The sequence below is a fragment of the Watersipora subatra genome, chromosome 2, assembly GCF_963576615.1.
Source record: "Watersipora subatra chromosome 2, tzWatSuba1.1, whole genome shotgun sequence".
Lineage (NCBI taxonomy): Eukaryota > Metazoa > Bryozoa > Gymnolaemata > Cheilostomatida > Watersiporidae > Watersipora > Watersipora subatra.
The window spans coordinates 21,785,968-21,858,056 of NC_088709.1; the positions used below are offsets into that span (position 1 = coordinate 21,785,968).

The 72,089-nt window shown below is 36.7% G+C and overlaps 2 protein-coding genes across 4 annotated transcripts; both read right to left on the minus strand.

Moving 5' to 3' along the window:
- Window positions 1–24,621: 24,621 nt before the first annotated feature.
- Window positions 24,622–51,578, minus strand: LOC137387307 (zinc finger protein 846-like). 3 transcript variants are annotated; one of them, XM_068073684.1, is made up of 5 exons: window positions 34,280–34,412; window positions 31,447–31,543; window positions 30,173–30,229; window positions 26,938–27,000; window positions 24,622–25,761 (listed from the first exon to the last, which is right to left on the minus strand). In XM_068073684.1, exon 5 carries the CDS (start codon window positions 25,634–25,636, stop codon window positions 25,055–25,057), a length of 582 nt encoding a protein of 193 aa, XP_067929785.1. In that variant the 5' UTR covers window positions 25,637–25,761; window positions 26,938–27,000; window positions 30,173–30,229; window positions 31,447–31,543; window positions 34,280–34,412; the 3' UTR covers window positions 24,622–25,054. The 3 variants fall into 3 exon arrangements, with proteins under 3 accessions (XP_067929785.1, XP_067929786.1, XP_067929787.1); XM_068073685.1 differs by having other exon boundaries at window positions 26,917–27,000; XM_068073686.1 differs by lacking the exons at window positions 26,938–27,000; window positions 30,173–30,229; window positions 31,447–31,543; window positions 34,280–34,412 and adding an exon at window positions 51,545–51,578.
- LOC137388057 (uncharacterized) lies at window positions 40,510–45,292 on the minus strand. Its single transcript, XM_068074574.1, has 3 exons — window positions 45,230–45,292; window positions 42,889–43,002; window positions 40,510–41,502 (listed from the first exon to the last, which is right to left on the minus strand). Exons 1-3 carry the CDS (start codon window positions 45,290–45,292, stop codon window positions 40,510–40,512), a joined length of 1,170 nt encoding a protein of 389 aa, XP_067930675.1.
- Window positions 51,579–72,089: the final 20,511 nt, after the last annotated feature.

Genomic DNA, 72,089 nt, shown 5'->3' on the forward strand with positions numbered 1-72,089 from the left:
AACACACATAGCTCCACTTTTCACCTGCGAACACACATATAGATCTACTTTTCACCTGCAAACACACACATATAGCTCCACTTTTCACCTGCGAACACAATCATAGCTCCACTTTTCACCTGCGAACACACATAGCTCCACTTTTCACCTGTGAACACACATATAGCTCTAGTTTTCACCTGCAAACACACACATATAGCTCTATTTTTCACCTGCAAACACACATATAGCTCTACTTTTCACCTGTGAACACACACATAGCTACACTTTTCACATGCGAACACACATAGCTCCACTTTTTACCTGCGAACACACTCATAGCTCCACTTTTTACCTGCAAACACACATATAAGAAAGTTCATTCCATATTAAGCAGATTAACAGACAGTCCTAAAATGAATTATTAATAACGATACTTCTTATGAGTGTCAGCCATGAAGCATATTACATCAGTACTCAAAAATTAATGTCGCTAGCAGCCACTATGTTGTTATTAAGCCTTATATTGGTTTTAATTCCATTCGAATGACTTCAATGGTGCAATCACATCTTCAACAGAATATTGATTAATGGCTGCTTTCCTTCGTCATAAAAGCATAGACGTTACTCCTTTGTTCAAAGAGGGAGACACGAGTACCCATCAAATTTCTTCCCTATCTCAGTACTTCCTATTTTATCTAAAGTTTTTGAATAGCACTATAATATACAAATCTACTCTCATTTGCTCAAAAATAATATTTTACATCCTTATCAATGTGGTTTCAGTAAAAGTTACTCATGTGCAGACACTGTTCTAACTGATCTTAGACTGTTTAGATCTTAAAACAAAGGATGAAAATGTTTCCTTAATACTTTTGGATTTCAGCAAAGATTTTGAATGTGTCAGTCACAAAGTTTTATTTGATAAACTAAAATGTTCTGCTTTTAGAAGTAAATCCCTGCAAGCATTCCAATGCAAGCATCCCTGCAAGCATTCCAATGCAAGCATTCCAATGCAAGCATCCCTGCAAGCATTCCAATGCAAGCATCCCTGCAAGCATCCCTTCAAGCATCCCTGCAAGCATTCCAATGCAAGCATCCCTGCAAGCATTCCAATGCAAGCATTCCAATGCAAGCATCCCTGCAAGCATTCTATTTTCATAAGAAGCTTCACAAGTTTGTCTTGGATGACAAAGTAAATTTGTCAATTTACTCACCATGTAAATTATCAGCAAATGGCATGAAATCACATGACAATCAGTTTACAAAAAGTCATACTTTCTTATTGTCAACACTAATGAGGACCTTCAAAATAGCTTTACGTTCAAAGTTTAAAAGCCAATCTATCACTTGTAGGTGTAAAATGAAATTGCTAGCTTTCGTTTCGACAGATATACTCACTTGGAGTAATCATGTTGACACTTTGTAATAACATCACTGAGTCAACTCAAAATCTGCCATAGCTTTTTATCATCCCTACCTTTCGCCATACCTTTATGGTTTACACATTCATAATAATTTAGCTCCAAGATATGTCACTAATGATTTATTTTTGTTGCAAAAAAGAGCATTCCAACTAATTGCGAATCTACATCCTGCTCCAGCATACCTTATTCCAATGAATAATCTTTTCAAAACTTTGCATCTTCTTAAGCTTATGTTAAATGCTACTATGCTTAATCTTTATTCTACACCAATTAAAGGTTTTAAGATATTTTAATTTTATTTTAAGGTTTGTATTCTCGGTTTGTAAAGGACAATTACAGGTTTTCAATTCATTTCAACATTTGTAGTGTAACAAAATGTATACAGCATCAAAGAATTATTTTGAAAATATCATTGCTAGCTGTTTTAACAACCTTCCACATCATAACCATATTTTTAGCAGACAAAACTATTTTAAACACTATATGTCCTACTATTTACTTGATTTTAGTGACTAACCGCTGCCCTTTTTCTATTTTCCGTGTTATGATTGTTGTATGGAATGATTCAAAAACATTTCAGTTCGAAATCAAAATTATTGCCAATAATTTAGTATAAACATCTGTATAAATAATGAAGTTTGTCTTTTGTTTGTTGGTTTCTCCGTGTGACCAGTTATAGCGGTTGAACCCTAACAATAAAAAAAAATGCTTTGCAGAGGATTTGATCATCAAATCACCAGGTCTGAAGACCAGTGAGCTAAACCACAACACAACAATCATTCAACTAATTTAAGTGATGAATGATTGTGATGACATTTATTACATAATAAAATAAAATAGTTAAAAAGTTAAAACACATTGGTTGCAGTCGGCCATTGCAAGCACAGGTCGACCATTGCAAGCCCAGGCCAACCATTGCAAACCCAGGTCCGCCATTGCAATTCCAGGTCGGCCGTCGCAATCCCAGGTCAGCCATTGCAAGCCCAGGTCAGCCATTGCAAGCTCAGGTCAGCCATTGTAAGCCCAAGTCAGCCATTGCCAACCCAGGTCGGCCATTTCAAGCCCAGGTCGACCATTGCAAGCCCAGGTCAACCATTGCAAACCCAGGTCTGCCATTGCAATACCAGGTCGGCCATTGCATGTCCATGTCAGCCATTGCAAGCCCAGGTCAGCCATTGCAAACCCAGGTCGGCCATTGCAAGCCCAGGTTGGCCATTGCAAGCCCAGGTCAGCCATTGCAAGCTCAGGTCGGCCATTGTAAGCCCAGATCGGTCAATGCTAGCCCAGGTCGGTCTTTGTAAGCCCAAGTCAGCCATTGCAAGCCCAGGTCAGATAACGGTTTCTGGCCCATCGAATGGTTAGCGAAGCTTGCCTAACTTACCTCAAAAGTGCCATAGAGCATGAAATAAATATACTGTACATTGAAAAGCTGAGAATTTTTTATACAAGCTAATGTAATTTGCTTGGAGTTCACATAAATGAATATTCTACAACGCGAGTTGCGTATTGTTGAAAGTACATCCGTTTTTATCCTGTGCCTTGACAGATTTTTAGACTCCGAAAATATATTTGACAAAATTATTAAGTCTCATTGCAGTGATTCATATGTTTGCTAAAGTTTGCAGCAAAAATAGATTTTCATAAGCAATAGAAGATCAGTTATGAGCCTCGATCCACCGGAAGCTCAGTTTAAATAACGGCCATTGGGTTATGTAACGGTATGCCAAAAGTCTGCAAATTAGTAAGTTGTATTATAATAATCCATCAAATGTTGTAAAGATATAGTCAAAAACAAGCGACGTAAACAAAAGTTTTTATAATACTTGCAGAAAAAAAACAGAATTTAAAAAATTTATTCAATTGATTCTTCACTTCAGCTGCTATCTGACTGCTGCTTACACTTTGACATTTCAGTTGCATTTTATTTTTCAAATTCTTCTTCACTGTCTCCTGTCGTGAAATATTTTTTCTCACTGCTGCGCTAGTCGATATCATTGTCCAAACAAATTTTTTATAAGAGCAAGAATATTCTTACGTAGCTTTTATGACCACTTTTCACGAGACGGCATAAAAGCTTTTTCAACCTGCAGAGCGTGTGCGTGTACACTAAGCACAAATAATTGCTTTAAAATAGTCATACAGATTGTGTTGAAATTGCTGAAAACGATAGTTACTTATCACCCAAATTTATATATAACTTAAAAAATATTTTAAAACTGTCTATCAAAGAGTGAGTTCTGACAGGCTGCATCAGAATTGGCAGGCTACTCTAGGGTTAAAACCAGAAGAAATCATGCACATCAAACTTTCATTCTGTACCAATCTTCTGTGACCGAATTATACAGAACAACGTGCCGCATCTGGCTCGTGGGCCGTAGTTTGCCTACCTATGTTCTAGCTACGAAGCAGGATCAAAGGCGAGTCCAACCAACATAATTTGAAACAACTTTCGATTGCATTTGCTATTCGTGTGTTAGGTAAACCTGACCAGCATAATTCAACGTGATGTTTGTTGCAGGTTGATGACTCATCTACAGTTCCAGCTCATGTTCTGGCTTATCCTAATATTTTTAATATATGAAGATATTTGTACACTCTCGTTTGCAAACGTATTTTCACTAAGAATCATTTGCTTTAGCTTTCGAGGTGACAATTCCATTCGAATATTTAATAATCACTAATAGATGAACTTCAATATATAGTTTGATGGAAATGTGTCTGGCTTTTCACTTTTAAATATGTAGTTGTAGCAATAATCTATGCCTCACTCCTGTTCTTTTGTATCATAATTGAGTCGGAATCGGTTTGTCAGTAGTCATGACTGGCGCAGCATAGCAGTGCTAGTCAAGTCCGAGTAGCAGAGTTCAAAAGCTTTTGATGTTGCAGTTTACTGATCTCATTTACAGCGAGACTTGTTCATCTTTCACCATAGATATATATACCTTTATATATCTATGTTTATATATCTATGTATTTTACTAACCTAGTTTACAGTTACGCCTGTATTCCTGTAAGCTAGTTTTACCATCCACACTGTTGGTCAAGTCTAGCGGTGTGTTACAGCAGAAATGTGTAGTAAAACGATATCATTCTGTGACACCCATCATTTACATGTAGGAGATCAAATAGCATTTTGAACAATACAAAAAAGACAAGATTTTGTCATGTGATTTTACCTAAGTGCTAAAGTTTGAGATGAGGAGGCTGATGCTCCAGATGAAAATGGTCTATACAAGTATTCCATTTGCTTACATCTATGGGATAGGAATGTTCAGGGCAGGCATGCATTTGAGAGGTTAAACTTAAAAAGAATTTTGGCTCCGGTGTTTGATATCGCTTGGAGAGACCGCTTTTAAGACTTGATGAATGATTTGTCAGCATTGCAATAGTTTTGGTTGTAGTACCCGAGTCAACCTATCGAATTACAGATAATTCATAGATGATGGACACTATTACCGATGTTGTAGAGAGCAATGAACGATCTGAGCGATGAACGATTAGAGAGAATCGTTATTCATATTCAGTACACTAGATGATGATGCTACTAGCCTGAATTCATCTCAGAATGGTGATAAGCCAAGAACTATAGACTTAACCTCAAGTGACCATGAGAAATTATAACAGGGTGGTAGCGTTATAAACTTGACCCTGTCTTCAGATGGAAACAATTGTAATAGTGACAAGTGGACATCGGAGAGCGAGATTAACTCTGGTTGTTCTTGTTGTGTAACATTTTTCGATATCGATATCGACTCGATCTAACCAAGAGTTAATGAGAAATATATACACTATCCATTATGTACTATTCAGTGACCTGCTGATATACGTAGTAATCACATATCTTTCTTTGGAAAGTATTCCCACGACCACACGAGCGGAGCGGAAGTGTGGGAGTTTTAATGATAAATGCATGTGCACACAACTTACGAAAATTATTCATCAACAATGAGACGAACCCTCGTCAAGAAATTTCATCAAAAAATTTAAGCATCGGAATGTAAAGTCGTTAAAGTATAATAACGATACAAAACACATTTAAACCTATTTAAATATATTACCAAGTCTTTGTAAACCGTCGGTATTATTTTAAAACTTACCCATCTGATCGGATTATACACAAATAGACAGATTAATTTGAACGAAAATTGCCACAAAAAGCTTGAAAAGCTCGGTTTAATAAAAGTTAAGACCGAAAATTGAAACGCCAATAAAGCCGTGCGACCGATTGTAGAACTATTTAGCAGTGCGCATTTCACGAGAAAACCGTGCTCATTTCATCAGTCTATGGCCTTTTTTACTTGTATTCGAATTTATTCGAAGGTTTCTGTAATAAACATAGACCGTTTGAGGCGTAGACCGATTTACAGGTTCGAAATTGTGGTACACAGTTTATCAGCCTGTGTTTTTTGTCCAATCACAGAAGGTTTCATTATTTGAAACATTAGCTGAAATTCTTTACAACTTATGTACAAGCTAGGGCCGAACTACAACGCCCCTTCATGACAAGAACATTTTTTATTTTGCTACATTTTTATACGCGTGAATGCTTCTACCCGCTTTCCTATCGCTTATCAAAACCATTCTACATTCAACGCAACCAACTTTCAAACTGTGTATAGTACACAGTAGCTTGCCATTTTACTTCTAATTTTGCATTTCAGAGTTATAATAAACATATTTCTTTATTGTTGTTGAATTACATACATTACAGTAAATTAGGCCTACAGCTTTATAACACTTTTATAACAGCTTTTATTTTGCTGCAGTTTGCAGAAATCTTCGAGACGCGTGAACGCTCATAGGTTTTCTATTATTGCTGTATTACTATATTAACAATATTGGTTATTTTAATAATATCAGTGCATTTTACTTATAATATTGGCCAACATTGTATTTCTCCTATTGCAAGGGAGAGATATAAATGTGTAATATTTTCCTTTCATTGTTGTTGTTTGTCATGACCAAACACTTTTTAAATAAATTTTCTAAAAACCTATATAAATACCACAACTTCTCGATATTGCTACCTATGACGTTTTGAAATGTAAACAAAGTTGTGTATTGGTTTTCTATTATTACTATATTAATAAAATTGATTATTCTAAGAATACCAGTGCATTTTACTTCTAATATTGGCCAATATTGCATTTCTCCTGTTGCAGGGGAAAAATATAAACATCTTTTCCATTCATTATTGCTTACTGTTGTATATAATAACACCCACACCCAGTACATTATAGCTACCATTGCAGTTATCCTATTGCACTGCAGAGCCATTCGATTGCTAATATTGCATTTCTCAACCATCAGTACCCTTTATTTTTTTGCCAATATCTCTGGCCATCTCTTTGGTCGTGGGCTGTATGACAGTGGAATTTCTAGTTTACACCAATTTTTAAGCAAAGATTATGGATTTACACCATCTTATGGAATGCTATGTTTGTAGAAATTAGCTATTTTCAAGACATGTTTAAAACTTATCAACGCCTGTTTCTACTTTCATTGTTGCTGTCTTGAGAGTCAAAATCTTTTTAAATACAAGCATATAAGTTCGTTTTCAATGGCAAATAAATGGCCACCTATGCTAGAGGTGGTTTTTGATAACAGCATCGCTCGGTGTTTCTCGTCCAATCAGTTGAAAAAGTTTTAAAAGGGTCAGCTAAAGGTTATAGCGAAAACGAGACAAAAAACGTCAAGCTGTAACCAGAAATAAAAAATTAAGATGATGAAAGGTTAAAACTTGACTTCAAGTGTGTGTTTAGTAAGCTAAATTCATTTAAGTTAAATTCCAATATTTTGTTACATTATGTACTGTCCCAAACATATGGTGCACCAAACGTATAATGTACCGAATGCATTTCTGTGAAGTCACCCTCACACCGCAGTTAAAGGTTGACTTGCAATAAAATTCACATTACAGTTATTTGGTATCAAAAGATTCGCCATGTCTTACTCTGTTGTGTTGTAGGTGCCAAATATGTGGGAATGTGATTAAAAGCTCTTAAAGATGTAGTTGCGTCAAAAATGAAATTAGGACCCATAAAAGGCTAAAACATCAGCTACAATTTGATGCCATTTTTGTCTTTGTAGACCAACCCTGTCCAGAGATATATGCGTTTGAATGAGGCCCTCTTTTAAAAAGCTCACGTTCCAGCGGGTGCCAATTTCGTGACGTCACTAGCTTGTTTTCTGAAACGAAACCACGAGCGATAAATATGAGGTCGCTTCGTTAGCCAATCACGATCGCGAAATTTTTATATAGACCGTAATAAATGTTATCACTCGTAAAACGCGTTGTCTGTGATCTCGAAGATTCTCATCGCTAGAGAATTCATGCTCATCGTTACTGATTCAACGCGTTTCAACAATTACTAAGTTATACATAGTTTTAAAATGGCTTCAAGTTCGAGCGACCGCTACTCAGAGTTATCTGAGCAACGTTTAGTAAAAGATTAGAGTAGACAGCCTATGGCCAAAGCTGACAGGCGTCAGCAGCGTTTTGCTGCAGAAGAAGACAGAATGGAGGTAAATTAACTTAGAGTCTTCTATACTTTAGTAAATGTAATATTTTTTATAGTCATAAATACATATACTAATTAATAAAATGATAATTCTTTGCTATCTCCAATCATCGTTTCATAGCTTATCTGCCGTTTTACCTAGCTATAATATTTTTTCGAATTTTCTTTGGTAAATTAGAGTCATGATTACAAATTATTTTCACACGTAGGAAGTGGGTAAAATCGATTGATCATTGCAAATCTTTAATTTCCAGAACCAAAGCTTCGAATCGTTGGCTTGGCGTACTTGTGCCTTTATTAAATGTTTATTCGTTTTTAAAATTACACTCGCAATCTATTTAACTCCCAATTTGGAAGCTGTCAATAGATACGCTTTAGAATGACATATCTATGAATGACATATTTATTGCATCTACTTTGTTTACATTTACTTGTTTTACTGATTACAGAATGTTTATGTCGTCCCACCAGCCGAAGAAGCTTTGTCAGTGTGGAAACTGCTATAAAGGAGAAAGCAAGACTTGAATGCGTGCTGGATGATGTTTTGTTTGAGTTTGTTGCAGTAGATGAATTTGTCTTATTGTATCAGCTAATACTATGTGAGTGGCCACGACTTGATGAATATTTTTAATAAAAGCTTTATGCCGAGATGAAAATATTTTTGCTTGTAAAAATTATATAATAAAATAATATTGTTGAAGATAATGCAAAACATGATTTGCAGAATATTGTAGTGAATCGGATATGGTATATGGGTGTCCGCAGAACTGGAGAATGTGAGTTCAAATCCAGTTTGCAGCAGACTTCTCATCCTTAAAACTCTATCCCTGTCTATATTCTTTTCAAAGAGGTGGCTTGCTAGTAGTAAGAAACTAGTACGTAGGCAATAGGTAATAGGCGACATAATGTGGGCGGGGCTTATGGGAGGCTGTATATCGTTTATATGGGTAGCTGCAGAACTGTGCTGATACAAAGACCGCGTTCTGCATAAAGTGACTAGACAGAATTACCGTAGACCGGTAGAATTGGTAGTCGGTACCCAAATGTTTACACAAGATTTGGAGAAAGTGAGTAGAACAAACTTTCAATTTTCGTTATTTGAGGCCTTTTAAACATTCATAATAATGCATCTGTAGCAGGATTTAAAATTTTATTCTAGCCAACACGAGCAAATACAAAATAAGATATATGCCAATAGAGCCACGTAAGACTAGACTTTTATCGCAAATAGCCGATGTGAATATGAGAGATAGAGAGAGGTTGCCAAACGCGTGACATCATTTTTGGCGAGGCTGGGCACGTTTTTGTGGCCTGAGCGTTTTTACGGTGATCAGATTTTTTCGGTTTTAATCTTCAAATATCTTGGCAATGCGATCGCGTAACACAACAAACAACATATCAACTGATAGAGAAAAAAAAATGCTTTCTATTAAGATCAACTTAAATTTTGACGCAACTACATCTTTAAAAGCTCAAAAACGAACAGAAAATCGCAGCCACACGAGACCGCCGTAGTTTGGATTCGTTTTCCAAAACAGCTAAAATGTGACGTATGTGTGGGAGACGGTTTATGTTTACACTTTCATGCATCCTTAATCGTCGAAATATTTTTTCAAATATACTTCATGCTTGCAATAAAAACCATGTCTATTGTTCTTACCCGTCTATTTCATCGGCATCGTAATGCTGCAACTTTGAGCAGTGATATCTCAAAACTTAGCATAAAAATATGTTTAGTTTTTTAAACTTAGCTTGAACGATTGCATATCATCCGCTGATAAAAATTATGAGCCTTTTGGTCCGCTATGATGGTCGAAAAATTCTGTAGAAATTGTTCGCGCCATATGGCGGGAATTGTAAGTCACATGATCAGACAATGTTAGTTTCAGTTCAAGTTTGATCAATCGCAAATAGCAAACACGCTTTCTCGTATTAAACTTGTTAATTTCAATTCATCATAATGTCTAATGCGCCACATCGTGTTTGTGCAGCTGCCAAGCTGAGAAGCACTTTTTTTCTTGGCCAAGAGCAGAGAAAAGACCAGACCTTCACCGGGCGTGGAGCAACTAGGTGAAGCTGGATTTGACAAACTTTATTTATTTGTCTGCTTACTCTTACCTTTGTTTTCGCCATTTCAAAGACGACATGTTTTCTAACCTGTTTGCATACTCCACATGTCACCAAAGCACGTAATTTATTTTATGAACTACTTGTATTAGTAGTAGTAACTCGTGTTATTTTCTAATATTCTCCTAATACTACTGTGTTAATCTATATTTAATATTACAATATTAATGTCATTTAATTGTAATATGATATTATTAGTATTTTATCTTTTTAATTATGTGTATTATTCTTATTATAACAACAAAACTAATTCATACTGCATATCTATCTGTAAAACGTAATATATTAATCTATAATTGATAAAATAATGTTATAAGTTTCACGATTAATTTCGCCAAATTTCTTAACCCCACTCACTTATAGATATGTTATATGAAATAGTTATTGTCATTTTCTGGTATCATCGTTAATAGCATATTAATATTATTAGATGATTATTATTAGTATTAGATGAAGATTTTGTGCCAACCATGGAAGACTGGGAAGAGTTTGAGCGCTATGTTGGCCAGCGTCAAACGCTCTCCAATTACATGTAAGATAGAGCTGAACTTAACCAAACTTGACAAAATATAAAGAATATCCATAGAGTTATTACTCACATTTTTATGTTTACAATATCATAGATTCTGATAAGGTTTTGTAAAATCTGTGTCATGATTGCATGGCTATATATTTATTCTTTTTCTGATCAAGCAAATATGATATAATAACAGGAAATGATGTTGTACAAATATTATTGCTAGTCAACTATTGTGTTGTGATTTCAGACCCGAATCCTCAGTCAAAGAGGAGAAAATAATAGTAAGTGTGACAGCACTCCAGCGATTATTTCACTGTCACGCCTGCGCCCTCCCCTGTTCATTCACGATGGTGCGAGAAGGCGGATGGGTAGAGTTCAAGGTTACATGTGCCTCCTGTCACCAATCGTACACTTGGGAAACAACTGCCAGGGTGAACAGAGCTCACGTCATCAACCCCCTGCTGGCAGCTGCATCACTCTTTTCTGGCGGGTGCCTTACGCAGAACCTCCGTTTTCTGTCACCCCTGAACATCGCGATACCAAGCCACAGCGTTTGCCTGTATCAACAAAAACAATACTTACATGGTGTGAGCGTTAATATTTACCCATAAACTTGGAAAATGTGAGTAAAAGCTTGGCACACTAATTGAATAACGACATTTAGAAACAATTTTTTTCTTGAAATGAAAATATGTCATCCTTCAAGCGAAATATATTATAATTTAAAATTCTGATTCTTCATCATAATATAGCACAAAAAGGGGGAAGAGGATGCTACATTCTTAGACTAATGATACAAATTAATCTTGTATAATGAAGTTTTACAATATTTTACAGCGTATTGATGAGCAGTACACCCTGCATAACGAGGGATTGATGGCAGCAATCGGTTGGGAGCTTGATTTGGCAGGTGACGGTAGATGCGATAGTCTGGGGCATTGCGCACTATACGGGGCCTATACTATGATGGATCAGAGCTGCGGTTTAATAGTCAGCAGCCATCTTGTCAAGGTAAAACTTTCAGTTTTTACTTCACAGCCTGACAAAAACCCAATTTTTTTAGTATTTATCAATACATAAACATGAAGTTGCTGATCTAGCTAAATAATTCATTCAAATAATGTGAAAGTGATTGTTGGTCGTAACTTTCTTTACTTTGCAGTCAACGGAGACCACCAGCTCTAACGCCATGGAGCTGGAAGACTTCAAGCGATGCCAGTCCGATCTAATTTCCCACGGCCTGAGAGTGAGGTCCATTACAACGGATGTTGTTACAAAGGTTGTGTGCATACCGCAAGCTTGTGTTTTGGCTTATGCCGCAAATTCGTCACGGTGAGCGGCGGCCTCTACCTGCCTGGTGTCAAAGATTCGGGCTCTTTTCCCACCAACGGATGATGAAAAAGACTTTGCAGACTATGTGTTCAAGGGCTTCTGCTATGCTAGTCTGCAAACTCTTTTTCATCATCCATTGGTGGGAAAAGAGCCCGAATCTTAGACACCAAGCAAGTAGGTAGAGGCCGTCGCTCACCGCGACGAATTTGCGGCGTAAGCCAAAACACAAGATTGCGGTATGCACACAACCTTTTTTGAGCATTTGACGATGGCTCTCCGAATGGGAGAAGATTATCTACCAAAACAATTATTGAAAAACAATAATTGCTGATCATCAAAATAATCTCGATCTTTATATAATAAAATCACAAAACTAATACACTTGTAAGTGTACAAGCCAAATATAACAGTTCTCCTTGTGTTCCACGAGTTCAGAATATGTGTATTCAACCGATGCATTAAATGTGTAACACAAGAATTGTAGATAATGCTTGACACATTAGCATAGCTTTGGTGTTGTTGGCATTAAATGAAAATCCAACTCACAATGATATCGCAGGTAATTATTCCACCCCCACTCAAGGGGTGCAGGCGCCACAAGTTCGTCCACACCAGGATGCATACACAGGCATTCATGCTCCCCAAGGTCATTGAGACGATGCGCAAACTCAGCATCATGGCAGCACAAACATTCAGGAAGAGATGGCATGTCTCGACAGCGCTTGCAGACACACCACTCTGTAGCCGGTGGTATTAGCTCCTAAAGAAATGAACAGATATGTCTATGCAACCTCTCTCTCTCTCTATGCAATCCCTCTCTTTAGAGTAAGATGTCTGCTTGCTTTATTGATGTGTTTGGTGTGTTTTAAGATGGCTCCGTAGTCCGATCATTGCTCTGCATTGACGATTGCAATGTGGACATTGGTAGTCATCATTCATCAAAGTATCAGATGAGCTAAGCCACACTTTTCGTGCTGCTTTGAGCTCTTCTCTGTGACGCATTTTTTCATTTTCAAGTATTTTCACCCCTTTATGAGTTAGAGTTCTCCATCCAGTTCTTCTCATGGCATTCCATTCCCAGGTTTCACATCTGATGTGACAACGCTTCAAGCTATCTTTGAGACAGTCTTTATAGCGCTTTCTTTGTCCCCCCTGTGACCTCTTCCCATTTCCTAGTTCGGCATACAAAATCTGTTTTGGTAGTCTGTAGTTTGGCATTCTAACCAAGTGTCCAGCCCAACGAAGTCTGTCCTTAACGATCATACTTTCGAGGCTGGACATCTTAGCTTGTTGATACACACTATTGTTAGTGCGTTTGTCAGACCATTTGATCATTAGTAGTTCTCTCATTTTCCTCATGTGATAGTTCTCCAGAACCTTGACGTCAGTGCTGTAAGTAGCCCACGTTTCTGAGGCATACAGTAGTGTGGGGACAATTACTGCCTTGTACACTTTTAGCTTGGTGTCGACTTGCAAGACTGGATTTTCAAACACTCTTTGTCTCAGTTTGCTGTATGCTATGCTAGCTCCCTGCAGTCTTCTCTCTATCTCCTTCCCTAGGTCGGCCTTGGAGGAGAGATTACTACCTAGGTATACAAAGTCATCTACAGGGCAAAGTGGTTCACCTCCGGCAACAATGCGTGGAGTGACTATGTTTTTTCCAGGTTTCGGCTGGTACAATACTTGAGTTTTCTTTGCATTCAGCTTGAGTCCAAGAGCCCTGTAAGCATTTTCAAAAGCTGTCATGACTTCTTGAAGATGTTCTTCTGTATGAGCCACGAGAGCATTGTCATCAGCATATTGGAGCTCAAGAACACTTTGTTTCGAAGTTAGAGTCTTAGCCCGAAGTCTCTGCAGGTTGAACAGATCGCCTATTCGGTAGTTCAATGTGATACTTTCAGAGAGTTCTTGTTTCACAAGGTGTAGTACAGCATATAAGTAGATAGAAAACAGCGTTGGTGCAATCACGCAGCCTTGTTTCATCCCAGTTTTTACTCCAAAAGGATCCGTTTGTTGGCCATCCACCAAAACTGATGCGTTCATCTCATCATGCAGAAGCTGCACAATAGCCACAAATTTGGGAGGGCAGCCGATTTTCTCAAGTACTTTGTAGATAGATTGTCTGTCAACAGTGTCGAAAGCCTTGGTAAGGTCTATGAAGGCCATGTAAAGGTCCTTGTTCTGTTCTCGGCATTTTTCCTGGATCTGTCTAGCAGCAAATATCATATCCACTGTACCCCTGCCAGGCCTAAAACCACACTGCGTCTCTGGAAGAATTTTTTCCGCAACACTGGAGAGTCTATAGGACAGAATTCTAGCTAGAATCTTCCCCGTTATTGACAAGAGGGATATCCCCCTGTAGTTCCCACACATCGTCCTATCTCCTTTTTTGAAGATGGTAACAATCAGTGCATCACGTAATTCATCAGGTATTTTCTCAGTTGTCCACACAAGTGTAAAAAGGCAGTGCAATTTCTTGGTAAGTTTAGTTCCACCATGCTTGAAAACTTCTGCAGGTATTCCATCAGCGCCAGCAGCCTTCCCACTCTTCATTGCTCGAATGGCGGATTTCGTCTCGACTAGTGTTGGCTCTTCTCCTAGCTGCTGATGGGTCGGCAGCTGTAGGACTTTCTGCAGGACTGGATCAGCTACAGTGGATGTTTGGTTCAAAAGATTTGAAAAGTGTTCTTTCCAGCAATCTCTGATGGCATCTTTGTCTTTATGGAGCACACCATTCTTGTCTCGAACAGGTACAGAGCCATGTGACAGAGGACCGTACAGTTTTCGTGTCTCTGCAAAGAAATCCCTTGTCTTATTCTGATCCGCCAAGCTCTGAAGCTCCTCTGCCTTTTGTGTCCACCATTCATTCTGCATCCTTCGAACTCGTCGCTGCACATCTGTTCGTATGCTGTGGTATGCCTTCTGTTTCTCCTTGTTTCTAAGATCGTTTTGCCAGGCTGCAAATTTAGATCGTTTTTTATTTATAAGTTGTTCTATTTCTAGGTCATTCTCATCAAACCAGTCTTGGTGGTGCCTTTTCACTTTGCCTAATACCTCCTCGCATGTCTCAGTGATACAGCGCTTTAGATTTGTCCAAGTCGAGTTGACATTTTGGTCATAGATTTCAGCTGATAGTCTCTCATTGATTTTTGTTTGAAAGTCTTTTTTCACATCCGGTTTATTGAATAGATTCACGTTGTACTTTGGCCTTGCTGTCCGTTTAGCTCTTCTCTGTTTGGGCTGTAGAGTGAAACTCAGCAGAGTTTTCACCAATCTGTGATCCGTCCAGCAGCTATCTGTTGAGTTGATCGCTTTGGTTACTCTCACATCTGCCAGGTCCCTCTGTTTGGTGATTATATAATCTATCAAGTGCCAGTGACCGGAGCGAGGGTGCCTCCAGGTTGTTTTCCTTCTATTCTTTTGTCTGAACAGGGTGTTTGTAATCACAAGGTTAAGTTCTGCACATTTGGTGAGAAGCATGAGACCATTGTCATTCATACTGCCAATTCCCTCTTTGCCGATGACGTCCTTCCATGTCGTACTGTCCGTACCAACTCTTGCATTAAAGTCTCCAAGAAGCACAACCTTGTCGGCCATCAGGGTCGGAGCATAGGCACTGATCAGTGTTGCTTTCCTGTTCTTACTGATGTTTAGTTGTAAGGTCATCAGTCGATCTGAAATGCCGACAGGAAGATGGTCCATGTGCTTAACAAGCTCAATTTTAACAGCGAAACCTACTCCATACAGCCTATGATCTTTAGCATCTCTCCCTTTCCAATAGAATGTATAACCTCCTCCCACTTCTGTCATCTGGCCCTCATCAGCAAGTCTTGTCTCCTGTAGTGCAGCAATATCAATATTATGTCTTCTGAGCTCACGTGCCACAAAAGCTGTGCGACGGTCAGGTCGATCACTGCGCTGATTGTCCATGAGCGTGCGTACATTCCATGTTGCTAGTGTAATCTGTTGTTTTCTACCGCAAATAAGGTGAACCATCTGGACGCGGTAATCCAGCCAGGTGAGAATGGAACAGACCATGTATAGGACACCTTTTCTAGTCCCTTCCTCGGATTGAGGTGAGCAGGGCGGTCCCTAAAAAGGGCTGCTCAGTCGTGAAAGTAACTACCGAACATCTCTCCTGTTCCATTCAAGAGACGAGCGACTGATAAACTTCCACCGCCTGCGTGCTGGTTGGGAGCTGAGGACTCCCAGGTTTCACTACCCTGTCCCCGTTGCCACCTTCCAATCGCCGCAGGGCTTGGTTGGTTGGTTTGGTGCAAGCAGAAAGCTGTGCGTGGATTTAAGTGGTTCTTCTGATGCACTGCAAAGATCCACTAACTTGGCTAGTCATACTCTGATCCAATGGCAAGAAGACCTAGACAATTGGGAGTATGACAAGTTGCAGTACGCAGCCGTTGATCTGCAAGAGATTCTTTCGCCCTTTCCAACTGGTGTTTTTGCTGTCGGGATAGTACATGCCCGAATGTTGGGTGGATGTTGTTTTTGGTTCCCTCCAAACCCTCCTTTCAAAGAAAGGGAGGGGTTGCCGGTTTAGTCGCCGGCGACCCGACCCATGGCACAGGTAGTACTGGGTTACATGGTTACCAGTAGCAGGCTAGCACCTGACCTGACACCTGAATCTATGCAACCATAGCTAATACATCAGGTCGATGTTATCCAACAATATATCAGTGCAGCACTAGATTTAAATATTAAAATTTTTAATGTTGTCATTCGAGAAAAATCTGTAATTATTTTTTCGCATTATGAAGCGATAATTATCATCACTAAAATCATATACAGTGAAACATGGATAACTCGCCCTCGGATATAGCGAACACATGGTTAACTCGAATGGATTTGCTTGGTCCGTTCCCACACAATGATAAATGGCTCTATATAACTCGAACTCAACACTGTTATAACGAACTGTTTTTTGCCCAACGGCTACCGAAACGGTTGCTATTGCTTTAGAAAATCACTTTATTCCAAGCCATAGAGGTAAACCTCAACTTTTCGTAATTCATAAGCGTCGTTATTACCTCCATCGGCAAAATATTTTTGTCAACGACTTGTCTAAAGGTTTGGTGAAATTTGATTTATCCTGCTATACGATGAATAGCACGAGCTAGCCGGGTCACGCGCGCAAGGATTTTCGCCACGCACATACAAAACAAAAACAGCATGTTGTTTTTGTTTTGTATTTGCGTGGTGAAAATCTTTGAGTGCGTGACCCGGCTAGGCCGTGATCAATAGTTTTCCGACGTTGATTCCGTGTTGAATCAACATCGGAATGTTGAATGTTTAAAACGTCTTAAAAATTGTTGTAAGTAATTAAACGTATACATTGTCTTAGCTAAAAAAAACTATTCATCGTTTGACCTAAACACAGAATACGTGTGTACATTCAATAAGTATCCATTCAAAAAGCGTGAGTGATATACAATGTACCGTAAAACCTCGTAAAACTTTTAATTGAATTGCCTCGGAGTGTTGCTCTTAACGAATCCCAGGTAAAGTGGGGGTAAAGTAGGGTAATCTTTGCATAAACTTCAAAGAAAAACAGCAAAATTGATCGCGGGTAAAACGCTCAAAAGAAAAAGATGTCTTTTCTTTTGAGCATTTCAGCAACGATCAATTTTTGCCAATGTCAATCTAAAAAACGTCCTGGCAATAATATCACCTCAAACAACAAACCAATCTCAAGTGATAGAAAAATCTCTATACTTTTTGATAAAAACGTTTTAAGCTTTACATTAGAAGCATTAAATTTGAAACAAGTCATTTGTGCTTTTGATTTATATTATAGTTTGTATATGTACATGTGTCTACTAATAAATAAGTAAATACATGGACTTGTGACAGTGCTCTGATAACTTGAACGCTCTGATAATTTGAACACTTTTGCTCGGTCCCTTGAAGTTTGAGTTATCCGAGTTTCACTGTATATATAATAATATTCGTTCTATCACTCTCTAGCTAAAACTATTACTACTAGCTAGCTTGGCACATAAGAGCTGGCTAGTGGCGGTGCTTACTTGCTGGGAGGTTTGATTCTGTTGAGGATCTTCTTCAGATAGAGCGTCAGGCTCGAAACGCCAGGGTCTTAACTCTTCAGAATTTGACATTTTTTATGATCGCAACTCAGACATTTACACGCACATTGATTTTTCGGACGGTATGGCCAAGCTGAAACTGTAAAGTAGCGAGCATCTATATTTGATACGGGGTCTTAGGTAAAACTCGAAGTGTTTCTCATAAACTATTGCTACGATAAGTTTTTTATTGAACTTTTTATTGGCCTTTCAATTCACGCGAGAACATCACGTGACAAGACAATAACCAAAATCCGCGGATACGTCATCGAAATCAAGAGATTCCAATCTACGGCGGCTTTTCGTTTTTGAGCTTTTAAGAGCTTGTAATCACATTTCCACATATTTGGCACCTACAACACAGCAGAGTAAGACATGGCGAATCTTTTGATACCAAATAACTGTAATGTGAATTTTGTTGCAAGTCAACCTTTAACCACTACATCTGTTTCAAAGGTAAGAAGTTCATACAGTACTGTACATAATAATGTGACATTTTAGTGGAGAACACAACCTTTAAACAGGTATTTGTTACTTCAACTCTTTCACTACGAAATCTTTTTTTAGCTCTGACCAAATTTCTTTTTTATTCACACAAATGTTGACATAGCGTCACTATTTTTGTGATAACTTGAGAAAGAATGAAGATGTCCAACAATTTAAAAAACAGGCTGTTGAGAAGAGGATACTTTATTAGAAAACTAGCTGTGCCACCCGGCGTTGCCCGTGTAATAGAAGGGTCTTTGGACAGAAAATTGATTTGTATTTAACATATAACAACATTTGCCATTCTAGCTTTCAAACTACATATCATGAGAGAAGTGTGTCGTGTAGTTGAAATAAATTAGGAGAGAAATAAAAACAACTGTAAAGGTTTTAAAACTTTGTCAAACAACTGTACCTTTCAAGCTAGTGGCCTGGCATATTGCCAATGGAAACTCCACTAAGCTAGTTAATAACATAGATATATATATACCTAGATTGGCCAATAGGGAAAAAGCCTGTCAGACATAAATAGCACGACGTAACGTCAATGTATTGTACCTCACGCTTGACAGCACTGCTGTTTACAATGAATCTAATGGGAAGAAGGTAACAAAATTACATATATTTTCACATAAAAACCTTCTTGTATACATAATCCAGTAAACTAAAGCAATCCTGTGATAATATCTGATAACTACCATAGATTAAAACTATAAAAGCTATGAATTGTTGCACACAAATCATGAGCCATCATGGCTTTATTTGCAACCCTCTCTTATCCCCATTCTCTCCTTTCCCCTTCTCCAAAGAAGAAGTGAGAAGGGCAAAAGAGAGAAGGGAGAAAGGAAATGGGAGGGGCAAATAGCCCACCCACTCAAAGAGCCAGACCCTGGCTAGGTAAATAGACTAATATGCTGAACTAAACATGACTAAATATGATGAGTATGCAAGTATGTCTGAAGTCAAAAATGAAACAGAGTGATTATTTTACAGCTGGCCATGTAGCTGGCTAGGTCACCAAAGCTGAAGTGTAATGATTGTATCACTAGCATCGTGGATGTTACCAACGTTGATGTAAACCAAGCAACGAATTCCCTAATCACAGGTAAGAATCAGGGTGGCTTGACTTTGTCTTCGCCTGTGGTGATTGAGGTTTGCAACCACAGCGAGAAAGCGACAAGAATGTTGCTTAGTAGTGCTGGATTGGTGAAAAACTTTCCCAGGCTAGCACTAACTGCCACCACTAAGAAGCCAGTCACGAAAGGACAATACCAAGTTATTTGTACAGTATGCAAAAGCAAGTTAAAGGTTGACTTGCAACAAAATTCATATTGCAGTTATTTGGTATCATAAGATTCACCATGCCTTACTCTGTTGTGTTGTACGTGTGAAATATATGAGAAGGTGATTACAAGCTCTTAAAAACTAAAAACTTATACAGTCATACTTCAACTTACGAGCTTAATGCGTTCCGAGACTGAGCTCGTATGTTAATATACTCGCATGTTGGTGCAATTTATTTATATATCGAACAATTAAATATATATTGCTTGGTTTCCATACTCTAAAAATGCAAATAAAACACTCAAAACAAGATATTGTAACAGAAAGAACATGTTGGTTATTGTCATAATTTACCACATGCTTTCAAAAAGCAACAATTAAAAAATAATACAAGGAAATGTGATTATTTAAAATGTAAAATTAAATACATACAATAACAGCTAATGCTAGCATTTGCGAGGGAGGGAGATATAAGTTATCCTTCATTACAACAGTTGTCTTTGATAAATTTGAATTTTATCAATGTCTTAAAAGACAAACTCAAAAGCAAACCTAAAAGCAAACTTTCATTTTTAACTTAACGTAATTAAAATTTCTTCGGCGTTCGTAGTTGAAAGTTTCTCGCTGGTTAGCTAATTTTTCCTTTGTTTCGCTTTCACGACTAGCCGGCCGTCTTAAAATAAATCTATCTAAATACATTTGCCTTTGTCGCCCTTTCAACATGTTGCGATTAGGACGAACACAGGTGTCGTCACAAAACATTAATGCACGACCACTAGCCAACTTGTCCGAATGTCTATTTTTGTAGTTCTGATAGATAGCACCGGCCTTTTCACGTAGCATCGTTTCAGTTACGCTGTCACCGGACAATTGTTTATCTTTTATCCAATTAAATGCCTGAGCAGTCTCTCCATCAGCGGTCGTGAAGATCGCTGCGCCTTTTAGAAACTATGGTTAGTCCTTTTGCAAACTAAATGCCCTGAATATAATCCTTCTGTTTGATAATTGTGGATGTATTTCTGTCATATCGCTGAGCTAGCTCAATCACGCATACACATTTCGCATATTTTTCAATAATTTTCTGTTTAATATCAACTGTTATCATTTGCTTTTTCTTTGCATCATCTTTCATTTTACTGGCAAACTTTCAGTCAACGCAGAGTACTTTTAATTCACATACAGTGTAATTCTGCACTGAAAATCGCGCACAAAAACGCAGTACCAAAGTATAAACCTGAGTAGTTGAAAAATACAGAGTGATGCTGTTCTCATAAAACACATTCGGCATACTTGGCAACTGACTCATGTGCTCGTATCTCAAACATGGCTCGTATGTTAGTACTGAAACTTGCTTAAAAGCTGGCTCGTATCTCAAGTTTCTCGTACGGTGGAGCACTCGTAAGTTGAAGTATTACTGTACTTAGTAATGTTTAGTTCAACATGATATTAGTCTTTTACCTAGCCAGGGTCTGGCTCTCTGGGTGGGTTGGCTATTTGCCCCCCTCTCCTTTCCCCCTTCTCTCTTTTACCTTTTTCACTTCTTCTTTGGAGAAGGGGAAAAGAGAGAATGGGGATAGGAGAGGGTTGCAAATAAAGCCATGATGGCTCATGATTTGTGTGCAACAATTCATAGCTTTTATAGTTTTATTCTATAGTGGTTATCAGATATTATCACATAACTGCTTTAGTTTACTGGATTATGTATCCAAGAAGGTTTTTATGTGAAAATAAATGTAATTTTGTTACCTTCTTCCCATTAGATTCATTGTAAACAGCAGTGCAGTCAAGCGTGAGGTACAATACAATGACGTTACGTCGTGCTATTTATGTCTGACAAGGCAACCGATGGGAATAGCTATTATTGGCCAATCTAGGTATATATATCTATGGTTAATAAGGTTAGGCTTCTAATGACAATAAGAATTCCATGAATTTCCATGAAATTCCATGAATTTGAGTCTTTATTGTTGTCAAGCTCAGCTGTTCTAATAATAGCTATAGCCGGATTTCAAACGGACTGACGGAATTCCAACATACGGACTTTGAGAAAAATATATATAGATAGATAAAAATCTTGCCTTAATTTTATTAAAGAACAACTACTATGACTATTACTACGACACAAACTACTACTACGACTACTACTACTAGCAGTACTGCTACTACCATCAGCACCCCTACTGCTAACATTCCTTATGGTACTGCTGTTACTACTGTTACACTGGGCTATTTCATAGCAAGATTCATTGCGAGAAGAGTCAGAATCACTCGATATAGAGTTACTGGAGGCCCAATGGCTAAGAATATTAGAAGCTTCTACAGCTGTATTTTATACAACTGCATTTTCTCATGCTTTTTCTGCGGTGAACTTTCTCTTTGATAATCAGTGAGCCGCTAGTCACTATGTTTCCATGACTCGCATAATTCGCAAATCGAGTTACTTTACAATTGAGGGGTTCAATGAACACTTATCAATGCGATGCATGCGCATTTAATGCCAGCGTTTGACCCCATAGGTCATGTATTAGCCTATTTAATGACCCTATAAATAGCTACTCAGTCTTGTCCCCACGATAAGCAGCAATCGAAATAAAAACGACTGAAGTGTGAAAATGTTTATAATGGAGTAGCCACGATACTCTAATGCGCATGAATCACAAGTGCTGTTTCCATGATTTGCAAGCTTGATGGATTCGATAAAGTTTTGCGGATCACAAAACTCGCTTAGCTTGCAGATGTATGCCATTTCCATGACGCATGCGCAAATTATGCGCGTCACGGAAACACAGTGCATGAGAGGCCTGCTGATATGTCTATAACTTTAGCAACAAGCTTGTTTTCACGGAGAGACCAGATATTATTGGTCTATCTGAAGTGAAAACTGAGTAATCATATATAAACTAATGCAGTGTGTAAAAGCCGATGTATCGGCTTCCAGCCAGGAAGAGATAATCTGAGGCGATGCATCGGTTTGCAGTAGCAAAAGGGTCAAGAGCATAGGTACTGAATTACAACAATTGAAAGCACGTTTTTTCATCGTAATGTTCTGTTTTAGGTTGTTTTTTCATAGTACGAGAAGGAATTCATTCGAATTTATTTATTTTATGTAAAACAAATTGCAAAGGATATGAGAACAAGACATATGAACTCAGTCCCAGAACACAGCAGGATCATATCTGGAGGTACGACTGTTCTACAGGGTTAATGCGCGTTGCAGATGTTTCTGGTCGATACTTTCAATCGCGAGTCTTTCCATCATTTTTAAGACTTGAAAATGTTAATAAAAATGGGTAGTTTACATGAAAATACTGGTCGTGTGAAACCACAATCTGTAATGTTATCCCGCAGTTGTTAATGCCATAAAAATTGTGTCGTCAGTTAACTTTCAACCAAACCAGCCAGATATAAAATGAGGCTGTATTTTCAGTATATAATCTAGTAATATGACTTAACAATTGCAACAAGAACGCTTAGCTGTTGTGAGAACCTTTACGCTGTAAATATGAAAAAGGTTTTTCACCCTATAAAGACTAATGCTTCGCAAAAACTATTTCATTTACAGAAGTAGCCAATTAGATGTTTCCAATGTCAAAAGCTTTGGTCAAAAAAATCGGCCCAAGTATGTAGTACATGTATGCTCAAATTAGGGTTGCACAATAGTCGACTGCGATAGTCGGTAGTTGTCTTCTCGGCATGAATATGTTGCTTATTTTTACCCTATCAAAACATCCAAAACTTATATATCGTTATCGAATAATAAAAAAGAATATAACCCGATAGTTTTGCAGATTCAGTCAAACTCGGATAACTCGCACTCGGATAGCTCGAACGCATGGTTAACTCGGATGGATTTGTTTGGTCCGTTCCCACGCTATGATAAATTTGCTTTAAATAACTCGACCTCAACTTGGTTAAATCGAACAGTTTTTTGTTTAACGGCTACTGCGACGGTTTTTATCGCTTTAGAATATCACTTTATTTCAAGTCATAGAGATAAACTTCAATTTTTAGTAGTTCTTAGACGTCGTTATTCCCATCATCGGCCAAATATTTTTGTTAACGACTTTTCTAAAGGTTTGCAAAAAATCAAACTTTACCAAACATTCGCTTAGCGATGGCCCTCCGAAAGCAAGGAAAAGTGAGCTAACCTTCGAATAAACTTAAACAAAAGTCGGCAAAGTTGATCTTGGTTAAAATGTTCAAAAGAAAAAGATTTTTCTTCTGAGCATTTCAACAGCGATCAAGTTTTGCCACCTTTAATCTGAAAACGTCCTGGCAATCACATCGCCTAAAACAACAAACCGATCTCAAGTGATAGAAAAGTCTCTACACTTTCTGATGAAATTTTTTTTAACTTTACAGTAGAAACCTTTTAATTTGCAACAAGCCATCTATGCATTTGAATTATATATAGTTTGTACATATACATTTATCAACTAACAAATACATGGACTTGTGACAGTTCTCTGATAAATTGAATGCTCTGATAACTCAAACACTTTCATTCAGCCCTTAAAGTTTGAGTTATCCTAGTTTGCCTGTAGTTTTTGCTGTTTTTTCTGCAGATTTTCATCTGCAGCTTTTCCTATCCCTTCACACAATCCTTGATCTTTTCAGGAATGATAATACGATAGTTTTACCAGCCGCCATGTAGCGTGATACTATTTCAGTGAACTCTGTCTGCTCATTGGTAAATCGATAGCTATCGCTACCGGTGGGACTACTCCAACGATAGTTGATCACATCCTTCTAAACTATATATGCCATCCATAGTTCAAATGATTGCAAGTTTCAGTCATGTTCAATTTGGATCAACCAGACAAAACCAAAGCTTATCATTTATTGGACAATACATATTAACCAAACGTAGCACTAACCTTACTGTATACAAATAGTTAATTTAATCATCACTCAATATGCAACAGATATAATCACATAAAAAAGACAATTCACCATACAATGTTTCCAAAGCCAAATCAGAGTATAAGTATGAATTCAAATATATACTGACATGTACGGTCACACGTCTTACAATGAAATGGCTTCTCACAAGAATGAGTCTTCATGTGTCATGCTAGTTGTCAGAGATGAGCAAATGTACTATTGCACATTTTGCATTGTAATGGCTGCCCCTCAGCATAATCTTCCGGTGCATCGTTAGATTAATGCGCTAAAGAAAAGCTATTATTGCATTTTTTACTGCAAAGGCTTCTATCCAGTATGAATCCCAATGTCACTTGTTAGATTACTGGGACGAGCAAAGCCTATACTGCAAAGTTTGCATTAGAATGGCTTCTCTCCAGTATGAGACTGCATGTGTTTTGTTAGACTACGGCGACAAGCAAAGCTCCTACTGCAGATCTTACAATTGAATGGTTTCTCTCCAGTATGAGTCCTCATGTGAGTTGTTAGACCAGTGCTTTGAGTAAAGCTACTACTGCAAATCTTGCATTTGAATGGTTTTTCTCCAGTATGAGTCCTCACATGAGCTTTTAGACTATCGTTTCGAGTAAAGCTATTACTGCAAATCTTGCATCGAAATGGTTTCTCTCCAGTATGAGTTCTCACATGAGCTTTTAGACTAACGTTTCGAGTAAAGCTATTACTGCAAATCTTGCATTGGAATGGCTTCTCTCCAGTATGAGTTCCCATGTGTTTTCTTAGAGTACCGTGACAAGCAAAGCTACTACTGCAGATCTTACATTTGAATGGTTTCTCTCCAGTATGAGTCCTCATGTGAGTTGTTAGACCAGTGCTTCGAGCAAAGCTACTACTGCAAATCTTGCATTTGAATGGTTTTTCTCCAGTGTGAGTCCTCATGTGAACTGTTAGATGACTGCGGTGAGCAAAGCTACCACTGCACATATTACATTGAAAAGGTTTCCTTGCAGTGGGAACTTTTTTCTTTGTCTTTACACCGGTTGTAGATAATAATCTTCTAGTTATAACATTCTGGTTTCTTTGAAAAGATTTCTGTCCCAAATACTTACCTATAATGGTATTATAGGTATTATAGTATTTTCAAAGTATTAGCATGTGACAAAAATGTTACCCTACAGGATGAAATTATTCGTGGAGTCAAACTTCACGAAAATTGATTTTTAATGCATATTCGCGGACAGATTTATTCGTGGATGAACACATTCGTGAATAAATTATTCTGTGAATACAGCTAGCAATAGAGGAAAACCTTCACATGCGTATACCACGTTTTTAGGTTTATATTTAGCTGGGAAATTTATGTCGATCATGCTAAGCTATAAATTTCTGGCTGTGTGCAGAGGTTTTCATGGATATTCATCTATTTGGAGACCTTTTTGTAAACCAACAACTTGTGGTAAATTATGAGTTTTTTCAAATACATTTGTGAAATCATATTGAGATTCACTTTGGTGAAACATGATATTTATTTTTCCATTCCTGTCACTCCTTGTCTTCACGAAAAACCACCGTAGTCTAACCCAACAAGTTGTGACAACCCAGTAACTTTCGACAAGCTTGAATAATTTTGTAACGAAGTGTGATGCATTGGCAACGGGCTTAACTTGAAGCCCCGCGATGATTTTAAAAGAGCTTGGAATTCAGCTACGTATACTAACTCCGCCTAGCAGTTAGATTTTAATTTGAGGCAGTAGTTGTTCTCCCTTGTGTTGAAAATAAAACTAAATTTTGTCAGATTTTAATAATTCGCGGAATTGACTGTAAGTGAATCCTTAAATCTATCGTATAATATCATCATTTAGGGTATTTAAACCTTGTGAGTAAAATAAGATGAACTTTTACAGTTCTCTTAATACATTTTCAATACGTAGATACATTTGAATAATCTCATGTATACAAAAAATCTTAAACAAATTTGCCACAGAAATTATGTATGACTAAAAACTCAATGAGTCTGCTGCAGTTCAAGGTTACAGTTTTCTGAGAATTACTTACATTTTTATCTCTCTCAGATCTGCGTTTAGCGAATGAAACCCTTGAACTTGCCAAGTTCAGAAGTTCTTCATATGCTTATGCTTTACTTTGAAGTATTGTATTTAATTTGACTGACAAACCTCTTTGTGAGCCAATTAAACTAGCAGTATTATCATTATTAGTTCCACACAGAGGCATCAGAGCTTATTAACACCAGTTATCCCTGTTACCTGATTAAATCTCAAACTAACCAGCTGGGTAGAGATTATCAGGATTATCATCGCATCCTGGTTCTGATTTCACCTCTGCAGCTACTAAAACAAAAATGAGAGTACATATATATATATGTATATATATATATATACATATATATATATATATATATATATACAGTTTTAGTATATATATATGTTTTAGTATATATATATACTAAAACAAAAATGAGAGTACATATATATATATATAGTACTTTATTGGCAATAATTTCATTTCACAAATAGAAATGTTTTTCAAATTAGGCCATACAACAATAGTAAAACAAAAAAAACAAAAAAGGGAAAAAAGCAACAGTTAGCCATTAAAATTGAATAAATAGTCTGACAAATAGTGTTTAAAATAGTTTTAAAATGCTTTTCTCTGCTAAGAGAACGGATATTTAGTGGAAGATTGTTAAAGCAGCTGGCAATGACATTTTCAAAATGATTGTTAGTGATTGTATGCAATTTGTTCATATCACGTAAGTTGAAATGAGTTAAGAACCTGTGATACATAGAGAGAATGATAGTTAAATGCCTCATGTACATATATATATTTTTTTAATTTTAATAGTAAGAATAAGATATGATCTCTGCTCTGTCACAAACTGCTTTTGTCTCCCTTTTGTTACCCGCAGGTTGCACATATATATTTAAATACATAGTAGATGAATGCCCTGCTTTGCAGGGGTAATAAAATAATTACCTAATGAATTTGAGTAACTTAAGCTAGTAAAGCTAAGAACTTTCAATTATAAAATCTGTGGCTTACATCTGAAGCCAGCTTGTAAGGTATTTTAAGCATGAGCGGAACCATGCACGCACACACACACACATATATATATTATATATATGGCTGGACGCCCGGCATTGCCCGGGTATTAAATTAGCTTATAAACAATGAGAGATAATGAGAGTTGCCTGTCAAATGCTATTAGCCTGGCACATTGCCAATTGATAATTTGAGTAAGCTTACTAATACGAGCTACAGCTTTTCAATGTTCTCACGACGTTACGCCAGCACTTTGCGTCGTGTCATGACTGAAAGCAGTAGCATATTTGCTCCCAATAGCGACATATATTGCCTAGCGAATCTATAAAACTTGTGTGGCTTAATTAATAAGGTGTCAGACTGGCGAATAGGAGGTCCCGAGACCAAATCTTCTGCGACAGCACTCTATATTCCAAGATTTAAATAGCTATGGCTGGACAATCACAGCGGCATACGAATACACGCATACCAACTTGGAAAAAAAATTTAGTTAGGCTTCTATGAAAAGACGTACAGTGCACCCTCGAGATATGATTACCCTGGTATACGATTTTTTCACCTTACAAAGTCAAACGTTGTGATATCTTCACCTCGCTATACGAATTTTATTTCACCATACGATTTTGAGAAAATTTTCACCCGAGTTAAGATTTGGCGGTCGGTGTGCTCATAACTCACGTCGAAATAAAAAAGACACAGAAATATAGTTTGCCGAAAACATTTTCAGAACATTTAGAAGAGACACGATGATCGACTTCTCTCATGTCAGCATTCCGCGTGGAGAATTTTGTGTAAAATACACAAGCGACAGCAAATATTCATTTGTAGCGTTATTATATACGTATTCTACTATAAACTTTAAAGTCAGCATACATATATAACTACAAGTATATACATTTAATTCGTTAGCTATGGAATCTGAGACCGATACAAACGTTACAAAACGAAGGAAAATGATTTATATGTCAACAAAGTTGGATGTCGTTAATAAGAAGAAGGCACCCGTATTACTAACATTGTCAAGGAATATGATCGCAACCAATCAGCATTTGCAATTATTATTAAAACAAGAACTCCATTAAAGCAAGCATAAGAAAGAGCTTCCGACTGAAGATTTGAATGAGCTAGGTCATGCACGCGATCAGCATTTAAAAGGAGCAACCATTTAGTAAAGGCGAGGATGTAGAAGATACAGAAAACTCCACATTCGCAGAAATATTTTAAGTGTTTAATTTACTGATGTGGACTGGTACATTAAAACAATGCATGTATAATATATATTATTTATCTCTTGTGTGGCATGTTTTTTATATTTTATTTGTTTCTTTTTGATTTTATGTTTTATTTTCTTGTTTAACCATGTCTTTGCAGGTGGGCTTGTTATCTCCTACTTGAATGCAATTCATCGTATGTATGTAACTCATATAACTAGCTACTCAAGATAGTTGACGCATTTACATTACTTTCTGAAACTTGTTAAAGCCCTTTCCTCTAGGGTATAAATACGTACAAATTTTGTACGTATGGTTACATTGATTCTTGTGCACATTTCATACAAGAAAAACTACTGTAGCACCTTCTCTGGATCTTGCTACAAGCTTTAGCTAGCTAGCAGTTTTCTGCATTGCACCAGCATTTTTTTCTTTTAAACCAGAAAAAAAATTGGACAGGATTAGACAACTTTCTTTAGCCTGCTAAAAACTCCATTTTATTACGTATTAAATTAATCTTCAAGTGTACAGCAACATAATTAGCATTGATACGTTGTTGCCTCTTCTCTGCTTTATTCGCTACAATATACCAGTTAAAGTCACGTTACTCCAAAGGTATGTACGTCCTGTATAGCAAATAAAATTTCATTTTTCTTTTCGGTAGCCATTAAATGGTCAGGTGTGTAAGAGGCCACTTTCGATAACTGCATCGCTCGGCCTTTCTTATTGAATTCTGGTTGAAAAAGGTTTTAACCAGACACGCTAAATTTTATAATGAAAGTGAAGACAGAAACTTATGAAGAATAAAATTTCGTGATAACAGTTGAAATTCATTAAGATAGTTCAAAATACATACTAAAACTTGGTTTTAAGGGTGAGTTTGGCAAGCTAAACTTATTTGAAGTGAATTCATCATTTATGTTATGCGTACCTTTTGAAGGTAAGAACTTGTTACCGTACGATCTGCATTTAGTACACAGATTACAATTTAACAGTATTGCAGATTATAATCGTTAGGAGCACTTAATAAAATGCAGCTACTGTAGTTAACTATAGTTACTAAAGTTAACATACTATTTTGTAACAAATTTTCAATATGTACAGCAATTTAATAAAGTTTTGAACGATTTTTACCTTTTTTCATTGTATAATTAAAATGGGTTCTATACCCCGACGTACGATTTTTTCGCCATACGATGCCAGCCTAGGAACGGATTAACATCGTATCTCGAGGGTGCACTGTATTTACCTTCTTCAGGATCTGTATTGACTGACGAATCAGTAGGCTCTACTTTAACCTCAATATCTACAATATAATGTATACTTTGCTACTCATAAATACAGTTATAATTTGGCAGTATACGAGGAAAAGCCTAAAAGTGAATCTTTGCTCGAGACTGATTGGTTAAAACTTCATGATAATAGACTATGCAGTTATGATACACTATGGCTATTGAAGGTTAGGTTATCACAGCCAAAGAAAGACATGGGTATGGAAGACATGAATACATAATACAAAAATCCTTAAACCGCATGAATTACATAATTTTTTATCACATAGTTCAATGCATCAGAGTCTTGGCTTTTGGATGAGCCATTGTTTGACATGATGAGACAGGCATTGGTTGGTGTTTATAGAATTTCCTCAGAACTCTACCGCAGAAATCTTCAATGGTATAGGCTCGAAAAGTGTGATGTCACAATTTTCATGTTCGGAGTTGTGTGCTTTTACCGCTTATTTTATTGCTTACCGCTTATATTTATCAACTACGATAATGACGCTAGTGGCAAACGAAAGTAGGACAACTCCAGCGAACCAATGAAGATGACAAAAGAATCAGTGTTATTAGCTCTCCTTGTACAGACTATTTCTATGATAAATAACTCAGATTCCAAGCACCATACTATGTTTTCCCTGTGATATTATGCACTAGCCCTCTCATTTTATTGTGATGTTGAGGGGCCGACTGAGACTAATTAATTTCAAGCAATGCGTGATCTCGCGAAAGTGCGATTGATATATAGACCTAGGGCCACGCAACTGCAGGTCGCAATTTAATCGGATGTGATTTAATTACCTTTATCGACGACAGCATATTTATTGAAAGGTAATCAATTAACCCAGAACATGTGTTTGTATTGGTCGGGCATTAGCGCCTGATCTCCCGGGCATTGTTAATTATCTAGAATCCTAGTTTATTATTAGCACTCTCTGGGTTTAACAGCACTGATTGTCACAGGAAAGCGCAGCCTCAATGGCAGCGAAAGGGATCGACTATCTAAGGCTAAACAATATTTGTGACATCACATTGTGGGAACCGCAACCAAGTGTTTTTTTATTGCAGAACGAACTTTTGACACCCTGTTTTTCATAGTTCTATTATTCTTTGTGTATTGAATATAGACTCAATAAAAAGCCAAGATTCTGATGTATTGAACTATATAATAAAAAAATTATGTAATTTATGTGCCTAAAAGGCAATCCTTATTTTCGATATAGTTTAACATGACTATCTAACTGACCGGTTGGATAGAGACTGTTAGTCCAGCCATTTGCTTCCGGGTCCGCTTTTAATGGCAAAGCATTGATGATGGACGTTAGACGGAGAGATGAGTTTGTCTGAATGTACAGATAACATAACACTAGATGAAGTAAAATCCATGTTCAGAAAACCCAGTAATTGTGGGGGACTAGTTTTTTATCAATGAAAAAATCATAAATCAAGAGAGGACAATTTAATTTGCAATAAGTCAGATAAAAGCAAAGATGAAAGTAGGGATATTTTATTAAAAATAATGCTGATCAATAGATTGATTTGAGAGTCACTGCTGATTATTGACCTGACTCGACCTGATTAAAAGCTCATTGAACTATATAATGATGAAATAAAATCTCCATGCTTTTGATAAATCTTTATTATACACCTTTACTAATACAGTTACCGAGCTTCCTGGCATGAGCTGACTTCAACTTTCAGCAAGCTATATCTACGATGACAAAAAACATGTTGACCTTTCCCACTACAAGATATTATCCTCGGAATGATATAATTAAAAACCAGTTCTGAATTTGAAAGTAAAATTATAAGGCAGTAGAAACTGTGTCGCAATAACAACAAACAATGTGCACAGTATTACAATAAGGTCATCAAGTATTGCAAGCTGCACAATGGCTCTACTATTAACTGGGTTGATGTAGAATTGCAAGTGTTAAATTGTTGTGGAATTGCAAGACAGTGTTAAAATGTGAATGAAACAAAAAAGAACCTATGAACCGAGTAGAGAGTCAATGGAAAAAGTTATGATCATTGAAGAAAGATTGACTTCCTGTAAGATTGATGACCTGTAAGATCGGGCAAAACACAAAATCTCAGTACAAATATGGCGCGTATGCTAAACGCTGTGAACAGGTGTGCTATAAAGTTACTGCCACAGATAACCATGAACACCATGGCTGCTCCCTCTTTACTGTACACCAGATGATAATAACCAGTTTACAACAGAACATCGCGTGTTGTTACCACTATTTTTATGCACATTTTTACTACACATGCGAATCCGGTGTTGTTAACCATATCTTGAGGATGATCAATAGAGAACTTTCCAGTTGGGCCGGTTATCAGGGTAAGAACATCTACTGAATATTACTAAATTTGGTTTAATATTCTTCAATTCTTGTTTAGTTATTGTTATGTAAACGTTGACGATTATTGTCTTCTCAAGCTGTTGGGTATATAAGTATATAATTGAATAGATAAGTAGCTTCAGTGCTAACCATAAATTCATAATGCTTGAATTTTGTGAGCACATTTCTAGGCCAGTAAGAACTATTTTTCAATACTATTTTTAGCAAGTGAAGTCCGTGAATATTGCCATTTGCCATGCTGACAAGAGCCTTGAATCAGAACAAAAAAGTATGTTGTTTCTACAGTTTTCTTGTAATTCACTACTTTCTATTCAGTGCGTACATTTTAACATAAAATGAATCATTCATGCCTTTATAGTCAGCCCCAAATAATAGCTTACCTAGGTTCAAATTATCTATATTTTATTTATTTTTTAAACAAAAAATTGGTTTACTTTGTGACAGTTTCCTTTAGATTATTCAAACCTAACCTTATGTACCTTTTCAGTCTCATTGATCATAGTAGACTTTGTTCCATTATATCTGTTGGGTTGCTCTTTCACAATAAATATAGCCTGATACATTATTATCAATCTTGGTTACTGGTGTAATGCTCAATTAATTAATTGTATGCCAAGGCCCTAATGTAACAGGATTCAATCGGGTAGTACACATGATCCACGTGTGCTTACTCACGGGTTTGGTGTGTGATCAGTGCATTTGTTATTAGCCAGCAAAACTCAAAGTCTATCGAAATTCCACTGGCCTTCTAGTACAATATGCCTAGTTAGGGACCTTTGATTACTAATTAGCGCGATGAATATCAAATACTATACTAGGTGGCCTTAAAATAAAGCTGGCTTTGAATTAAAAGGCGGCGCTTTAATTTTCAACACTTCTCTTATAGTGGCGTTCAAAGAGATGTGGGCTTCAAATAAAAGGAGGCGCTTGGATAAATTCTCTGTCTTTCCAAGCTTATAGAGCTTGAGTAACAAAGAGCCATACTTATTCACCAGTCACTTTGTTTGCAACAATAGCAGTAGTGCATGAAAGCTTAAACTCATTCGATATGAGACAACTTGTACGCAGAAACCACTTGCACGTGGCTAGCCTGCACTGACTTCCACAACAGTAGCTTGTTTAAAATGACTCAATATTTATCCACTATGCAAAATTTATGACCGATATAATTGTTGTGTATGTTTTTACTAGACCTACATATTTACATAGGCAATGCCAAAAACATAAGACTACCAGGAGTGATATTTCATTACTCCTGGTAGTCATCCTCCTGCAGCATTTAGAGACTAAAGAAAAATAGTTATTTTCTCACTTTTTGATTGTTTCGTAATAAAACTTGTCTAATAATTGCAAAACAGTACATGTAGAGTAAATTTTAAATAGAATTAAAACACGACAATTAACTACATCTTCAAATTTCTGCCGTATACACTGATATAAAACTGCAATTGTGTAGGTCTAATGGGTGCAACAGGTGAAATGCATGGTCGGCAGCTGTTGATTAAGACAGCATGTAAAGAAAGCCAAAAAATACAAATCAAAACTTAACTGTGCTCTGTGTATACCAATGCACTTCCTTATTGAACTCATTTAATTGCGGCAAATATTTTTGCATTACATGTATACACAGAGTCGCCAATGACAAAAACTTTCAATAAGATGTAAATCTATAATAGTCATTCAAAAACCATTCTGGCACTACACACTAACCGAATATATGTAAACTCCCTGACATGCTAGTAAGTAATTGTAGATTACTAGTATTTCTACTTTTTTCCTCAAAAAGAATATTTGTACCGATACTTTTCAGTGTTTCGAAGTGCACGCGCACACCAGATGTTTCATTTTGCTATTGTTGTTGACTCGCTATAATATCATGACCTTAACCAATGTTTTTGTTTTAGTGTGTACGTTACGTTTGCGGTACACAGGTTTTACTATTTGTAAAGCATGTAGCACCTTATGTTTTCAATGCGTGCTTATTGAGCGCCCGATCGCCGTGCAGGAACCTTGGTTGTTAACGCTGTATCGGCATTGAGACGTCGCGCCTCACAGTAAATTGAGAAAACCTGAAAGAGTACGTACACATGTATAATGTTTCCTATTGGAAAAAGTTCGTTTTTCGTTACAACGGTTTGTTAATTGACTCGCTGCTTCTCTTATTTGTTATGGATACTTGTAGACGCTATCACCGAATTGAAAAGCATCGTTAGTAATATTTTCATATCATGTTAACTGATGTTTATTAAACAGACAGTATTATTGTTGCTGTAGTATTATTGCGTTTGGCTAAAGGTAGAATTGAAGAGTTGCGGTTTTATTCGTAGTTTATTGCGTTAACTTGCACCCAGAATGATCCCCGATGTCAAGGTCAAAAACTACGTAACATTACATAAGCAAGGAAAGACAACACTTAGAGTATAGCCAGCCTAGTTCCACTACATCTCCCCTTCTGGGATTAGAAACAAACACCTTAAAGTGTGTACGGCTAAAGATAGGATATACAACAAAAACGATTATCAGTAGGATTTATCTCAGTAAAAAAAAGTACATCATAGGATATATATGTCATAATTATCCGAGGGATGTTTGGTAGTTTTTTACGAGATATGGCGGTGGCTTGCGATCACGTCGCGGTCTACTGTTAATGTTCGGAGACTGAATGTCTTGCCCCTTTTCCGGTATATCCACTGGTCTACACTGTAGCTTAGCTGGTGTGATCACCTGAGTATCTGAGGGGGCTGTCATTGGAACGAGGGCTGATCTATTTCGGCGTACTGTGTTGTCTGCTTCATTAGTTATAGTGTAGGAACGAGGAGCTACTTGTCGTAAGACTACTCCTGTGGCTTTCTGATCCCGGATGTATACCTGTTGACCTGGTTTCATCTCTAGAAGGTCTTTAGCATGATGACGTTTATTGTAATACTCCGCTGCATACATTTGTCTGTCCTTCTCCCGGCTGCAAATCTCTTGTTGATTGGCAAGAGCAGGCATAAGGTGATCCGGAAGGACCGGTATACGTGTTTTGAGGCGTCGGCTCATCAGAAGCTGTGAGGGAGAGGATCCATTTTCCAGAGGGGTTGATCGATAATTCAACAGAGCTGTGGAGAGGTCCCCTGTCTTAACCATTAGGCGTTTCATGGTGCCCACTGCGCGTTCAGCCTCACCGTTAGCTCGTGGATAGCGGGGTGATGAGGTATTGAGTGTAAAATTGTTGTCTCTTGCATATCGCTCAAAACTTTGTGATGCAAACTGAGGACCATTGTCTGATACGATATAGTCTGGGAACCCATGTGTTGCAAAGACTTTGTCTTGGATGGCTACTGTGTTAGCAGAAGTCTGGTTCTTCGTGGTTTCATGAACCTCAATCCAACAACTATAGTAGTCTACAATCAGAAGGTAGACCTTCCCGTCTAATTCAAACAGATCCATCCCGAGTCTCTCCCATGGGCGATCAGGGAAGGAACTGGGTGCCAGTGTCTCTCTTGGGGTAGGCAGAACTTGTTGGCAGATGTTGCATTGACGAACTACCGCTTCTATGTCACCACTCATACCTGGTCACCATATATCTCTCCTTGCTCTCGCTCTACATCTCGCTATGCCCTGATGGCCCTCGTGTACGAGATTGAGCATCTCCAGCTGAAGACCGCCAGGTACCACAAGTCTCCCATCATAGAGCAACACTTCCTTATCTACAGTCAGATGGCCCTGATGATCAAAATAAGGTGTAAGTGATGGATGTTCACTTTTGTAGGCTGGCCAGCCACGTTGACAGAGTTCTATTACCTTCCGCAGGATTGGGTCATCGTTTTGAGCATCCCGTATGTGATTCACAGATGAGTGTTTTGGTATGAACACCTTATTGAAGTATTCCACTTCATCAATGAACTGCACTTCGCTAACAGTGGTCGGCGCTCCATTAGTCCTTGATAGATAGTCTGCTACATGGTGTTTCGACCCTGGAATATAGGTAACTGTGGGAGAATACTTAATCAGACGAAGACGAAATCGAAGAACACGGGCCGGCATATCCGCAAGATTCCTTGAATTGAGCAGCGTGACTAGAGGCTTGTGGTCTACCTCTACAGTGAACATTAGCCCGTATAAGTACTGGTTGAATCGTTCACAGCCCCAGGCTACTGCCAGCGCCTCTTTCTCGATGACTGCATATCTTCCTTCAACCTCTGTTAAGGATCTTGAAGCAAAGCTGACTGGTCGTCGTGTACCATCAGCTTGAATCTGAAACAAGGCCGCTCCTACTCCGCTGTTACACGCATCTGTGGCAAGTACTGTCTCGAGTTTTGGGTCATACGGAGCAACAACTTTGTCAGAAGCCAGTATTCCTTTCAGTCTTGCAAATGCTTCTTGCTGAGCCGTGCCGCAGACCCACTCTCGGTTTTCTCGGAGTAACTGACGAATCGGTGCCGTGAGCTCCGCTAGATTGGGGATGAACTTCATTAGCTGATTCAACATACCGTTTAGGCGTCTGATGTCTGATTGGTTCTGAGGTTCAGGAAATTTTAAAATGGCCTTGGTCTTCTCTGTGTCAGGGTGTATACCCTCCCCATCTATGATATGTCCAAGAAATTTGACAGATGTCTGCCTAAATAGACACTTTTTCCTATTTAGAGTCATGCCTGAGTGAGCGATACGATTAAGAACCTTCCTGAACCGGTCGTGGTGGATTTCCCTAGTAGATTCATGGATCAGAATATCATCCATGTGAATTATTACGCTCTCGATATCACCTAGTAGTTCATTCATATATCGCTGAAAAACCTCTGGTGCGGCTGAAATTCCAAATGGCAGTCTGTTGAATGCATATCTACCAGACGGTGTAAGGAAAGTGGTCAGCAATTGAGAGTGTTTTGTAAGGTTGATTTGATGATACCCAGAATTGGCATCCAGACGAGTAAAAACCTTACTCTGTCCAAGTTTGGCCAGGCTGTCCTCGACACAAGCAGTTGGGTAAATCTCTCGCCTAACTGATTGATTTAGGTGGGACAGATCCACACATATGCGCACGGATCCATCTGGTTTTGGTACCGGCACCATTCCACTACACCATTCCGTGGCCTCCTTTACCGGGGATATAACGCCCATTTTTACCATCTCCCGGAGTTTATTTTTAACCTTCGGTAACAGAGGTTGTGGTTCAGAGCGGGCGGTGTATATACACATAGGTCGGGTATCTTCTTTAAGACTTATTTCGTAAGAGTAGTCCTTGACAAAACCCAGTCCGTTGAAGACTGTAGGGCAGTGGTTCCCAACCTGGGGGGAATTCCCCCCTAGGGGGGAATTTGACATTTTAAAGGGGGGAATTTTAGTTTTTATAATTTCACATTTTACGAACGTGCTTTTAAGCCTTAACAAAATCCTAGATGTGTTTTCTGTTCTCATTCCTCTTCTATTACATGTATATTCTGGCTAGGGTAGTAGACCAAGTACCTTTTACTGTACATTAATTGTAATACAGCCTGCATGTAGGTACTGTAAATGTAATAATCTTTGCCAACAATTTGGAAAAATTCCAATAAGCCAGCTTGACCTTAATTAATGACCTTAGTAACTAAGGTCAAACTAAGGCTTAGTTTGAAATTGTGCTACTCACAGTGCACATGTATTTGACACAAGGACACACTCACTTCTCAACTACTGCATCACATGTAAAAGAAAAAAATCTGTAAGATTCTTTGTACAAGTATAATTACATCTATGCTCACATTATTGTTTCCTATTATCACTCATGTTGTCTTACTTGCTTTTCTGCAAATAAGTCACATAATCATGTATCTATTATAGTAGTAGATTAAATAATAAATATTAATACAGTCTAGATGATTATTATTGTACAAACAGATACTAGGTCATTTATAATAATTTTTAGCCGCCGCTTTATTTTTACAACTATTAATTAGTGCAAGATGTCAAAGGCAAAGAAACGAACCTACACTGAGAGTTACTTAGATTATGGGTTTTCGTATCTTATGAAAAACGGTCGTCGGCCTCCGCAATGTGTGATATGCCTGAAAACTTTCTCAAATGACTCCATGAAACCCTTTCAGTTGTAGCAAAACTCGCAAAAAATTTACCCCACACTAGCTGAGAACGACCGGAATTACTTTTAGTCCAAAAAGCGGCAAGTAAAGAGAAGTCGACTTGATGCAAGTGGAGATCTCTATGCTCATAGTAATGCACTTATTACAGCTTCATACGCTGTTTCCTACCGTATTGCTCAGTGTAAAGAGGCACATACAATAGGAGAGACCTTGATCAAGCCATGTATGTTAGACTGCGCATCAATCGTACTTTGAAAACTAGCTGGGCAAAAATTTCAAGACATCTCACCATCCAACAACACTGTGAAGCAATGCATTGATGATATTGCAGAAAGTATTGAAGAGAAATTAGTTGCTAAGATTAAAGCATCCTTATTTTGAGCCATACAACTTGATGAATCAACTGATGTTGCCAGTCTTTCCCAGCTACTGGTGGATGGTAGATATGTGCATGACACATCCATTGAAGAGGAGTTTCTGTTTTGTCAGCCCTTGCTTCAAACAACTTCACCAAGAGATGTGTTAAAAATAGTTGAAAATTTCTTTGAAAAGGCCAAGGTAGGTTGAGAGAAGTTAATAAGTGTATGCACTGATGGAGCACATGCTATGTTAGGATGTAGATCAGGCTTTGTAAAACAGATCAAGCAGAAGAACCCTGATATAGAAGGAGTTCATTGCTTCATTCACCGTGAAGCGTTGGCATCAAAAACTCTTCCACAAGCGTTGAAATCAAACTTGGATGTGAACATAACAGTTGTGAATTACATCAAAGCATCAGCACTAAATACCAGATTGTTCTCAGCACTATGTTCTGAAAGTGATGTCGTGTTTACAACTTTTTTACTTCATACTGAAGTGAGGTGGTTGTCCAAGGGAAACATGTTGGGCAGGCTCTTTGAGCTACACATGTACGAGGTTATGAAATCTCTTGAAAGTAAAGGCCAGCGTGAACTTTTAGCAGCCATGAAAGCTGATAACTATGTATTTGAGACTGCATACCTAGTTGATACATTTGCCTCGCTAAACAAGTTGCGCTTGAAGTTACAAGAGAGCATTCATCATTTCTTTGCCGTTTATGACAGCATTGATGCTTTCAAAGCTAAGCTGGTACTGTGTCATACACGAACCTGCACTGGGAACACGGTATCCTTTCTCACACTCACTGAATTATTGAGACACAAAACCTGCTCTTGGTAGTTTAGTGGCAACCATTACTTCCATTTACTTACCATTAATTTACCATTACTTACCATTGTTCGATCTCATAGCAGAATTGGAATGCTACTTCTCTGAGCTACCTTCAGAAAAAAAAGATGCTCAACATCACACGAAATCCATTTCAACGCACTGTTGAAGAAATTCTAGAGGAGCTACAATAGGAGTTTGTTGAGTTGGTTAACATTTCTGCACTGAAAGATGATCTCAGTTCAATGTCTATTGACCAGTTTTGGCTCTCAGCGAGAAAAAATTCTCTACTCAGTGCTAAAAAGGCAATAATGATTCTGATGCCATTTAGCTGCACGTAAAAATCCTTCAGCATTGATGAAAATCCTACGCGTAGTAGGATTTTCATCAATGCTGCACTTTAAAAATGAGTAAAGAAATTGACTTGACCTTGAGAGCGACTTGAGATGTGCATTATAAAAGCAAAGCCTGATTTGTGAAAACTTGCACAGAGGCATCAGCAGTCTCGTTAAAACTCATAATCTCACCCCACACCCGTTGAGTGTACCGGAATAACAATAATGTTGACGTGATTTATTACTATATATGCTACTCTTGGTTATTTAACAAATAAATATATGTATATATGCTGCTGACCTACATATATGTACCTGTGTAGCCCTTTCAGTGAATACAATATATAGTAGGCCTATAGGTTCACACTTCACTTTTTCCAGGGGGAATTTGTATTTGAAAATTTTGCAAAGGGGTAAAAGCAAAAAAAAGGTTAGGAACCACTGCTGTAGGGTATTGCTGATATATTGTCTCTATGTCTGTCTCAACCTGGTACACATTGCATGTTAGCAGCCCAAGGTTTTTGCAGGCCTCCCTACTCAGTAGGTTGGTGTTCTGATTAGCTATCACATATATAGTCTCGTTGGTAGATTTTCTGCCATATCTGAAGCATGCTGTAAAAGTTCCTAAGCAATTAATGCTGTGATTTCCAGGACCACGAAGACGAGACCGGGCTTGGTCTAGATTGACCCTCTGAACCATGGGTTCCGTAATTTTCATAACTGAAGCATCTGCACCAGAATCGAGCTTGAATTTTACTGGTGTCTTATCAATTTCTATAGTAGCGGACCATCCTGGATGGTTGTGGACACTATCAATCTTGAGGTCCTCGCAGAACAGAGTTTCTTCGGCAGGGCCATCAGACTCTGTTTCAGCCAAATTGACTCGCTTGGAATAGATCGCTGATCTGCAAGCCTTTCCCCAGTGGCCACCTTTGATGCATTCCTTGCACCTATCTGACCGAGCTGGGCATTGAGACCTTGGATGTGTTGTTCCTCCACAGTAGCCACATGTGCCTGACTTGCCAACACTTGGTTTACTGACATGGGCTGGTTTTTGTCGTCGTGATGACCGGAAGACGGCCTTGACTGGTTTAGTTGGCAAATCAGAGGTGAGTGCTTGAGAACTGATATCTTTCATCGCCCTGGCAGCCAATTCTTGTGATCTGCAGATTTTTACGGCCTCTTCCAGTGTGAGATTATTCCCCAAGGCTATCAGCTTTTTCCTAGTACAGTCTTCGTGGATGCCTAGAACAATCCTGTCGCGGATGAGGTCTGATTCTACATAACCGAATTGGCACTTCTGAGCCTTTTGGCGCAACTCAAGATAAAATGCCTCAAATAACTGTCCTTCAGTCTGTGACGTAAAGTTGAATAAATATTGATCATGATGACATTACGTTCTCCGACACAGTATAAGTGTAAGATTTTAAGAATATCGTCCACTTTACACGAATCTTCCTCATACTGTGGGCTTGTTTCAATGATTTTAACCGCTTCAACGCCTACGCAATGTTTTAGCATAGCCACTTGGTATTCATTTGGCCGTTTGTTTAGCTCGGTTAGTATATAAAACGTTTTACAGCTTGACACAAATGACCTTTAACTTTCCTCCTTGTCTTGCAGTAAGTCAATTGCAGCAGGCTGTTGTATGACAGGTTGATATACAGTTGACATGTTGCAGGTCGACTCAAAGCTCACAAAAACAGTTTGGTCAGTTGCTATATCTTTGGTACTTGAGTTAAATAATTGGCTCTCTGGTTCAACAGAAATCACTGGACATGGGAATCACCAAACCAACTCGCTGCCACCATGTAGTATTGTTGCGTTTGGCTAAAGGTAGAATTGAAGAGTTGCGGTTTTATTCGTAGTTTATTGCGTTAACTTGCGCCCAGAATAATCCCCGATGTCAAGGTCAAAAACTACGTAACATTACATAAGCAAGGAAAGACAACACTTAGAGTATAGCCAGCCTAGTTCCACTACAGTTACGATGACTTTTAATTTAAAAAAACTGTTTGAAATTTAAAAATTTATAGCTAGTTTCATGTACCGGCTTAAACAATAAGTTCAACAGGATTCTGAAAGTAAAGGAGCTCCCTTTATTTTGTATCACAAAACTACTACTTGGATTGTGCTTATTACAATAGTTATTAACTTATTACTTAACAGTAGTAAGTGTAAAACAATACAAAGTATGTGATCAATATTCACAATTTGTTTCAACACACAAAGGCAACAATTGGTAACCAAGTTTTGTAACCCTACAATTTTTGTAACCGTACCGTTTTTCCTTTGAACAAAAAGACTAGGTGAGACTCATTAATAACAGTGGGCATACAACACAACATAGTAAGTGATATATGTTCACTGTGTGTGTCCAAGACAAAGTAAGTCATACTTGTAACAATTGACAGTAGATCTACGACACAGAGTATGTGATATCTGTTCACAATGGATGTGCATGCACAACACAGAGTATGCCATCACCAATTATCATAGACATAGAAAACAATGAATACTTATTATCAGTGGGTATATAAGACAGAGTATATGTAACCTGTTACAACAAGAAACCGGCATAATAGTATAGATTAGAAATGACGACGAGAAATCTGCCAAATGAAATGAAAACATCTACTTCAAGCACCTGTCCTTGTCAATATGGGCTTACAAAAATAATTATCAGATAATTTGTGAGTGAAAAGATGTTGATATCTGTTGCCTCATGAGTTATGCATACCTTGGGGTAGGCCCTACTACTTCTCGCAAGTACTGCACTGGACCATAGATATGCCATTCTATAATATTCACTCTCAAGCTTATGCTTGTTGTATGGCCAGTGGTATACAGCAATCTACAAAAAATCAGCAATCTCAAAAATGTCATTGTGAGGCATACAACATGCACACATTAGAAAACACTGAGCAAAGGCAAACTTGTTGACAGAAATCTTGCCTCTTACAATAAAGAAATAGTAAGGAAAAATCTTTCAAATAGATATATAGTCAAATAGATAGCCTTTTCAGTTTTCTATTGTCACTGCCAGACACAACAACTTCTCAACAAATCTTCATGACAAATTTGTATTAAACAAAATCATTTTCCAGAAATTCAGATACATGTAAAATATCAGACAGGGAACTGTTTTAATAGTTTTACTAACAGCATGATTTTATTATGTATATAATGTATATATAATATACTTTAGTAGTTATGATTATTATCTGTTGTTATTTTTGTTGCTTCTACTACTACTATTACGGGTCTAATGCTTGTACTAATTACTACACACTCACCTACTGTTACTGCTGCTGAGTACTATCTCTTCCTCCTCTCACCCACATTCCCTATTGCAACTATTTTTATTACTATACACAATACGCAGTTATTGTTTTTTGAATTGTTATTCAATAATAATCATTACTATTATAAGATGATGTCGTAATCCTAAAAATCGCAAAAGGTAAAAAGGGTCGTGAGCGAGCAACTCTGCAGGGTAGGCCGGAGAGAGGCATTCATATCCGATAGACAGATAAAAAGATCAGATGACCAAGTCGTTAGATCTAAACTAAGGACTTCTGAGACAGAAATTGACTTAGAAAAGATGATAGATGCCTTTCATCTCGAAATTTATAGAAGTTTTTACCCAATTGACAATCTAACAAATTTATTCGTACTGTTGGCATGATCGTAAAACGTATCTATGTTCGTTACAGGCTGTCAGAATATTGTAGGTATGCGGTCTAACTAGGTAATAGCTGCTAAAATTTCTTTGAGTACTATTTTGCTGTTTTTGCTTATAAAATTTCTCGATAAAGGGTTTGTATTTACAATTTTTGGTTTTCAGGCTGTATTACTGTTTCTCGAGAATATTGTTCCTTACTTATGAGATTTAATTTTACACAGGCTTTTTGTTGGTGACTAGTTAGTTGCACCATAATATTTTATTGTTGCAACTGCAAAAAACTTTAAAAGTCAGCAAAGCAATGTAATTGGTCAGTTTGATCAATAACTGTTAAGCTTAGCCCGCCCGCTCATGCAAGATAAATACTGACACATTTTTTTAGGCAGGACACCTTGTGATTGGCTGTTGAGAGAGAGACATGATACTAATAATAACATAATATTATTGCTATAATAGCATCGTTATTCATTGGGAAAGTATTATTTCTAATCGTTATTAAATGACCTTCCACAAGCATGGAAAAGGTTGCAACAATAATTAGATAGCTAAAAAATTATTGTTCATACAAATAGCCGAGTTTTTCCTGTTGGCTTCAACGAGTTGCATTTTAAAAAGCGTTGGGTTTAGCGCACTGTTGATTTCACTACAGGGCACAAGTGAGTCAGTCTCAAAAATGTATCATGAATATGTGAAACGGTTGGAGTTGTGTCCTTCCCATTCTAGCAAGTTTTTTTCAATAATTAGTATTTTGCGGATTTGATTATTTAGCTTAGTGCCTGTTTTTGGGCTCTCATCAATCAGACTGTCAATTAATATTATTGTTATTATAACTATATTTGTAAACTACTATAATTGTAGGGTAGATCTCATAATTTATTAGATATACAGAACTTACATATGTCTGATCTAACACGGAATACCGGAACAACAAAAATGAGCGTCACCACGTAAACTTTTTACTCACTAAAACATCTGCTGAAGCAGTCCAAAAGCCTTCACCTTTCTAGATCGTATCGTATCAACATCCAGCTGCGGTATCAACATCCAGCTGCAGCACAACCTCCCTCTTTGTTTAAAGCTCTTCTTATCTCCTATTCTTTTTAACATATTTCTCTATTCTCCCTTTCCTTCCATATAGAGGGAAACCTTGAGATACAAATTTAATTCTACCTATATCCCTATTCATGTGCCACCAAAATTGTATCTCAAAGCAACTTTTCCTATTTAAAACAATGTAATGTGTATTAATGTGTTCCAAAGTTATGAAACCACGCCAAGATGCAGTTTGTAATTTGTAAATAAATAAACTAGTCATAACACACATAATCACAAAATAACATACTGATGAATGTCAATAAAATCATTAATAAAATATGTTTTAGTATACGGTACTTACCATAATGACAGGTGTGGCCCGGTCTGGAGTAGGAGGGAGAAGGGGTGGCAGGGAAGATTTCATCTCTTTCATTCACCTAATAGCTAAACAAACACAAATTAAAACATTGCTAAACAGTGCTAAAACATTGTAGAAGGATTGCGGCCATATTCATTTGACAAGTTGATAATACGAGCACCATGCTCATTCTTCGCTATAATTTTATGCGCATCTTCCATCGATCATTATTTTAGGTTTTGTTCTGTTCAGCACCTCTGTCTTTAGCCTTGAGACCGTAGTTGATAACAAACTAAGAGTATATAAACAAAACACAATGAATAAGCAAACAGGCGTGTCCAGAGCGGCGGCGACAACCAAACAGGCTGAGCAAACGCACTGCTCCCTAACGGCACTCACAGCAATCATCAATTTGTATCTAAAATTTTCCGTCGTATGTCGGAACAAAATTGTTAGACATTTTTATGTTGTATTTCAAATAAATCGTATGTCTGAAATATTGCATCTCAAGGTACCACTGTATATATTGTTTTGTGTAACTCAACATGGTTATTTGAGACAATATTAAGTTTTAGTAGGCAAAAACAATCCAGTTCTTGAGATTTTATCAATATTCTAGAGCTTTGAGGTCAAATATCATTTTAGTAGAAATTGTAGTATGAAAATTTTCGAGATCACAGACAATGTATTTCACTAGCGATAACATTTATTATGACCTATATTCAAAATTTCATGCTGATGATTGGCTAAACAAGAGATTGCGTATTCATTGCTCACGACTCTTTTCATATACGCTCACTATAATATATACACGTATATACATATCTGCTCACTATAAATCACCTACAGTACTTGAATCTGAGCGCTTTTAAAAATGATCTCATTCAATTGCTTATATTTCTGGACAGGGCTAGTCTTCAAAGAAAAAAATGACATAAGATTCTAGCTAATGTTTAAGCCTAATATTGGTCTTAATTTCATTCCAATGACTTCAATGGTGCAATCACATCTTTAACAGAAATTTGATTGATGGCTGTTTTCCTTTATCATAAAAGCATACACGTCACTCCTTTGTTCAAAGAAGGAGACACAAGCACCCATCAAATTTCTTCCCTATCTCAGTACTTCCTATTTTATCTAAAGTTTTTGAATAGCACTATAATATCAACATCTACTCTCATTTGTTCAAAAATAATATTTTAAATCTTCATCAATGTGGTTTCAGAAAAAGTTGCTCATGCGCAGATGCTGTTCTAAACTGATCTTAGACTGTTTAGATCTTAAAACAAAGGATGAAAATGTTTCCTTAATACTTTTGGATTTCAGCAAAGCTTTTGAATGTGTCAGTCACAAAGTTTGATTTAATAAACTAAAATGTTCTGCTTTTAGAAGTAAATCCCTGAAAGCATTCCAATTCAAGCATCCCTGCAAGCATTCCAATGCAAGCATCCCTGCAAGCATTCCAATTCAAGCATCCCTGCAAGTATTCCAATGCAAGCATCCCTGCAAGCATCCCTGCAAGTATTCCAATGCAGGCATCCCTGCAAGTATTCCAATGTAAGCATCCCTGCAAGCATTCCAATTCAAGCATCCCTGCAAGCATTCCAATGCAAGCATCTCTGCAGGCATTCTAATGCAAGCATCCCTGCAAGTATTCCAATGCAAGCATCCTTCCAAGCGCTCCAATGCAAGATTTCCTGCAAGCATTCCAACTCAAGCATCCCTGCAAGCATTCCAATTCAAGCTTCCCTGCAAGCATTCCAATTCAAACATCCCTGCAAGCATTCCAACTCAAGCATCCCTGCAAGCATTCCAATTCAAGCTTCCCTGCAAGCATTCCAATGCAAGCATCCCTGCAAGCATTCCAATGCAAGCATCCCTGCAAGTATTGCAATGCAAGCATCCCTGCAAGCGTTCCAATTCAAGCATCCCTGCAAGTATTCCAATGCAAGCAATCTAATGCAAGCATCCCTGCAAGTATTCCAATGCAAGCATTCCAATTCAAGCATCCCTGCAAGCATTCCAATGCAAGCATCCCTGCAAGCATTCCAATGCAAGCATCCCTGCAAGCATTCCAATGCAAGTATCCCTGCAAGCATTCCAATGCAAGCATCCCTGCAAGTATTCCAATGCAAGCATCCCTGCAAGTATTCCAATTCAAGCTTCCCTGCAAGCATTCCAATTCAAGTATCCCTGCAAGTATTCTAAAATCAGTCCCAAAGTTTTATTTAATAAACTAAAATGTTCTGCTTTTAGAAGTAAATCCCTGCAAGCATTTTAATGTTATAAAAAGCTTCACAAGGTTGTCTTCAATGACAAAGAATCTTTGATGCAAGAAATAAATGTTGGTGTTCCATAGGGGTTTCGTATTGCTCCAGCATTCCTTTTAACAAATATAACTGATTTTTTCTGATTTATTCCCAGAAACTTTGCATATGCTAAAAATACTGTCTTTGTGAGCCATAACAAAGATTTGCAGGTTCTTGATAGGAACCAGAATCTCACCGTGTAAGTTATCAGCAAATGGCATAAAATCACATGACAATCATTTTACAAAAATCACATTTTCTTTTTGAAATCACTAATGAGGACCTTCAAAATAGCTTTACTCTCAAGTTTAAAAACCAATCTATCACTTGTAGGTGTATAACAAAATGGCTAGCTATTGCTTCCATAGATATAATCACTTGGAGTAATCATGTTGACACTATTTGTAATAACGTCACTGAGTCAACTCAAAATCTGCCATAGCTTTTTGTCATCCCTACCTCTCGCCATACCTTTATGGTATACACATACATAATAATTTAGCTCCAAGATATGTCACTAACGATTTATTTTTGTTGCAAAAAAGAGCATTCCAACTAATTGCGAATCTACATCCTGCTCCAGCATACCTTATTCCAATGAATAATCTTTTCAAATTTCTGCATCTTCTTAAGCTTATGTTAAATGCTACTATGCTTAATCTTTATTCTACACCAATTAAAGGTTTTAAGATATTTTATGGTTTGTATCCTCGGTCTCTAAAGGACAATTACAGGTTTTAAGATATTTTATGGTTTGTATTTTCGGTCTGTAAAGGACAATTACAGGTTTTCAATTCATTTCAACATTTGTAATGTAACAAAATGTATACAGCATCAAACAATTATTTTGAAAATATCATTGCTAGCTGTTTTAACAACCTTCCACATCATAACCATATTCTTAGCAGACAAAACTATTTTAAACACTATATGTCCTACTATTTATTTGATTCTAGTGACTAACTGTTGGCCTTTTTATATTTTTCGTCTTATGATTGTTGTATGGAGTGATTCAAAACATTTCAGTCTGAAATGAAATTATTGCCAATAATTTAATATAAGTATGGTATATTTCAGTTATAGCAGTTAAACTTTAACAATAAAAATTCTGCTTTGCAAAGGATTTGATCATGGAACTACCCGGTCTGAAGATCAGTGAGCTAAACCACAACACAACAATCATTCAACTAAATTAAGTGATGAATGATTGTGATGACATTCATTACACCGGTTAAAAATACTTGAAGTGGTTTGGGGTTATTAACTAGTACAGTTGCTAGTTACATGTAACATAACAATTATTAAGGTGGTTTTAAACAACGCTATTGATTTAGTAAAGATTTAGACTCATAGCTTAGTAGGTAAGTCACTCCAATTCATTGGTATTTATTTTATTACCCGTGCAATGCTGAGTATTCACCTAGTATAATTATAATTTATACAAATCATTTAAAGGTTGACTTGCAACAAAATTCACATTACAGTTATTTGGTATCATAAGATTCACCATGTCTTACTCTTCTGTGTTGTAGGTGCAGAATATATGGAAATCTGATTACAAGCTCTTAAAAGCTCAAAAACAAACAGTTAATCGCAGCCACACGAGACCGCCGTAGTTTGGATTCGCTTTCCAAAACGTCTCAAATGGGATGCAGTTGTTACAGGATGGTTTCTGTTTACACTTTCATGCAACCTCATTCGTCGAAATATTTTCACAAATATACTTCACGCATTCAATAAAACCATGTCTATTGTTTTTAGGCGTCTATTTTATCGTCATTGTAATGCTGTCACTTTTAGCACTGATATCTTATAACTTACCGTAAAAAATCGTTAAACTTTTTAACCTTACCTCGAAGGAGTATATATCATTGTCTGATAATCATGACGAGCCTGTTGGGGACCTGTGATAATCAAAAAGAGCTGCAAAAATTATTTGCGAAGTATTGGGTCACGTGATCAGATTACGACTTGACGATTGAATTATGCTGAAAGAAAACTGTAAAGTAGCGAGCATCTATATTTGATACGGGGTTTTCGGTAAAACCCAAAGTGATTGTCATAAACTAGTGCTACGAAAAGTTTTACATTAAGCTTTTTATTGGCTTTTTAATTCAGGTGAGAACATACGTGACAAGACAAAAACCAAACTGCAATGACTACGTCAGATAAATAAACAGATTCCAATCTACGGCGGCTTTTTTCATTTTTGAGCTTTTAAGAGCTGGTAATCACACTTCCACGTATTTGACACCTACAACACAACAGAGTAAGACATGGTGAATCTTTTGATACCAAATAACGGTAATGTGAATTTTGTTGCAAGTCAATCTTTAATTAACATGCAATATGCAGCAGATTTGACTACACAACAAAATGGCAATTTTGCTCAAGACTTGTACAACAGCAACTCGGAGTATGTGTGTGCATCTCAAACTGTACCGACATGTACAGTCAGACGTATTACAATAAAATGGTTTCTTTCAAGTATGGGTCTTCATGTGTTTGGTTAGATGACAGCGTTGAGCTGAGCTACTGTTGCAAACCTTGCAATGAAATAAATTTTCTTTCCAATTTGAGTCCTCATGTGCCTTATTAAGGCGTGGTCACACGAGCACCGAACCGAACTAAATGACGCAAAACAACGTCGCTCTCAGCTGTAAAAAGTTCGACCGAAGACATTTCTGGCCGAAACGAACCATTTTGGTATTACTCGAAATTTCGTAGCCGAACCCTTGCTCTTATTGGCTGGTTAAAATTTTAGAATTCTAGCGAGCATGCATCACATTTCTCCTTACGTGCGAGTGAGCAAAGTTAAAAAAGAAATGGGACGATACTTTTATTTCGTTAAATAAACAACATGAAGCAATTTACGACAAGGTTTACCCGGACTTGTGATTGTGCTGCATAAATGTAAGATGTTGCACTTAAGTTTTGCATAAATGTAAGAGAATGGTTGTGATTTTCTTTCGTGTAGAATATAAGTAATGCGTCATATTCATCCTGATGAAGTATCGTTGACTGATTTATTTTTGTAAAACCACAGTAATGTGATAAAGACTGTTTTTGTTTGTTATGTACTCAGCATAGAAAAACATTCATATGTTAATAAAAAAAATATAATTATGTTGATGGGATGGGTTGGCAAAATCTTTGTATCGAGTGATTTACTTTGAGCAGCTGAACAATCTTCTGATAAATCTGCTGTGTAATTATAATTGTTCCTCAAAGTTTTTTGTTTACAATAGAAATATTTAACTCAAATACATAACAACTACTAATAAAACCGTGTCCTGTCTCTGTACGTATGGTATCTAGGAAGCGAAGTGACTTCGGATGCCGTGTGACATGTGCCACGAACCGAACCAGTCTCCGAACCAACTCTACGTCGGTTCGGTGCTCGTGTGATTTTAAAAGAGCTTGGAATTCAGCTATGTATACTAACTCCGTCTAGCAGTTAGATTTTAATTTGAGGCAGTAGTTGTTCTCCCTTGTGTTGAAAATAAAACTAGATATTGTCAGATTTTAATAATTCGCGGAATTGACTGGAATCGAATTTGAGGAATCGAATAATATCATCCGGTAGGGTATTTAAACCTTGTGAGTAAAATGAGATGAACTTTTAGAGTTCTCTTAATACACTTTCAATACGTAGATACATTTGAATAATCTCATGTATACAAAAAATCTTAAACAAATTTGCCACAGAAATTATATATGACTAAAATTCAGTGAGCCTGCTGCAGTCCAAGGTTACAGTTTTCTGAAAATGACTCACATTTTTAGCTCTCTCAGATCTGCATTTGGTGAATGAAATCCTTGAACTTGTTAAGTTCAGAAGTTCTTCATATGCTTATGCTTTACTTTGAAGTATTGTATTTAACTTGACTAGCAAACCTTTTTGTAGGCCAATTAAACTGGCTGAATTATCATTATCAGTTCCACACAGAGGCATCAGAGCTTATCAACACCAGTTATCACTTATTATCTGAGTAAATCTCAAACTAACCAGTTGGGTAGAGATTATCAGGACCATCATCAGATCCTGGTTCTGTTTTTACTTCTGCAACTACTGCAATAAAATGAGAGTACATCTAGAGAGAATGATAGTTAAATGCTTCTTGTACATACATATTTTTTCAAACTTTTAATAGTAAGAATAATACATGATCTCTGCTCTTTCACGAACTACTTTTGTCTCCCTTTTGTTACCCGCAGGCTGCACATATATATTTAAATACATAGTAGATGAATGCCTGGCGTCCCACGGGTAATAAAATAATCACCTGATGAATTTGAGTAACATAAGCTAGTAAAGCTAAGAACTTTCTATTATAAAATCCGTGTCTTACATCTGAAGCCAGCTTGTAAGGTATTTTAAGCATGAGCGGTATATATAATCATATATATTTTAATCATGAGAATATATATTATATATTTGGCTGGATGCCCGGCATTGCCCGGGTATTAAATTAGCTTATAAACAATGAGAGATAATGAGAGTTGCCTATCAAATGCTATTAGCCTGGCGCATTGCCAGTTGATAATTTGAGTAAGCTTACTAATAAGAGCTACCGCTTCTCAATGTTCTCATGACGCTACGCTATCACTTTGCGTCGTTTCATGACTGAAATCAGTAGCATATTTGCTCCCAATAGCGACATATATTGCCTAGCAAATCTATAAAACTCGTGTGGCTTAATTAGTAAGGTGTCAGACTGGTGAATGGAAGGTCCCGAGATCAAATCTTCTGCGACATCATTTTATATTTCAAGATTTAAATAGCTATGGCTGGACAATCACAATGGCATACGAATACACACATACCAACTTGGAAAAAAAAATATATATATAGTTAAGCTTCTATGAAAAGACATATTTACCTTCTTCAGGATCTGTGTTGACTGATGAATCAGTAGGCTCTACTTTAACGTCAATATCTACAATATAATGTATACTTTGCTACACATAAATACAGTTATATTTTGGTAGTACATGAGGAAAAACCTAAAAGTGAATCTTTGCTCGAGACTGGCTGGTTAAAACTTCATGATAATAGACTATGCAGTTATGATACACTATGGCTATCGAAGGTTAGGTTATCACAGCCAAAGAAAGAAATGGGTATGGAAGACATGAATACATAATACAAAAATCCTTAAACCGCGGGAATTACATAATTTTTTATCACATAGTTCAATGCATCAGAGTCTTGGCTTTTGGATGAGCCATTGTTTGACATGATGAGACAGGCATTGGTTGGTGTTTAGAGGATTTCCCCAGAGCTCTACCGCAGAAATCTTCAATGGTATAGGCTCGATAATTGTGATGTCAAAATTTTCATGTTCGGTGTTGTGTGCTCTTACCGCTTATTTTATTGCTTACCGCTTATATTTATCAATTACGATAATGACGCTAGTGGCAGACGAAAGTAGGACAACTCCAGCGAACCGATGAAAATGACAAAGGAATCAGTTCTATTATTAGCTCTCCATGTACAGACTATTTCTATGATAAATAACTCAGATTCCAAGCACCATACTATGTTTTCCCTATGATATTATGCACTAGCCCTCTCATTTTATTGTGATGTTGAGAGGCCGACTGAGACTAATTAATTTCAAGCAATGCGTGATCTCATGAAAGCGATTGACATATAGTCCTAGAGCCATGCAACTGCAAGTCACGATTTAATCGATGTGATTTAATTGCCTTTATCAACGACACTATATTTATTGAAGCATAATCAATTAACCCAGAACATCTGTTTGTATCGGTCCGGCATCTCCTGGGCATTGTTAATTATCTAGAATCCTAGTTTATTATTAGTGCTCTCTGGGTTTAACAGCACCGATTGTCACAGGAAAGCGCAGCCTTAATGGCAGCAAAAAAGATCGACTATCTAAGGCTAAATAATAATTGTGACATCATATTGTGGGAACCGCAACCAAGTGTTTTTTTATTGCAGGACGTACTTTTGACACCCTGTTTTTCATAGTCCCACGACCAAACACGAGTGAAGCGATTGGTTGAGAGATTTATTATAAATGCACATGTGCACACAACTCCCGAAAATTATTCATCAACAATGAGATGAACCCTTGTATCAAAATTTCATCAACAAATTTAACCATCATTTTGTAGAGTCGTTAAAGTATAATAACGATACAAAACACATATAAGCCTATTTAAATATGTTACCAAGTCTTTGTAAACCGTAGGCATTATCTTAAAACTTACTCATCTGATCGGATTATACACAAATAGACAGATTTACTTGGACGAAAATCGCTATTAAAACTTGCTAAGCCTCACTTTTCTCAAATTTAAGACCCGAAATTGAAACGCTGAGCGAAAGGGAATAGAACGATTAAGTCGTGCGCATTTCACAAAAAAAAATGTGCACATTTCACCAGTCTATAGCATTGTCAAATTGCTGAAGGTTTCTGTATTAACGTAGGAGTACTGAAATCGTTTCATTTTTGCCGATTTCAAAGTATCTGACATTTTAGACACATTCGAGTACTTTGGTATTTTAACTGATGTCCAACGCATTGTAAGTAAAGGAAATGATGATGATATTTTTTTCTAACGATTCTTTTGAGATTACAATATTTAATTATAAGTTTGGATATTCTTCTTGATACTTTTTGATTTTGTTAGCTATGACATTCTGAAATGTAAACAAAATTGTGCATTGGTTTTCTATTATTACTGTATTACTATTACGAAGTTTGAATATTCTTTTTGATACTTCTTGATATTGTTAGCTATGACGTTTTTAAATGTAAACAAAATTGTTCATTGGTTTTCTATTATTACTGTATTACTATATTAATAATATTGGCTATTCTAATAATATCAGTGCATTTTACTTTTAATATTGCATTTCTCCAATTGCAGGGGGAGATATATAAACATATAATCTTTTCCTTTCATTATTGCTGTTTGTCATGACCAAACACTTTTTTAAATAGATTTTCTAAAAATCTATATAAATATCACTTCTTGATATTGTTAGCTATGACGCTTTGAAATGTAAACAAAAATGGTGCATTGGTTTTATGTTATTACTACATTAATAATATTGGTTATTCTAATAATATCAGTGCATTTTACTTCTAATATTGGCCAATATTGCATTTCTCCCATTGCAGGGGGAGAGATATAAACATATAATCTGTTCCTTTCATTATTGCTGTTTGTTGTATATAATAACACCCACACCCAGTACATTACAGCTACCATTGCAGTTATCCTATTGCACTGCAGTGCCATTTGACTGCTAAAATTGCATTTCTCAACCATCAGTACCCTTTTTTTTCAATATCACTTTGGTCGTGGGCTGTATGACAGTGGAACTTCTAGTTCTATTATTCTTTGTGTATTGAATATAGACTCATTCAAAAGCCAAGACTCTGATGTATTGAACTATATAATAAAAAAATTATGTAATTTATGTGCCTTAAAGGCGATCCTTATTTTCTATATAGTTTGACATGACTATCTAACTGACCGGTTGGATAGGGACTGTTAGTCCAGCCATCTGCTTCCGGGTCCACTTTTAATGGCAAAGCTTTCATGATGGATATTAGATGTAGAGATGAGTTTGTCTAAATGAACAAATAACATAACACTAAATGAAGTAAAATCCATGTTCATACAACCCAGTGATTGTGGGAACCTAGCTAGATAAATGAAATCTACTTGTAAAATGAGGGACAACAACTAGCTTGCAATAAGTCAGATAAAAGCAAAGATGAAAGTAGGGATATTTTATTAAAAATAATGCTGATCAATAGATTGATCTGAGAGTCACTGCTGATTATTGACCTGACTCGACCTGATTAAAAGCTCATTGAACTATAATTATAATGATGAAATAAAATCTCCATGCTTTTGATAAATCTTTATTATACACCTTTACTAATACAGTTACCGAGCTTCCTGGCATGAGCTGACTTCAATTTTCAGCAAGCTATATCTACGATGACAAAAGACATGCTGACCTTTCCCACTACAATATATTATCCTCGGAATGATATAATTGAAACCCAGTGCTGAAATTGAAGTAAGTAAAATGATAAGGCAGTAATAATTGTGTCGCAATAACAACAAACAATGTGCACAATATTACAAGAAGGTCATCAAGTATTGCAAGCTGCACAATGGCTCAACTATTAACTGGATTGATGCAGAATTGCAAGACAGTGTTAAAATGTGAATGAAAAAAACATTTGAACCGAGTAGGGAGTCAACTGGAAACATTATGATCATTGAAGAAAGATTGACTTCCTGTAAGATCGGCGACCTGTAAGATCGGGCAAAACACAAAATCTCAGTACAAATTTGGCGCGTAAACTAAACGGTGTGAACAGGCGTGCTATAAATTACTGCCACAGATAACCATGAACACCATGGCTGCTCCTTCTTTACTGTACACCAGTTGATAATAACCTGTTTACAACAAAACATTGTGTGTTGTTACAACTGTTTTTATGCGTGTTTTTACTATACATGCGAATCCGGTGTTGTTAACCATATTTTGAGGATGATCAATGGAGAATTTTTCAGATGGGCCGGTTATCGGAGTAGGAAAATCTACTGAATATTACTAAATTTGGTTTAATACTCTTCAATTCTTGTTCAGTTATTGTTATGTAAATGTAGACGATTATTGTCTTCTCAAGCTGTTGGGTATATATATATATATATAAGTATATAGTTGAATAGAGAAATAGCTTCAGTTCTATCCAAAAATTCATAATGCTTGAATTCTGTGAAAACATCTCTAGGCCAGTAAGAACTATTTTTCAATACTATTTTAAGCAAGTGAAGTCCATGAATATTGCCATTTGCCATGCTGACAAGAACCGTGAATCAGAACAAGAAAGTATGTTGTTTCTACAGTTTTCTTGTAATCCACTACTTTCTATTCAGTGCGTACATTTTAACATAAAATGAATCATTCATACCTTTATAGTCAGCCCCAAATAATAGCTTACCTAGTTTCAAATTATCTATATTTTATTTATTTTTTAAACAAAAAATTGGTTTACTTTGTGAGTTTCCTTTAAATTATTCAAACCTAACCTTATGTACCTTTTCAGTCTCATTGATCATAGTAGACTTTGTTCCATTATATCTGTTGGGATGTTTTTTCACAATAAATATAGCCTGATACATTATTATCAATCTTGGTTACTGGTGTAATGCTCAATTAATTAATTGTATGCCAAGGCCCCAATGTAACAGAACTCAAACGGGTAGTACACATGATCCAGGTGTGCTTATTCACGGGTTTGGTGTGTGATCAGTGCATTTGATATTAGCCAGCAAAACTCAAAGTCGATCGAAATTCCACTGGCCTTCTAGTACAATATGCCTAGTTAGGGACCTTTGATTACTAATTAGCACGATGAATATCAAATATTACACTAGGTGGCCTTAAAATAAAAGTGGCTTTCAAATAAAAGATGGCGCTTTAATTTTCAACACTTCTCTCATAGTGGCGTTCAAAGAGATGTGGGCTTCAAATAAAAAGAGGCGCTTGAATAAATGCTCTGTCTTTCCAAGCTTATAGAGTAGGCCTAATAAAGAGCCATACTTATTCACCAGTCCCTTTGTTTGCAACAATAGCAGTAGTGCATGAAAGCTTAAACTCATTCGATATGAGACAACTTGTACGCAGAAACCACTTGCACGTGGCTAGCCTGCACTGACTTCCACAACAGTAGCTTGTTTAAAATGACTCAATATTTATCCACTATGCAAAATTTATGACCGATATAATTGTTGTGTATGATTTTACTAGACCTACATATTTACATAGGCAATGCTATAAACATAAGTTCACCAGTAGCAACATTTTATTATAGAACGTGCTATTGCGGCGTGCAATGGCAGCATTTTGAAACTAAACAAAAATAGCTATTTTCTCACTTTTTAATTGTTTCATTGTAAAATTTGTCTAACAGTTACAAAACAGTGTATGTAGAGTATATTTTAGATAGAATTAAAACACAACGATTAACCATATTTTCACATTTCTGTCATATACACTGTTATAAAGCTGTAATTGTGTAGGTTTAATGGACAGACCTGCCTACCCAAAAGTGGGGCAATGCGTGAGATTTGGTTTTGGGGCAATTGATGTATCAATAATAGTATATATAAAATTGTGGAAATTGGGGCAAAAATCTCACGCATTTTCATTTTTTCTTTGGGGTGATTGCGTGAGTCTCACGCCCAATGCGTGAGAGTTGGCAGGTATGCTAATGGATGTAACAGTTGAAATTCATAGTCGGCAGCTGTTGATTAAGGCAGCATGTGAAGAGGACTAAACTTACTAATCAAAACTAACTTTGCTCTGAGTATATCAATGCATTTCCCTAAAGCAAATATTGATCTCATTGAACTGTGGCAAATATTTTTGCATTACATGTATACAACGAGTTGCTAATGACAAAAACTTTCAATAAGGTGTAAATCATTAATAGTCATGCAAAAACAATTCTGGCACTAAACACTAATAGAAACTCCTTGAAACTAATAGTAAACTCCCTGACATGTCAAAAAGTAAATGTAGATTGCTAGTAATTCTACCTTTTTCCCCGAAAAGACCAATTGTAACACTCTCTTTCGGAGTTTCAAAGCGCACGCGCATACGAAAACTTATTTTTGTTGTTGTGCTTGACTCGCTACAATGCCCTGACAAGTTTTTGTTTTAGCATGTTCGTACATTCCTTGTACACGGGTTTTCCATTTGTAATAACGATTACTTATATACACTTATATATGCGTGTCTATTGGGTGTTCAATCACGTTTTCTGGAACCTTGGTATCGGGATTGCGAGGCCACACCTCACAGTAAGTGGAGAAAAACTGGAAGAGTAAATAGTTCCTATTGGAAAAAGTTGGTTTTCCGTTACAACGGTTCATTAATTGACTCGCTGTTTCTCCTAGTTGTTATAGATACTTGTAAACGCTTTCACAGCAAAAACGCAAGGTGAATTGAAATTCCTTGTTGGTAATATTTTCTCATGGTGTTAACTGATTATTGTTTTTTTATAACAGACACTATTCTTGTTACAACAACTTTCAATTTAAAAAAGGTTTTTGAAAACCAAACCAACAATGTGTGCCAGGCTCCATGTACTGGCCTAAACAATAAGTTTAACAGGATTCTGAAAGTAAAGGAGCTCCCTTTATTTTGTAACACAAACCTGCTATTGGGATTGTACTCATTACAGTGAATATTAACTTAGTACTAAACAGTAGTAGGTGTAAAATAATACAAAGTATGTTATCACTATTCCCAACTTTCTTTCAACACACAAAAACAACATTTGGTAACCATTTTTGTAACCCTACCATTTTTAGCCCTACTATCTTTCCGTCTTACAAAAAGATTATGTGATACTTATTAATAACAGTAGCGTACAACAAACAAAGCGTGTGATATACTGTATGTTTATTGTATGAGTGCAAGACAAAGTAGGTAATACTTGTAACAGTTGACAGTAGATCTACGACACAGAGTATGTGATATCTGTTCACAATGGATGTGCATGCACAATACAGAGTATGTCATTACCATTTACAGTAGACATAGAACACAATGAATACTTATTATCAGTGAGACATATAGGACAGAGTATATGTAACCTGTTTCAACAAGAAGATCAGCATAGGCTAAGAGTATAGATTAGAGATAACGGTGTGAAATCTGCCAATTGAAATGAAACTATCTATTTTAAGCATCTATCCTTGGCAATACAAGAATTTTATTCTCAAGCTGATGTTTGTTGTATGACCAGTAGTACACAGTAAACTAAAAATAAAACCAAGCATAAAATCTGTGAACCTCACCAAATAATCTCTCCATCCAGGTGTTTCAAATGAACGTCATTGTGAGGCATGCAACATACACACAATGGAAAAAAATGAGCGAAGGCAAACTTGTTTACAAAAATCTAATCTTTTACAGTAAAGAAGTATTAAGGAAAAATCTTTCAAAATAAATAGTTCTTTCAGTCTTCAATATTTAGTTTTTAATTTTTTGATTGTATAAATTCTGCCAGAAACCACCACTTCTCAACAATTCTTCATGAGAAATTTTAATTAAACAAAATCATTCTTCAAAAATTCAGATACGTGTAAAATATCAGCCAAGGAATTTTTTTAATAGCTTTACTCGCAGCATGTTTTTGAATGCAGTGCAGCTCGCATATGATTCTTGAAATCACAATAGGCCAGAATATTTGATTAGATCCAGTGGGTATCTGTTGCCTTTGGAATCTTGTAGATCTCAAGATAGAGTTCAAGGTCTTTCAAAAAACTGCTTTGTGTTACTAGCTGATGTATTAGCTTTTTCATATCATCATCTATTGACTGAAGCATGCCACCACGCTAGATAAACATATATGCATAATCGATCTGTGTTCAAAAAGAATCCAGCTAAACAAGTGCAGATGTCAATTTAAATTCATGTTTCTTAACCACTGAAATTATTAGAAGCTAGCAGTAGTCCAGACCCAAGTTTTATGAGTACTGTATATACCCGCATAATACTCTATTCTACACTAGAACAAATTTTTTTACCAAACTGGCAGGTTCCACTAATACATGTGATTTTGATTGAAACTGGTCGTGGTGCGTAACTCTGATCGAAAGCAGCTGAAATGACATTATCCTAGCTTAATTTCAACGACTCCAACTCAAACATTTATCAACTCAACTTTATTAATAAAAGTAAAACAACAGTAATGGTTACCATTACCAGTAAATCTTCCGCTACCAAATAAATTTTTATGGTGACAGATATTCAGTAACGAAGTATTATACATTAGCGGCGCACATAAGTTGTTATAACATTTGACCAAATTAATTATCATAAAACTTTAAATCATCTGAAGCCATAAAAAGGCCAAAAATATGTTGCAGAATCAGTTTGGACACAATTGTTTTTTCTTAATACAACCGTGGATGACAAGTTAGGCATGTTCTGAGTCAAACGAGTTACCACTATTACTATAGATTACAGCATTATTATTACTGTTAAAATAAATACTCACAGTCACTACTATAATTTCCGAATAGATTATCATCAGAGGTATATTGATGTACAAATTGTGAGACCTATGTAGCTTTAATTCGTTTTATCCTTGTGAAGAAGAAATACCTATAAAAGTGTGATTTTGCAAAGCACACTTTTATAGCTATTTCTAAAGCCAGCCTGAGATGCTAACTTGTTTGCCACTGGCTCAACGCAAACAGACAATTGTTTTCTTTCGATTATGCAAAGACACGATAGGCTAATTATGCCAATAAGAAACGTTTTGCACTAAGTTTGCAAAATCCACTCCAGTGCCGCAACCTTTTTTATTTCATAGGTACTATAGCGTGTTACGATTTATTGGGTCGACTTACATGCAAAATAAGCTTTTATGCAGCGTTATAAGGCAATAATATTCCACATTCATTTGTTGTAGAATTCATTTGTTAGCCAATAAATATTGTAACAACATTCAACATTTTACAATATAACCTAGCAAGATTTTATACTTGTTGTACACCCTTCCCCCACATCCCTCCACACCCTACACACAAAAATATAAATACCCAGAAGCCTAACAACTATCAGACCTTTCCAGTTGGGTACATTCCGTCGCTTTAAAGTTTAGGGATAACAACTTCAAAGACTTCATCAATCTTAAGCTCGTTAGAAGTTTTCAATAAATTGAATTGTTTACACTGCTGTTATTTTTGGTATTTTTTGTTACCTGCAAAAATATAATGAAACAGTCTGATAATTATAAGGTATTTTGCATGGTATGGTTATGAATATTACATACATCAACAAAAGTATGTGATGTTTCCAACAACAACAGGTCTAACGAAAAAATTGAGCTCACTTTTTTACCTTTCCTAGAAAAATCCTATGAGATAATATTACAAATCTTACTAGCAGACATAAATTGAATATCTTCTATGGCTAGCAAGCCGGTTATAGTGTCTCTCTTATTTAAAAATAAACACAGTCAACACTCACTTTATATTCCAAGTTACACATCATCCTAATCCAGGGTTGCAGTACAATTCATCATCTTCACTGTAGTTTGACATAATTTTTGACGTCGCTTTGTAGTTGGGTGTTCAGATATTTCTTTATGCATCGAATAACATGATAGCATTTTTTGTTATAATCTTCAAGTCATTTTGCTAGACATACTTATGATAGAATATTTGAAAAACAGGTTTAGTTTTTATTCACAATTGTCCAGACAAATAGGCTTGCAATGCTACACTGACTATGCTTTGGTCAGTGTGGGAAGTGAAGGGGTTACACTATCAAACACAACAATGTAACGCTACAACATCCTGCTAAAAGTTAGACCCGTTTTGTAAACATGATGTAAGAAATTGTGTTATATTGATACACGCAATCTACAATGTTATAACAGAACAAGATTAGTAATACATTTATGTACATACTCCGAACAGATGATGGCATATACGCAAATTACTGAACCTACAATATACATGTAGATATTCACGGCGTTACACAATAGTTTCTTACCTCTCTTTCAACCTTGTATTTCATCTTCTGTTTTACATTCATATCTCCTCCATGCTTGCATTGGTCTGTCTTGGTGCCTATCACAGTTGTTGCCATTCCTTCCATACATATTTTTCCTGTATTTTTTATCTTTTCTATTCAAAGTAAGTCATATTATTGAAGTCTTGATGTGGGTAAGCAGATAATAATACAACTCTGAGTGAGCATAACAAGTTCCAGTATTTAAAAAAAACTGATGCATTTATTAATCAGGAACCTATGTCATGATTACTTGTTCTGGTGATGAAGAAGAAACAAAAATTGTACTGACTAATACAACACTTCAGTCACTCATCAAAATCCAGAGGTGTTGTATATGATTTTTTTTACCTAACGGGCACAAACTTCACCGTGTGTTCATTCTCATATTTATTAACCACTGCTTTTACATCATCAAAAGATGATACTCTTACAACCATCATCTTATTGAAATAAAAAATATTTTCGATTAGGAGAGGAATAGTTTGCCGAGATAAAAAGTGATTTAACCGGTATGTATGCGTGTATACAGGTCTATATGTTATTCTCTCAAATCAAGACTTGGCAGAAACATATTTAAACGTCATAATAATGATAGGCCCAACTTAATGCACTTTGGAGTTTAAACAAAAGCTAAACAAGTTTGTTTACCCAGGTATGTGTATCATCGTATGTGTAGGTTTTTAGACTTTACTGGGTTTATAAACAAACTGTTCAGAAATTAAATGCCACTCTTTTTTGACCTTCAAAAACACTTTCTCTCTAGCTAATATAACTGCTTATATGGTGTTTTCTTGTATATAATAGAGTACGCATCAGAGATATGGAACCCTGATCTTAAATACTTAGGCGATATGGGCCATTATGTCGATTAAATTAGGCATAGCATTTTGCGTAAGTAACATGGCTAAAGCTTGCTCTCATGGCTAATAATGGTAAATTTAGCAATACCGGAGAGTAGCGTAGTGAAATTAGTCATTGGTAATGTGCTAGGCTAATGGCAAGTGGCAGGCAGCTACATTACTTGCCACTGTTTATAAGCTGTTTTTAAAGGTGGACTTGCAACAAAATTCACATTACGGTTAATTGGTATCAAAAGATTCACCATGTCTTGCTCTGTTGTGTTGTAGGTGCAAAATATGTGGGAATGTGATTACAAGCTCTTAAAAGCTCAAAAACGAACAGTTAATCGCAGCCACATGAGACCGCCGTAGTTTGCATTCTCTTTCCAAAACGGCTCAAATGGGACGTAGTTGTTACAAGATGGTTTCTGTTCACACTATCATACAATCTCATTTGTCGAAATATTTTCACAAATATACTTCACGCATTCAATAAAACCCTGTCTATTGTTCTTACGCAACTATTTTATCGTCATTGTAATGCTGTCACTTTTAGCACTGATATCTTGTTACTTACTGTAAAAATTTGTTTAATTTTGTTAATTTAGCTCGATGGAGTACATGTCATTGTCTGATAACCATAACGAGCCTGTTGGTCACCTGTGATAATCAAAAAGCGTTGCAGAAAGTATTTGCAAAATATTAGGTCACATGATCAGATTACGACTTGATGATTAGATCAAGCCGACACAAAACTGTAAAGTAGCGAGCATCTAATGTATATTTGATACGGGTCTTCGGTAAAACCCGAAGTGTTTGTCATAAACTAGTGCTACGATAAGTTTTATATTGAGCTTTTTATTGGCCTTTCAATTCAAGTGAGAACATCATGTGACAAGACAATAATCAAATGTAATGACTACGTCAGAGAAATAAACAAATTCCAATCTACGGCGGCTTCTCGTTTTTGAGCTTTCAAGAGCTTGTAATCACATTTCCACATATTTGGCACCTAAAACACAACAGAGTAAGACATGGTGAATATTTTGATACCAAATAACCGTATTGTGAATTTTGTTGCAAGTCAACCTTTAATACCCTTTCAACATTTGCATCCGGTTAGTCATATTACACATAGGGTAGTTACATTACTGAACACTACACTTTCTCTTTCCTCAAAGGAATTCATCGTGTGACATAATGGAAAGATAAGCAGGGAGTTTCGGTTACTTTGTTAAGTTGTTGAGTTAATTATTGCAAGACGTGACTGATTAAGTGACTGTTTATTGCTGAGTTGATATGAGTTGAAAGCTAACTAAGAATCAATCGCAACGGGTGAGAAAACTGAAATTCTACCCTCAAGTTAGCAAATTGTTTTACTCAACTAAGTCGCCCACTTGTATACTGGGGTCTACAGCAGCTCTAGGCTTATCCATATACTCTTTCTGTTTAGCCTGATAAAGTTCTACTCTGACATCTACACCCGAACAATCATCAGTCAGAACAATCAACCTGTGCAGCATAAGTTTCGTATGCACCCTTCTTCCATGAAGTGAGAAAAACACTTTTGGAGAGACACCTGTGATTGAATTAGGACAAGATATATGTTCCTGTAGAAATCCTAACACTGCTTCTATCAATCCATTCATTCTTGAATAGAGTTGTTTTAACATCTTATTAAGTCGCTCCACCTCAACATTATCGGGAAAGTAATAAGGAGTACTTCTTACAAGTTTGATTCCACACCAATCTAGAGACTCGCGAAACTCTCTTGACGTGAAGTTCATAGTATTATCACTCACAAGTTCTTCTTCTGGGTAGCCTTGTCTAGCAAATATTCCTTCAAGGAACTATTGTTTTTTCTGATGTGACACACTACCCGTGAAAGCTTCCTCTGGCCACTTACTGCGGTAATCTACTAGTGTTAAAACAAACTTATCATCACGACTACTTATCACAAATGGGTCTACACAGCCTATACCGACTTTCTGACAAACCTGTTGTGATAATTTCATACAATTTAGAGGTGTAACTCTCGTAATACAAGATTTAGCTTTGAATTTACAAGTTTTACAATTATAAACTGCGGCTTAATCAAACCCCACACCTTTAAACCAGTAGAGGGGCCAAATGTATTGCTTAGATTTGGCTATATCTTGATGTGCTTCATGAGCTTGACTTTGCATAGATACAAGGACTAGAATATGCCCATTTCTCAACACCAGTTCGCCATGCAAAGACAACTCATCTTTCAGTTTCTAAAAAAAAGAATTTAGCGCTTTTGACTAAAACTTCCAATCAGATCTGATAATTCCGATCAGTTCCTGAATCACAGGATCTGATCGACAATCTGTTGGGAACTCATTCGAGTCTAAAGCAGCATTCACCATAGCCCCTACTTCAGTGTCATCATCTGTTACAGGCATCCTGTTCTTTACAGACAGCCTAGAGCTCTAGCCATAGCGTCTGCTACAAGACAGTGTCTACTATTACATTATCAACACCTTTGACACGTTTTATGTCAAAGTTATATACATTGAGTCGAGAGCGCCATTTTGATACTCAATGTCTAGTACGCTTAGACAGTGTGGCTCCATATAGGTAAGTAGGCTGTGATCAGTCCTATGTAAGAACCGTATTTTCCAGAGGCAAGTATGCTACAGCTCAACAGACCAAACACATGACAAATCTTCTAAAATTAGAGTACTACAGCTTGATTTAGTACCTGAGAGAGATTTTGAAACTAACGCCACATTTCTCTCTGACCCATCTTTTTGTACTTGGCGCAAATACGCACCTAGTCCAATACCATTAGCTTCAGTAGTTACGATAGTTTCCCGACTGATATTAAATTCTGCTAGCACTTTACTACTGAAGGTTTTGTATTTACAATTTTTGGTTTTCAGGCTGTATGCTGTTTCTCGAGAGTACTGTTCCTTACTTATGATATTTAATCTTTCACAGGCTTTTTGTTGGTGACTAGTTAATTGCACCATAATGGCTAGTTGTCACGCCATAATATTTTATTGTTAAAACTGCAAAAAACTTTAAAAGTCAGCAGTCAGCGAAGCAATGTAATTGGTCAGTTTGATCAATAACTGTTAAGCTTAGCCCGCCCGCTCATGCAAGATAAATACTGCTACAATTTGTTAGGCAGGACAGCTTGCGATTGGCTGTTGAAAGAGACATATAATATTATTGTTATAATAGCATCGTTAATCGTTGGAAAGGTATTACTTCTAATCGTTATTAAATGACCTTCCACAAGCTTGAAAAAGGTTGCAACAATAATTAGATATCTAAAGAATTGTTGTTCTTACAAATAGTCGAGTTTTTCTTGTTGGTTTCAGCGAGTTGTATTTTAGAAAGCGTTGGGTTTAGCACACTGTTGATTTCAGCAGGGTGCAAGTGAGTCAGTCTCAAAAATGTACCATGAATATGTCAATAAGTGAGAGTTGTTTCCTCGCCAATCCAGCAAGTTTTCTTCAATAATTAGTGTTTTGCGGGTTTGATTATTTAGCTTACTGCCTGTTTCTGGACTTTCATCGATCAGACTGTCAATTAGTATTATTGTTATTGTAACTATATTTGTAAACTATAATTGTATGGTAGACCTCATATTTTATTAGATATACAGAATATTACATATGTCTGATCTATATATAACACGGAATATCAAAACAAGAATGAAAATCATTAATGAAAGATGTATTATGAATGTATCATGAATGTATCATGAATTGTTACTGCTTGTATCATGAATACTGCTTGTATCATGAATACTGCTTGTATCATGAATACTGCTTGTATCATGAATACTGCTTGTATCATGAATACTGCTTGTATCATGAATACTGCTTGTATCATGAATACTGCTTGTATCATGAATACTGCTTGTATCATGAATACTGCTTGTATCATGAATTATGTCATATTCTTTCATCAGCTGCCACCATTCTAGTAAAACGTAACATCGACCACTGTCACTGCAAATTCTTAGAGGAGCTCTTAATTTTGCAATAATTTAGCAGACAATCGGCTTTCGAATGGCAGTTACAGAATTTTGCTGGTTTTTCTTTCACGGTAGCTTGATGTTGTTGGTTGTCTAAGTCAGTGATGTTTTTCACATTTTTCATGCAACTGTAGGTTAAGTTTTAAAGTGTTCTTGTTGAATATGGTATGCAGTGGATGACTTGGTAAATTCTTCTTTGATAATTCTTAAGAGTTGTCTGCCGATGTTGGTTGCGACGTATTTGATGAATGGGGGTTATACCACATGTTGTTACTAGCGTGGTTCGAGTTGTAAGCATTTAATCGAGGTGCATATTTTGCCCATGGCTACCTTTGTAGAGAACCATTTAATGAGAACACAACTCTAGACATCATTAACAAAACATGCACATGTGTGAGCGCTACTATGTTTCTAATTTCACCAATGCCCGATGTCAAAACGAATTTATTTTTTGCAAGCATGAAAATGCTGAAAACTTTGATAATGCTTGCAAATATTAACTTTGTTATCTATCATGGTCACTGGATTCAGAAAACTCAATATCGTAAGCTTGCATCTTGATTAGATAGGACAGCATAACCAAAAAAGGCCGGCAACTGCATGAAGTCACTAAACGAATTATTCTTATCAAGCTGTCAAAACAAATTGCTCATTAGTCATTTTGGGCTCTTTTGTGTGACCTTTATTCTTTACTCAGCTAAGCGGGTGGTCTAATCACAAGGGCCGAAAATTCTCTATGTAACTTTGGTGATAAAAATTCATGATATCAAAATAAACACCTGTTACGTAAAACATTCCGAGACAGTTTCGATGATTAGATAAGCTGAAATCTTAAAGTCAAATCTGGGGACTATCATCTGACTGGCTTCAAAGACTTCCATATTAAAGCACTAGTACCTGGAAAAGGCACTGGCTGCCTCTTCATAAACAATCTCTAAATCCTTAGCGGTGTTTCCTTTCTACACAATATGTTTACACTTACGTATTTTATTAACGATGACTCACATATCCGTGTACAAAATGCAAAAAGCCTCTTCAGTACACATTTGTTAGCTGGGGAAGTCCCAAAGTGATAAAACCTACCTCACCAATGAGACAAGTCAAATAAAATTATTGGCTTGTTCATTGGACTCTTGTGAACCTTCGTTTTAGCAGGAAATTTGAGTTTTACTAATTGTATTAAATACGGGCAGTCCCCCCCCCCTGCCCAGCTTACTCAGCTTACTTCCTTCAAAATTTCTTGCAGGTCTTCTAAAACTCACAGACTTCTACCAGCTGTTTGAGTCTTTGTTGCATGATCTTAGTAAGTTTTTATAAGGTCAAATAAATCTCTTCAAACTTTCACCGTAAGTTCATGTTTGCCTGAGGCTAGTGAGCTTCACTCTTTGACTGTAAGTTCATGTTTTTCTGAGGCTAGTGAGTGTCACTCTTTGACTGTAAGTTCATGTTTTCCTGAGGCTAGTGAGCTTCACTCTTTGACTGCAAGTTCATGTTTTCCTGAGGCTAGTGAGCTTCACTCTTTGACTTAAGCTCTTATCAATCCTTGAATGTTCTTAAATCTTTCCAACTTCCATATAGCCATATCTGGATACAGAAATATTTTGATGTAAGTACCTAGATACAAAAGATCTGAATACAGAAATATTTACATTTTTGTCAACTGAATGCAATAAATAAAATGCACAAGGTAATTTAAATCCTATACAAAAGGAAACTGAATAGAACTTTGTCACCTGTACAGTGTCTATTAGTTGACATTAACAGGAAAGACAGTGTTAGGTAGAGAGTGTAATTCTCCCCATTGCCGTTAGTCTAAATAATCAAGGCATTCATTGGCTTTTTCAATCATCACAGGAGTTATCCACACTCGCTTCTTGGAAAGTTTGTCTTTGCTTATGATTGACTGAGCCTGGCTGTCACTGCTGAGGGCCTTCTGAACATTCATCCATCATTGTCAGATTCCCAATAGATTGAAATTCATGTTGGCCTGAGACTTGTGAGCGTCACACTGACTTAAACTTCTACCAACCCTTGAATATTCTAGAAATTTCCTGATTCCCATATGAAGTTCCTGATTCCCCTTTCTAAATACAATATGTGAGCATGATGGTGATGCTATCTAAGGTGTGCTTGTCCAGTAGTACATTTAAGACCATTCATATATACCCTGTGCTGCCACAGTGAGCGAGATTAACAGTACGGTAAAGCTCTGAACATTCTACTATTCTCAAATGTATTTATAAATGTAAAGATATTATGACCATTCCTATTTCTATTTATGAACGAAGTCTGTAGATTTTGTTGACAAGAAGCCATGGTAATAGCTGACAGGAAGCCATTGTATCAGCTGACAGGAAGCCTTGGTATCAGTTGATAAAAAGCCATGGTATTAGTGTTACAAGAAAGCAAAGTATCTCATTTTTAGGTTTTTGTTCTGTACTAAAACAATTGTAAAATTCAATGTGTAGTTTTAAAACAACTCGCCAAAGTTGTATACAGCTTATCACCTGTTATAATCTATCATGTTCTCACAAAATGATTGGTTTTTACAATGATTAGTTTTGTAATCTAAATACAAATCATTCGGATTTTGTCTTCCTGTAGAAGTTGCCACCCCAAACCTAGAATAGATCTTTCACCAGATATCTTTGCTGTTTTGTATCACTTTGCCATTTTTGTCTACTTAAATGATAGTGATATTCCTTTGCGCATATCACTTTTACACTATACGCTTGCAGACAACTTTCAAATAGTGTTCCCTATGATTTATCAAACCTCTCTAAATACTACTGAGTAACTTATTTTTAGATGCAGCTGAATATAAAAACAACCCAATTTTTCACTAAGTATGCATTTCTGAAGTATGGCTTGCTTGGTATATTTACATCCCATAGCATAAAGGGTAGACCAGAGGAGGCAAAACTATGATTAGTCTTGGAATGAACTCGAGCACGAGTCATTATTGGACAAAGCTGTTAATATTTGTGTGTTGTACCACTTTGAAGCAGCAGCTGGTTATACTTTAGCTGCATCTGGCTAATCTGGTTTATGAAATCTACTGCATGAATGCTCTATCTCACTGCTGTTTTTTTAATGTATCATCAGTCTCATCATGAAAACTTGGAAATATATCATTTGTGGTCATTTCAACCAGAGCAATGATATGGACAACATGTACTAACATTAGCTTTATGATAATCAATCATATTCATTTGAAATAAAGATTTGTGGTTTCTTAAAAAGCAATGAAATTAAAAATATGTATAGTAATATTTTAACATAAATTTTAAAAATTGTATAATTACTTGGTTAAAACCTTTTGCAAGATAAGTTAAACCATGTAGTAATCAACTTCAAGTTAACTACATTCAATAAATTTCAGTTAGTTGTTGTTACAAAAATTATATAAAAGTCTACAAGCATCGGTTATTCTATAAGCATTTTTAAGCAAAGCAAATATCTAAATACAAAAATATCTGAATGTAAAAATATTTAAACTTTTGTGGATTGAGTGCAATAAATAAAACGCACAATGTAATTCAATTCCTCTGCAAAAGGAAACTGAATAGAACTTTTGTCACCTGTGAAATGTCTATTAGTTGACGTTAACAGGAAAGACAGTGTTAGGTAGAGAGAGTGATTCTCCCCATTCTGGTAAGTCAAAATAATCAAGACATTCATTGGCTTTTTCGATCATCCTAGGAGTTATCAACACTTGCTTCTTGGAAACTTTGTCTTTGCTTATGATTGACTGAGCCTGGCTGTCACTGCTGAGGGCTTTCTGAACGCTGAGCCATCTTTCATCCGTCATCTCTATTTCTAGCAAACCAAACAGTTTTAACATCTGGTTTTTCAGGTCGGACATGAGGATTTCATATTTGAAAGCAGGAATTTGAGTTTTGTTTTCAGGTAGAAAGTTTTTGAAGTGGTGGCAATGTTCGGCGTATGATATGACAAATGCCATAAACTGGTGAATAGAGTGCCGCTTGTCGTAACTTGACATCCATTGAAAGTGCTCTGCAGTATGGTGACAGCGATTGTACTGAAGATCCGTCGATTGAGCAGATGGAAACAACCACGAGAGCAAAGGATTTCTTGATATGAAACCTGTGACATATGTTGCTAGCTCGATTCCATACATAGCTCGGTACATAGACTTAACTTGCGGTGCTACATCTCTGTACATAAAAATCACTTGAAACTTTGGAAACATCTCCGTTAGGAGGTCAATGTCTGGTAACGCATTAAAAGGGGCACACTTGACTGCGATCAGTTCTGCATCCTTCAAGGTAGGTTTCAACATAATTCGTACTACATTACGAAAGAGCCGGCGGTACTCACCATTTGTTTCAGGGTTACTTTTGAGATCAGCGAATGAGTGAACAAGAGAAACATGGCTTAACGGTTCCGACATGGTGACTCCATTTGGCAGAGCATTCACAATCTGTGATAAAGCTGTGGAGCCACATCTTCCGGTGTGGTATACCCAGAGGACTTTAGAGTCCGTATCCGCAACCGAATCTGCCAGTTTATTGAAAGCGGCGATGGGCATTATTAATAACTCCTCGGCGGTGTAAACCATAGAAAAGTACAGAAAAGGATTTGCCTTTGTCTCAAACACATTAACCTCGGGTTTAGGAATGCTGAAGATAGCATGATCTTTTGTGACACTAAGTAGAGAAATATGCTTCTGTAGGGCGTATTCTGGGTGAACGAATCGAACATGAGATGTCAGAAAATTATGCAAACGCAGTGTTACCACTGGTCTGATAGCCTGCGGCCATAACCAAACCTTAACGAGTTGAGCCGAGGTATCATAATTTTCATCCTTGAGTGCAGCCTCGAGGTGTCGCTGTACTCCGTTGAGTCGCCAAGAGATGCTTTGCCAACATTTCACAAAAAAGTAGATGATGAGGTGTACACCATAAAGCAGTAGACCGATGTAAGCGATGATGTTGGCCATGCTATTTTTGCTGGCGCAAAAACTGTAATACATGTGTCAGCTTGTCCATGTTTATATACATATTGAATAGCCTTTAGCTCCGCCCCTTTCATCATGGAATTTCCTGTCATTAGGCAACATAGCATCTATTGGTGATTG

Coding starts and splice junctions, on each gene's coding strand:
- LOC137387307 (XM_068073686.1), bottom strand. CDS start 25,636: ATGTGCAGTGGTAGCTTTGCTCACCGCAGTCATCTAACAGTTCACATG.
- LOC137388057 (XM_068074574.1), bottom strand. CDS start 45,292: ATGAAATCTTCCCTGCCACCCCTTCTCCCTCCTACTCCAGACCGGGCC. Junction 43,003..45,229: donor GGGCCACACCTGTCATTATG/GTAAGTACCGTA, acceptor GATTTTTTGTAG/ATTGCTGTATACCACTGGCC. Junction 41,503..42,888: donor GTAGTAGGGCCTACCCCAAG/GTATGCATAACT, acceptor TTTACGTCACAG/ACTGAAGGACAGTTATTTGA.